Raw genomic sequence first — 72089 nt, forward strand, 5'->3', positions numbered from 1 at the left:
GCGATGTAGAGGTAGCGGTAGCCCCCTGGCGCCCGAGGAAACGGGCCCAGGATGTCCAACCCCCAGACTGCGAATGGCCACGAAAGGGGTATAGTCTGCAGGCCTCCTGCCGGCTGATGGATTTGCTTCGCGTGGAACTGGCAGGCCTCACAAGCTTTCACCACTTCGACGGCGTCATTGAGTGCGGTGGGCCAATAAAACCCACTGCGGAACGCCTTGCCGACGAGGGTCCGTGATGATGAATGATGTCCATAGTCTCCGCCGTGTATATCTTCCAGCAGTTCCTTTCCTTGCTCCCTGGAGATGCAGCACAGGGATACATCGTTTGGTCGCTTCCGGTAGAGCTCTCCATCCTTGATGCAGTATGCCGTGGCCTGCCGTGCCACACGCTCCGCTTCCTCCTCCTTCTCCGGCAGGGTCCCTTGTGTTAAGTAACTCCGGAGCTCCGTGATCCAGAACCCCTCCTGAGGTTCCATTGTCAGGACCAGGCGTGCTCCTGAGGCCGGGCCACAGACCGGGGCTCCTGAGGCAGGTGGCTGGGGGAGCTCCTCCCGAGGCTGAGCTGTGTTTGACAATGACGGCAGGGCTGAGGGCTTGAAGAGCCGCTCCTCGAAGATGCCAGGCTCCTGAGGTAACCGCCTGGACGCCCGTTTGGCGATGTCGTCAGCCTCCTGATTGGTGCCACGGGGCACATGCTGCAACTCCAACCCCCAGAACTGCTTCTCCATCCTGCGGACCTCCGCAACGTAGGCTTCCATGTGCTCATCTTTCGGCTCGTACACCTTGTTGGAGAAATTGACGAGGAGCTGTGAATCGCCCTTGATGGTGAGGCGTTTCACCCCCAGGGCAACTGCAGCCCTCAAGCCCGCTATTAAACATTCATACTCCACTATGTTGTTGGAGACCTTTTCACCTTGCTAGAAACAGAGCTGTACAGCGTAGTAGAGCTTGTCTTGAGTGGGCGATATAAGCACCGCCCCAGCCCCAGCGCCATGCCTGGAGAACGCCCCATCGAAGTACATGACCCAGCCTTCTGGCGCCTCGCTTCCCAGGGAGAGGGACCGATCATCGTCGGCCTTGAGGCCTGGTGCCTCCATCCATTCTGCCACAAAATCCGCTAATGCTGCTCCCTTGATGACTCTGGTCGTGCTGAATTCGAGCTGAAACGCTTGCAGTTCTATGTTCCACTCAGCGACCCTTCCAGCTGAGTTAGGGCTCCTGAGCACTCTCTCCAGGGGGTATGACGAGACGACCTTGATGGGGTGACCCTGAAAATAGTGCCACAGCTTGCGCGAGTCCACCAGTAGCGCGAGGAGGAGCTTCTGAGGCATGGGGTACCGTGCCCTCGCATCCCGCAACACCGTGCTGATGAAGTACACCGGGCTCAACGAGGTTGGGTGCGTCAGTGCTGGTGGCCCCCTCCGGAGACCATGGCGCCTCCTCAGGCGATGAGGCCTCCTGAGGCTGGCCATCTGGGAGAGGGGCCTCTTCTGCCTCCGGTGCACTCCTCTGCGGCGGCTGATCCTCCTCAGCCGCGGTGGCGGTTTCTGTGGGCCTTCCTTGTTCCTGTTTTGCCTTGTCCCGGGCTGCTGTTGTGGTTTTGATTCGACGCTCCTCCCTAACCGCCACCAGGGCTGCGCTGGCGGAGTAGGGAGTGGCGGCGAGGTAAAGCACTAGGGGCTCTTGAGGGCGCGGAGCCACCATGACCGGAGGGTTGGTCAGGTATCTCTTGAGATCCTAGAACGCCTTGTCGGCCTCTTCAGTCCATTCAAAGGGCCCCATTTTCTTCATTAGCTGGAAGAACGGCAGCGCTCGCTCCCCCAACTTGGAGATGAAGCGCCCTAGCGCGGTCAGGCGCCTAGTGAGCTTCTGCATTTCTCTGAGGGTCTTTGGCGGGCTCATGTCCTCGACCGCCTTGACCTTTTCCGGGTTAGCCTCGATGCCTCGGTGGGACACGAGGAAACCCAAGAGCTTGCCCGAGGGGACTCCGAACACACACTTCTCTGGGTTGAGCCGCAGGTTCACTGCATTGAGGCTCGTGAAGGTTTCCTCCAGGTCTTGTATGAGGGTCCTGGCCTCCTGAGACTTCACCACAATGTCATTGACGTAAGCCTCAACATTCTTCCCGAGCTGCGGGCCCAAGGTGATGTGCATCAGCCGCTGAAAGGTGCCCCTGCGTTACGCAGCCCGAATGGCATGCATGTGTAGCAGTACACCCCACACGGGGTTAGGAAGGCCTGTCTTTTTGACGTCTTGTACCGCCATCTTGATCTGGTGATACCCAGAGAAGGCATCCAAGAAGCATAGCAGGTCGCATTCTCCGGTGGAATCGACGATCTGGTCGATGCGGGGGAGCGGGAACGGATCTTGCAGGCATGCCTTGTTGAGGTTGGTGAAGTTGACACACATGCGCTCCTTCCCTCCCTTCTTTGGCACAACGACAGGGTTGGCCAACCAATCCGGGTATCGGACCTCGCGAATGACCCCAGCAGCTTCTAGTTTGCGGGTCACTTGGACGATGAAGGCCTGCTTTTCTATGGACTGCCGCCTTGCCTTCTGCTTCACAGGGCGCACGTGGGGGCACACATTGAGGTGATGCTCGATTACGCTCCTAGGGATCCCCGCCAACTGGTCAGGCTCCCAAGAGAATACCTTCTTGTTTGCGCGCAGGAACCTGACCAGGGCCTTCTCCTGCTCAGGCTCGAGGTTGGCGCCTATGGTGAAAGTGGCATTGGTGGACCCGTCCTCATCGACGGGTATCTGCTTGGTTTCTGCCTTGTCTTGGGTGAACAACTGTTTCTTCTTGGCGGGTGCAGCCCCCTTGGGCTCGGGGGTCTCCGAGTCGGCGGGCTGTGCCGACGCTGCCGTCTTGAAGGCGAGCTTGAGCACTCGCAGCGCGTCTCCGGTGTCCCCGTGCACGATGAGGACACCGCTGCTCCCGGGCATCTTCATGAGGTTGTACGCCGGGTGCGTCGCGGCCATGAACTGGGCCAGCGCTGGGTAGCCGAGGATGGCGTTGTAGGGGAGGCCGATGGGGGCGATATCAAAGTCGACCAGCTCCGTGCAGAAGTTGTTGTAGGTGTCGAAGGTTATTGGGAGCCGGATCTGTCCCAAGGAGCTGGATGATCCGCCCCCAACGCCTGAGAAGGGCCGGCTGGGTTGCAGCCGTTCCAGGGGTATGCAGAGGAGGTTGAAGGCCTCAACCGAGAGCACGCTGAGGCCCGCACCGCCATCGATGAGAGTTCTGGTGACGGCCACCTGGCATATGGTGGGGGTGCACAGCATGGGGAGCGCACCCGAGCAGGCCGAGTTGGAGGGGTGGCCCTCCGAGCTGAAGGTCGGGCCGGACTTGGGTGCCGCCCGGTCCGGGAGAGCCCCCTGCCGTGTGGAAGCGGCGCTGACCCGGCGAATGAACGGCTTGACGCGGTGACTTGTAGGCGGCGCCTGCGAGCCGGCCAGGAGGGCCGCGACGACCGGGGGTGTTGGTGTAGCGTGGTGGGTGGGGAAGAGGCTGCGGAGCTCTTCCCAAGAGGCCACGGAGGCTGCCGGCAGGTGGAGCAGCCATGCGCGCGGAGCGCCGGTGAGGGCCATGGGGAGCCAGTTAGCCATGACCCTATCGTCACCTCCAGCTTTGAGGATGGCCTCATCGTACGCCAGCAAGAAGGCCAGCGGATCAGTCGCGCCGCTGTAGCGCGGCGACATCATTGGCTTGAACTTGTCCGGCCATCGTACCCATTGTAGGGCTGGGGCCAGGGCTCGGAGCCCCCTGGCCCCCGTGCTGGCGCCGGCGGCCGGAGCGGGCGACGCGCTACTCATCGCGAGGCAGGTCATGGCGGTGGCGGAAGGGAAAACTCCGATGCACCCCTACCTGGCGCGCCAAATGCCGGATTTCGGGTTCCGGCAGACCCTTGAGGTTCGAACACTGGGGTGCGCGCGGAGATTTTGCCTTCTACCTACCTGCACCCCTCCGCCTCGCTAAGATCTAAGCTATGGAAAGAACAACACAAGAGACACAGGGTTTATACTGGTTCGGGCCACCGTTGTGGTGTAATACCCTACTCCAGTGTGTGGTGTGGTGGATTGCCTCTTGGGCTGATGGTGATGAGCAATACAAGGAAGAACAGCCTCGCGAGGGTCTGTTCTTGGCTGGGGGGATGAACTGCTAGGAGGAGTTCAGTCGCCCTTCTCTCTCTGTGTGTGTGTGGTGCCACTCGATCCGATCCTAGCTAGTTTCTGGGTTGGCCGATTCTAGATCCCCCCTACCCTAGGGGTGGCTAGTCCTATTTATAGGCAAAGGCCCTGGGCCTCTTCCCAAATATTGAGCAGGAAGGGCACCAACAATTGGCCATTTTGAAGGGGAACATCTGGTACACTTATCCTGACTAAAGTTGGTCCTCGCCTGCCAAAGGCTCTGGCGGTGACGCTGGCTTGGGCTCCACAATGACTTCCTTCCTGCCGTTGGGCTGGTCTTGGTCTTGTTGCACCGAAACGGGTGCCTTTGCTTGATGCTCTCACCTGCGCTTGCTCCCTTTGCACCAAAGAGGAAAGGAGGACACTGCGCGGGCTGGCGCCCGCCTGGCACCCTTGGTCGTCATGGCTTGCGTCACGGGCACCTCGTGAGGTACCCCGCTTTGATCTCTCCGCCTCCTTGCAAGCCAGCCTGATGAGGCCATGCTTGAGGAAGCTCTGTGTCGTCCGCCCTGCGAGGCTTGACCCCTCGTGAGGGTCTTGGGTCTGTGTTAATGAAGATGGGCCGTGCTGGGCCCCTCCTCGAGCCACGCCGCATGCAGGCAAGTCTAGGGACCCCCATTCCCAGAACGCCGACACCCTCTGATTATGAACATGAATATGATTTGTGAGTAGTTACATTTGTTCCAGAGCACATGGGAGAAGTCTTGCTATAAGTAGTCATGTGAATTTGGTATTCGTTCGATATTTTGATGATATGTATGTTGTCTCCCCTCTAGTGGTGTCATGTGAACATTGACTACATGACACTTCACCATTGTTTGGGCCTAGAGGAAGGCATTGGGAAGTAATAAGTACATGATGGGTTGCTAGAGTGACAGAATCTTAAACCCTAGTTTATGTGTTGCTTCGTAAGGGGCTGACTTGGATCCATATGTTTCATGTTATGGTTAGGTTTACCTTAATACTTCTGTTGTAGTTGCGGATGCTTGCAATAGGGCTTAATCATAAATGGGATGCTTGTCCAAGGAAGGACAGTACCCAAGCACCGGTCCACCCACATATCAAATTATCAAAGTACCGAATGCGAATCATATGAGCGTGATGAAAACTAGCTTGACGATAATTCCCATGTGTACTCGGGAGCGCTTTCCTTTATATAAGAGTTTGTCCAGGCTTGTCCTTTGCTAGAAAAAGGATTGGGCCATCTTGCTGCACCTTATTTACTTTTACTATTTGTTACCCGTTACCAATTACCTTATCACAAAACTATCTCTTACCAATAATTTCAGTGCTTGCAGAAAATACCTTGCTGAAAACCGCTTATCATTTCCTTCTGCTCCTCGTTGGGTTCGACACTCTTACTTATCGAAAAGGCTACGATAGTTCCCCTACACTTGTAGGTCATCAGCGGCACCTCCAGCGGCACCACTTCGGGATCCGCGCCAGCACCTGGGGCGCCTCCTTCCCTCTCATAGGGAGGCGCACCCGGCGCCCTCCTCGGACAGGGCTTGGGGGCTCTCTTCTGGAGGGCCTCAGACCTGGCCAACATCACGAGGGAGGCGCTCAGGCACCACGTGGAGGCGTGCTTCGTGACACGTTTCCCTCAGGAGGATACCGGGTGAAGATCACCCGGCTCTCAGGAGTTCATCACCAAGGCATCTCAGGAGCTTCAGGAAGCAAGAGAAATACGCGGTGACCGCCGCCCACCTGGCGTCGCTCCCCACCCAGGCGAGGGTGGTGAGCTGCGCATCTGCGTCGACATCCCAGGGCTCAACAGGGCCGCATCTCAGGAGCACTTCTGGCCTTCGCGTGCTGGTCAGTGGGAGGGCCTGCCTAACAGCTACGTTCGCATGCCGTTCAGCCTGCCTAGCGTGGCTGCCACCCTCGAGCACAACCTGCAGAGCATCCTAGCAGGCCAGGAGGCCAGGCATCACGCGGTCCTGGCGGAGATGGAGACAATCCTCCAGAGGCCACCTGAGCCTCCAGAGCCTCCCGAGGCTCAGGGCCCTAGTGGCTCATGAGAAGCAACTTCTTCGCTACATGTCTTCAGCTACCCCGACACCCCTTCGGCAACCAAACCAGGTGACACCTTTCCAAGTTCATTTCGCTGGGAGCGCCCCCTAGGCTGTATCATCCCCAGGCCGCTCGGTTCCGTCCCTCCTGCGGCATGTATCTGCTTACATCTTCAGTTCACTCTGCTGGGAGCGCCCCTCGGGCTGCATTAACCCCAGGCCACTCGGGTCCGACCCAGTGGCATGTATCGTTCTCGCATTTACCTAAACTAGTTGCTTTTCATGCGTAATCTATCTATGGATATCACTTGCTCGATTGTCACCTACCGTGGGAGCCGCACGCCGATTGTCTTTCTTCAGGATCTTTCGCATTAGAAGGCTACGCACGACGTCTGTGCTCGGACCCGTCCCTGTAGTGTCGATAAATCCAACGGCTAAGCTCAGTCTGGTGGGCCGACCCCGTTCACGTCACCTCCTATGGTCGTTGGTGCTTGGCCTTCTCGTGCGATAGCCTCAGGAAATCCACTCAGCGCGGGTTGTCTAACCATCTCGCAGGAACGCCACAGCCATCAAGAATCAAGACCAGGCGCAACCCGCCTTGAGGTAGGGCCTCGTGAGTCCCGCGCTAGCTCATGGGTGCCCAGATACGCCTCGTCCAGCCCTGCCATGCGAGCCACGTGTCAGGATGGGGCTGTACACCCCCCGGGGGCTCTCCGCAGTAGGGAGTCCCCTCCCACAAGCCAGTGACGGACCAACGATCACCGCGACGATTTCCACCCCTCCTCGCGCTAACCCGCAGGAACCTTCTAAGGACTACAGCGGGCGGTACCACGGACTCTCTCTCTTCTCCCATGCAATTCGCTTGTGCGTTAAAAGGGGGCTCCTGAGCATCGCAACTCAGGAGCTCTTACTGGTTCTCCAGCCCTCACCCCCTGACCTTGACCACGATATCATGACCTGGCATACCAGCGGTGGCTGAGCTCGCTCGAGGGCCGGGAACTGAGGACGTAGAGCACCAGGAAGAACATGGAGAAGAGGGGGAGGCCTGCACGGGCCTAACCTAGCTACCCCGCAGCGGCCGACACCCAAGCCTGGTGCGGCATGAGAAGTCGGCTCTGGAACGCCAAGATTAGTGTTGTACCTGGACCAACCAAGTGCCACGACATAAGATTCTCGCCTTTTCGCTACCCTACTGCGGCAACATCGCCTCCCTTTCCCATCCTCAGGTAGCTGCTTGCATGCTAAAGGGGACCTCTTGAGCATCGCGTATCAGGAGCTCTTACTGGATCTCGAGCCGCTCACCTCCTGGCCTTGACCACGACATCGCGACCTGGCGTACTAGTGACGGCTGCAGCCTGCCTGGGACCGGGACCTGTCAGCATAGAGCACCAAGCTGCCGCGGGATTGGAAAGGGGAGACCGAGCCTCAGCAGGACATGTGCTCGCAAATTTTCACAATAAGGATAATATCAACAAAAGGCATTATAGACGCTTTACACACCCCCACGGGGTCCGTTTCGATTCCTCACAAGGAACAAAAGGAAGGGAATTCCTAGGAGCTCTATCTACACGCGCCAAATGCCGCCAACGCCATCATCAACAGGGGGCATGGAAGGCCGGCGCCAACCCCATCCAGATCAACGACGACGGCGGCCAGACGCGGCGACCTTGCTCCGGGCCCAACGAGAGCTCGGGGGCACATAGTTGTCGTCGCTCATCTCTGGAGACTCCACGAGCTCGGGAGAGTCGCTGGACCACCAGGAGTCACCGCTGTCATTGGAGGAGCTGCGGGCGAGGCCAGCGGCAGGCCCGGCGCCCGCCGTCCTGGCGACCCCCTTCAGGGCAGCACTCCAAGCAGCGACCTTCCTCGTCGAAGACCTTGAAGAACAGCGTGGAGGCGCCATCATACTCGAAGTGAATGGCGAGGGCGCTGTACGCGCGGTAGGCTCGGGCAAACTGGCCCCCGCCACGAGTCATGAAGATCCTCCCGGAGGCGACGACTTCAACTTCTGCTCCAGTCGCCGGGGCGTCGTAGTCAGCGTGCTGCAGCCAAAGCTCGAGAGGGCCCCTCGGCGGCATCTCGACAGTGAAGAACTGCGGAAGGCGAATCCAAGTGCTTGGAGGCATCGCCGCCCACAGCACGAACTCGTGCGAGGTATCCGCAACATGGACCCCTGGGGCGACGGCGTGCGCCTCCGTGGCACGGCGTCCACGGCCCTGGCGCGGGCGGCGGCGGTCATCGCTCCTCCCTCCGGAACCCTCGACACGAGCGTACAAGGGCAACGGGTACCCAGGAGGTGGCTTCTCGTACCACGACCGCGACTACCGGCCTCATGACCATCTCGCGGCGATGGGACCTCCTTTTCTTTGGCAGGAGCAGCTCGGGTTCGTTGAGAGGAGTCTTGCCCTTCTCCGCGGCCGAGAACCTCCATATCGGCGCCATGACTACACCAGCGAGGAGTGGAACAAGGAAGGAGAAGAAGCAGGAGAAGCAAGGAAGAGACGGGTGATGGGGGATATGCCCCCACTTCCCATATATAGCCAAGGGGAGGCCAACCGCCATCCTCCATGATCCAAGGTAATAATGATCTTTTCTGCATGCGGCAAGGACCCGTCAAGTCGGGCAGTTGCCGAGGCTGCGTGGGGAAGCGGAGACGCCCACGTCCAACCAGTCGCCATGCGCCAACCGTGGCCGCAGGCTGATGGGGCCCTTGGCGCTCGACGCTTGCCCTTTAGCTTCGACTCGAAGCCAAGCCTGAGCACGCCTTGGGCCGGGGGGCTACTGTCGGCGTTCTAGGAACGGGGGTCCCCAGACTTGCCTGCCTGCGGCCCGCAGCGTGGCTCCACCAGCGGCCCCGTATGGCCCATCTTCACCAGCAAACATTCAAGACCCTCGCGAGGGGCCAAGCCTCGTGAGGCGGACGACACAAGACCTCCTGAGGGGCGGCCTCACTGACGGTGTCCTGGACTAGCGGGTACCCACCACGTTGTCTCCCGATCAGTTAGATTGGGTCGAGGACCCCCATGGCCGTATACTCATGGGCCAGTTCGGACAACCAATGTATACACGAGGAAGATTCCATAAGACTTGGTGATCAAGACAAGGACTCCTCCCACAGGCGTATTCGACTAGGACTCCTGTTATCCTATGCCTCTGGTGCATTATATAAACCGTGGCTAGACTAGTTGATAGATATGCTAGATCATTATGACATTACTCATCATACCTCTAGGGTTTAGACCACAGCATATGATCTCGAGGTAGATCAACTCTGTACTTGATACTCCATTGATATAAACAAGAGCAGGACGTAGTGTTTTACCTCCATGGAGAGGGCCCGAACCTAGGTAAAAACACTGTGTTCATCGTCCCTGTTACCATTGATCCTAAATCCACAGCTCGGGACCCCCTACCCCAAGATCTGGCGGTTTTGACACCGACAATGGTGCTTTCATTGAGAGTTCCGCTGTGTGAACGGCAAAAAGATCAATGCCTCGCCTGCAGATCAACTGCCACGTCGATGTCTTCGTTGCCGCCTCGACTGATCACGTTGGCTTGACCGAGGACTGTGCCCTACCTCCAATCATCATGTTTGGACGAGGGTCTTCATCAACATCAACTCCGATCTCTATCAAGATCATGGAGGAATCATCCATGGAACTCGGGGGCTCGACGTCAACATTGCCCTCGGGCGACCATGCTGTTTTTCTGAATAGCAAACTTATATCCCCTGCCACCACCTCCTCGAGCATCACTTTGATGATTTCTTCGGTGGAATTGTGCAGAATTAAGTCTACAACAACCATGCAAAAATTTCGTCGAGTTCCGATGGACGAATCTCTAGCAATCTACGATATACCGGAGCCCTGTCAAATCTGGACGGGAATCGGGATGAGTTTAGGGCGTGGTTTCCAGAGCCCAGCTCGGAGGTCCTTTGGAAGATCCAACTGTTCATCTACTACAGAATCCCCATATCTACCACCCCTCCAAATTTCAGATCGATCCGACGGTTCAAACTCTGGGAACCGTCCGATGAGTAGACCAATTTTCGGATCTGTTTTCTACGCGAATAAGAATCCGGCCCGAGTTCATGTTTCTTAAGGAACGGGATATTGGACAACCCTTTTGAAGGAATTTTTTCTAGGGTATTGTGCATTGTTTTTAAACACGTACCCATAAAATTTTAAGCCTCCTCCGAGGTAATCTTCATCGTCACGCTGGTGTCAAACCAGTCCGTCAATATTGCTCCACGACTGCCGACCTGCGCTAGACACGTCGCCGCTTTGTTGAGTCGAGCTCAACTTCTTCGGATCATCATCTCGGCGAGCCGAACAAGAGTTCGGAATCGCAAAGTATAAATAGTCACCAACATTGCCACCCCACGAATCACATGGAGCAGGCACACCAGCATCGCCGCATGGTCACTTCATCAGGCCGGCATTGGCCGCGTCACAAATTACGACATGCGTCGGCATGGCCGCATTGTTGCTTCTTCAAACCGATGTCCATCATGCCAAACTACTTCAACACCTCGGCTGACACGGTAGCTGCAACGTCTCCTTACCGACCTACTCCGTCACCTTGGCTGGACCGGGGGCTACACCATATCTTCATCAAACCTACTCCGGTGGCTTCGTGCTACCTCTTGAACACTGCGTTGGTTTTCCCTTGAAGAGGAAAGGGTGATGCAGGAGAGCAGCGTAAGTATTTCCCTCAGTTTTTGAGAACCAAGCTATCAATCCGGTAGGAGGCCACGCATGAGTCCCTCACACCTACACAAACAAATAAACTCCTCACAACCAACGTGATAAAGGGGTTGTCAATCCCTTCACGGTCACCTACGAGAGTGAGATCTAGTAGATATGATAAGATAATTTTTTGGTATTTTTATGATAAAGAGAAATAAAGATACAAGTAAAATAAATGGCAAAGGAAATAACAAAGTATTGGAAGATTAATATGATGGAGAATAGACCCGGGGGCCATAGGTTTCACTAGAGGCTTCTCTCAAGAGCATAAGTATTACGGTGGGTGAACAAATTACTGTTGTGCAATTGACAGAATTGAGCATAGTTATGAGAATATCTAGGTATGATCATGTATATATGCATCACGTCCGAGACAAGTAGACCGACTCCTGCCTGCATCTACTACTATTACTCCACACATGGACCTCTATCCAGCATGCATATAGAGTATTAAGTTCAAGAGAACAGAGTAATGCTTTAAGCAAGATGACATGATGTAGAGGGATAAACTCATGCAATATGATATAAACCCCATCTTGTTATCCTCGATGGCAACAATACAATACGTGCCTTGCTGCCCCTACTGTCACTGGGAAAGGACACCGCAAGATTGAACCCAAAGCTATTAACTTCTCCCATTGCAAGAAAGATCAATCTAGTAGGCCAAACCAAACTGATAATTCAAAGAGACTTGCAAAGATAACCAATCATACATAAAAGAATTCAGAGAAGATTCAAATATTGCTCACAGATAAACTTGATCATAAACCCACAATTCATCAGTCTCAACAAACACACCGCAAAAGAAGATTACATCGAATAGATCTCCACAAGAGAGGGGGAGAACTTTGTATTGAGATCCAAAAAGAGAGAACAAGCCATCTAGCTAATAACTATGGACCCGTAGGTCTGAAGCAAACTACTCACACTTCATCGGAGAGGCTATAGTGTTGATGTAGAAGCCCTCCGTGATCGATACCCCCTCCGGCGGAGCTCCGGAAAAGCCCCCAAGATGGGATCTCATGGATACAGAAAGTTACAGCGGTGGAATTAGGGTTTTGGCTCTGTATCTGGTACTTTGGGGTACGTAGGTATATATAGGAGGAAGGAGTACGTCGGTGGAGCAACGTGGGCCCCACGAGGGTGGAGGGGGCGCCTGGGGGGGGGCGGGGGGGTAGGCGCGCCCCCTACCTTGTGCCTTCCTCGTTGATTGCTTGACGTAGGGTCCAAGTCCTCTCGATCATGTTCATTCCAAAAATCACGTTCCCGAAGGTTTCATTCCGTTTGGACTCCGTTTGATTCTTTTTCTGCGAAACCCTAAAATAGGCAAAAAAAACAGCAATTCTGGGCTGGGCCTCCGGTTAATAGGTTAGTCCCAAAAATAATATAAAAGTGTATAATAAAGCCCAATAATGTCCAAAACAGGATATAAAATAGCATGGAACAATCAAAAATTATAGATACGTTGGAGACGTATCAAGCATCCCCAAGCTTAATTCCTGCTCGTCCTCGAGTAGGTAAATGATAAAAACAGAATTTTTGATGTGGAATGCTACTTAGCATAATTTCAATGTAATTCTCTTAATTGTGGTATGAATATTCAGATCCGAAAGATTCAAGACAAAAGTTTAATATTGACATAGAAATAATAATACTTCAAGCATACTAACTAAGCAATTATGTCTCTTCAAAATAACATGGCCAAAGAAAGTTATCCCTACAAAATCATATAGTCTGGCTATGCTCCATCTTCACCACACAAAGTATTCAAATCATGCACAACCCCAACGACAAGCCAAGCAATTGTTTCATACTTTTAGTGTTCTCAAACTTTTTCAATCTTCACGCAATACATGAGCGAGAGCCATGGACATAGCACTATAGGTGGAATAGAATGGTGGTTGTGGAGAAGACAAAAAGGGAGAAGATAGTCTCACATCAAGTAGGTGTATCAACGGGCTATGGAGATGCCCATTAATAGGTATCAATGTGAGTGAGTAGGGATTGCCATGCAACGGATGCACTAGAGCTATAAGTATATGAAAGCTCAACAAAATAAACCAAGTGGGTGTGCATCCAACTCGCTTGCTCTCGAAGACCTAGGGCATTTTGAGGAAGCCGATCATTGGAATATACAAGCCAAGTTCTATAATGAAAAATTCCCACTAGTGTATGAAAGTGATAGCATATGAGACTCTCTATCATGAAGATCATGGTGCTACTTTGAAGCACAAGTGTGGAAAAAAGATAGTAGTATTGCCCCTTTTTATTTATTCTTCTTTTGGCCTTCTTTTTTTTGTTTGGCCTTTCTTTTTTTGGGACAATACTCTATGAATGATGATCATCACACTTCTATTTATTTACATCTCAATGATTACAACTCGATACTAGAACAAAGTATGACTCTATATGAATGCCTCCGGCGGTGTACCGGGATAGCAATGATGCATGAGTGACTTATATGAAAGAATTATGAACGGTGGCTTTGCCACAATAAAAATGCCAACTACATGATCATGAGAAGCAATATGACAATGATGGAGCATGTCATAGCAAACGGAATGGTGGAAAGTTGCATGGCAATATATCTCAGAATGGCTATGGAAATGCCATGATAGGTAGGTATGGTGGCTATTTTGAGGAAGTTATATGGTGGGTGTATGATACCGGCGAAAGGTGCGCGGTATTAGAGAGGCTATCAATGGTGTAAGGGTGAGAGTGCATATAATCCATGGACTCAACATTAGTCATAAATAACTCACATACTTATTGCAAAAATCTATTAGTTATCGAAGAAAAGTACTACGCGCATGCTCCTAGGGGGATAGATTGGTAGGAAAAGACCATCGCTCATCCCTGACCGCCACTCATAAGGAGGACAATCAATAAACACATCATGCTCCGACTTCTTAACACAACGGTTCACCATACGTGCATGCTACGGGAATCACAAACTTCAACACAAGAATTTCTCAAATTCACAACTACTCAACTAGCAAGACTCTAATATCACCATCTCCATATCTCAAAACAATTATCAAGTTTCAAACTTCTCATAGTATTCAACACACTCATAAGAAAATTTTATTATTAATCTTGAATGCCTAACATAATTAAAGAAAATTACCATGCTGTTTTTAGGACTCTCAAAATAATCTATGTGAAGCATGACATAACAATGGTTTCCATAAAACAAATCCACCAACGTGCTCTAAAAGATATAAGTGAAGCACTAGAGCAAAAACTATATAACTCAAAAGATATAAGTGAATCACATAGAGTATTCTAACAATTTCCGAATCGTGAGTGTCTCTCTCAAAAAGGTGTGTGCAGAAAAGATGATTGTGGAAAAATAACAAATAAAGATTCAAGTAATACAAGACGCTCCAAGCAAAACACATACCATGTGGTAAATAAAAATATAGCTCCAAGTAAAGTTACCGATAGAAGTAGACGAAACAGGGGATGCCTTCCGGGACATCCCCAAGCTTTGGCTTTTAGGTGTCCCTAGATTATATTGGGGGTGCCATGGGAATCCCCAAGCTTAGGCTCTTGCCACTCCTTGTTCCATAATCCATCAAATCTTTACCCAAAACTTGAAAACTTCACAACACAAAACTTAAAGTAGAAAATCTCGTGAGCTCCGTTAGCGAAAGAAAACAAAACACCACTTCAAGGTACTGTAATGAACTCATTCTTTATTTATATTGGTGTTAAACCTACTGTATTCCAACTTCTCTATGGCTTATAAACTATTTTACTAGCCATAGATTCATCAAAATAAGCAAACAACACACGAAAAACAGAATCTGTCAAAAACAGAACAGTCTGTAGTAATCTGTAGCTAACGCAAGATCTGGAACCCCAAAAATTCTAAAAAAAAATTCTGGACGTGAGGAATTTATCTATTAATCATATTAAAAAATAATTAACTAAATAGCACTTTCCAAATAAAAATGGAAGCAGTTCTCGTGAGCACTAAAGTTTCTGTTTTTTACAGCAACATTAAAAAGACTTTCCCCAAGTCTTCCCAACGGTTCTACTTGGCACAAACACTAATTAAACACAAAAAACACAACGAAAACATAGGCTAGATAAATTATTTATTGAATAACAGCAAGGAAAAATATTGAGTTGTCTCCCCACAAGTGCTTTTCTTTAAAGCCTTATAGCTAGGCATAAGATTTCAACGATGCTCACATGAGAGACAAGAATTCAAGCACAAAGAGAGCATCATAAAACATGTGACAAACACATCTAAGTCTAACATACTACCTATTGATAGGCATCTTATAGGAAAACAAATTTTCAAGGTAAGCAAAAACTAGCACATGCAAGGAAGCGAAAAGAAACAATAACAATGTCAACATAACGAGAGGTAATTTAGTAACATGAAAATGGCTACCACCATATTTTCCTCTCTCATAATAATTACATGTAGTATCATAAGCAAATTAAACAACATAGCTATCACATCAAATATTTTCAACACGATCCACATGCATGCAAAGTTGACACTCTTCCAAAGTAGTGGGAATAACATTAACTAAAGTCATGACCTCTCCAAATCCACTTTTATCAAAAATTTCATAAGATTGAACATTCTCCAAATATGTGGGATCTAAAGTTGACACTCTTCCAAAGCCACTTTCAATAATATTGCAAACACTATTATCAATCTCATATTCATCATGGGGTTTAAATAAATTTTCAAGATCACAAGAAGAATCACCCCAATCATGATCCTTGCAACAAGTAGAGGTCATAGCAAAACTAGCATCCCCAAGCTTAGGGTTTTGCATATTATTATCACAATTTATATCAATAGAATTTATACTATCATCATTGCAATCATGCTTTTTATTCAAAGATCCATCGGGAATCACTCCATAAGGTACTTTATCACAATTTTCAGATTCACGAATTTCAAGCAAACCTTCATAAAGATAATCTAGTGCACGAAACTCACTAGCAATTGGTTCATTATAATTGGATCTATTAAAAATATTAGCAAGAGGATGGGGATCCATAGATCTTAGGTTCTCTGTTTAGTAATAAATAAACAATTATTCCAACCAAACTAGCAAACAAGCCAAGTAAGACATCAAAGCAAATGGAAAGACGAACAGAAGAAGGGAGAATAAAACGGCAAGGGTGAAGTGGGGGGGAGGAAACCGAGAGGAAAATGGAAAATAATGTAATGCGGGAGATAAGGGTTAGTGATGGGTACTTGGTATCTTGACTTTTGCATAGACTCCCCGACAACAGCGCCAGAAATCCTTCTTGCTACCTCATGAGCACTGCGTTGGTTTTCCCTTGAAGAGGAAAGGGTGATGCAGCAGAGCAGAGTAAGTATTTTACCCAGTTTTTGAGAACCAAGGTATCAATCCAGTAGGAGGCCACACACGAGTCCATCGCACCTACACAAACAAATAAACTCCTCGCAACCAACGCGATAAAGTGGTTGTCAATACCTTCACGGTCACCTACGAGAGTGAGATCTGGTAGATATGATAAGACAATTTTTTTGGTATTTTTATGATAAAGAGAAATAAAATGCAAGTAAAATAAATGGCAAAGGAAATAACTAAGTATTGGAAGATTAATATGATGGAGAATAGACCCCGGGGCCATAGGTTTCACTAGAGGCTTCTCTCAAGAGCATAAGTATTACGGTGGGTGAACAAATTACTGTTGAGCTATTGACAGAATTGAGCATAATTATGAGAATATCTAGGTATGATCATGTATATAGGAATCACGTCTGAGACAAGTAGACCGACTCCTGCCTGCATCTACTACTATTACTCCACACATGGACCACTATCCAGCATGCATCTAGAGTATTAAGTTCAAGAGAACAGAGTAACACTTTAAGCAAGATGACATGATGTAGAGGGATAAACTCATGCAATATGATATAAACCCCATCTTGTTATCCTCGATGGCAACAATACAATACGTGCCTTGCTGCCCCTACTGTCACTGGGAAAGGACACCGCAAGATTGAACCCAAAGCTAAGCACTTCTCCCATTGCAAGAAAGATCAATCTAGCAGGCCAAACCAAACTGATAATTCAAAGAGACTTGTAAAGATAACCAATCATACATAAAAGAATTCAGAGAAGATTCAAATATTGTTCATAGATAAACTTGATCATAAACCCACAATTCATCAGTCTCAACAAACACACTGCAAAAGAAGATTACATCGAATAGATCTCCACAAGAGAGGGGGAGAACTTTGTATTGAGATCCAAAAAGAGAGAAGAAGCCATCTAGCTAATAACTATGGACCCGTAGGTCTGAAGCAAAGTACTCACACTTCATCGGAGAGGCTATGGTGTTGATGTAGAAGCCCTCCGTGATCGATACCCCCTCTGGCGGAGCTACGGAAAAGGCCCCAAGATGGGATCTCGTGGATATAGAAAGTTACGGCGGTGGAATTAGGGTTTTGGCTCCGTATCTGGTAGTTTGGGGGTACGTAGGTATATATAGGAGGAAGGAGTACGTCGGTGGAGCAACGTGGACCCCACGAGGGTGGAGGGCGCGCCTGGGGGTAGGCGCACCCCCTACCTCGTGCCTTCCTCGTTGATTGCTTGACGTAGGTTCCAAGTCCTCTGGATCATGTTCGTTCCGAAAATCACGTTCCCGAAGGTTTCATTCTGTTTGGACTCTGTTTGATATTCTTTTTCTGCGAAACCCTAAAATAGGCAAAAACATCAATTCTCGGCTAGGCCTCCGGTTAATAGGTTAGTCCCAAAAATAATATAAAAGTGTATAATAAAGCCCAATAATGTCCAAAATAGGATATAAAATAGCATGGAACAATAAAAAATTATAGATACATTGGAGACGTATCACTTCGGCATCACCAGTCGACCTGCTTCGACTCATCGGCTGACAAGGAGGCTTCGACACCTCGGCTGGATCGGTGACTTTGCTATTTCTTCATCAACATACTCCGGTGACTTCAGTGTCACCAGCTGACCAACTTCGTCACGTTAGTTGGACCGGGGGCTTTGCCTTGGCGAGCCAACCTTTGCCAGCATCGCCATGTCGTTGCTTTATCACCTATCAGGCAATGGGTGTGCGGATCGAGTCCCAATTTTGGGAGTCACCTTTCTTCGGATTGCAACAACAAATAAACCAGGTGCTATTAATCCTAGTAATTTTTGCTTGTTTGGGTTTATTTTTCCTGAGGAATTATTACTCTGGTTTGTTCCATCATCTGTACACAGGTCTATCAAATGGTGGCCGCATTAACGACGGTCGCATGGTGGTTCGGCTTTGCGATGCCTTTACCACATCACGCCGACGCCCTGCATCGACTTTGACTTCGGCGCCAGGCCACATATCTTTAAAATAAATTATTTTGCATAAATTAATTACGCGAGGAGTTTTATATATTTATATTATTATTGTTAGCCTGCATTATTTTTCATGTGCAGGTAATGGACTTCGACTGCGTCACGTGGTCTCTTCGGCAAGCAGACGCCGTCACCCCAATCGGCTCGCGTGATCACCTTGCTGGTCATGTTGCCATACCGACGTGTTCGGTTGCCTCGGGGACTTCGGCATCATCGAGAGAGGTCTACCTCATTGAGTGTTCGACGTACAGGCCATGTTTCCTTTATTACTCACTTTGCATAAATTATTAATTATGCAACATTTTTTATTATTATTACTATTACCTTTGGTTTGCACTATTTCCTGTGCACAGGTAAATGATCCGGGTCGGGCAGTGTTGTCACCTCGGCTGGACTGGGGCCTTCGTCCTCACTTCATTAAACCATGCCGGGGACTTCGGCGTCACTCTCCGGCCTGAATTAGCCGTGCTATGTCACCACTCTGGAGTGCCGAGCTCCTTGCTCTGCCACCTCGGGACCGGCTTTGGGGCCAGGACCTCGTCCCACCGTAAGCTCGGACCGCGTCATCAATGCCGAACACAATAACCAACTAAGTCGCTTTTATGCTCAAAGTTTGGAATTTTTAAATTTTGTTCGGTTCGACCAAGCATTATACTTTTTTGGCAAAGAGTTGTTTGTGAAAATTTTCCTTGTCAAAACTTTGTTTGTCACACACAAATTCAAATACCCCCATTTACTTGCGGGCTTCTTTTATGAAGCGTTCCCTCTTGCATATGATTATACTTGACGGGATCGTTCCTTGTTCGTGTATTACGCCACAATATGCACCATGTTGACTTAAGTGTTCCGCAAGCTAGGTTGCCTAGCTCCTGTGCTTACCCCTACATTCCCGATTGTTCGACTAGGCGGTAAAGGGAGCACCTCTGTGATTGTTATTACCGGGTCATCCGAGTTAGTACCTCAGACTGGGTGAAGCCGAAAGCTAGCGCTCTTATTGTTTTGAATCATGGTCGGCACACAACGGAAATCATGAGTACAAAAAATCTATTGCACAAGTCTCATAGTTACAATGAGCAACCGAAGAAAGGTATCGACGGAGGTACTATTTTCTTCGAAGATGCTTCTTACACTTCGTACGTAATATAGCATAAGTTCCTTGAGCGCGCTTTGTCTGTTACAGCCTTATGGCCTGATTGCTTGGTTATCGGAAACACCGTCGATATTCTTGACAAGTGGAGTACATAACACTTTTCGGCCCTTGACCGAAGAGGGAGAAGCCGACGGTCGGTTAAGAAGCGTTTAAAGTTCGGGTGAACACTGATATGATATAAGTACTTTGGTACATACGATCATTATACATAAAATTCTTTTACCCAAGTTCACTGGGGGCGCTTAAATTTATATGAGTTGTTTTATAGTAAATATGTTTTCTTCTAGGTCGTTGCAAAGTCTTTTTCTACCGCTCCTTTTTCGACTTGAGTGTGTGGTCAATAGCCAGATAGCATGTCTTCTCTCTAAAAGCCGCTCGAGTTTAGTTTGCTAAACTGACCTTGGAGAAGTACTCCGCCTTTGTTATAAGGAGCTTGAAGCTGTAGGCTGACCCGCGTGAAGTCTTGAGATCGGATGTGTCATGTTAAAACACGACAGAAGTACAATTTTTTCCAATTTTTGGATTGGCACCGAACACTTGATCTTGTTCGGACGTCAAGTTTTTACTGACGTTTTTTTGGTTTTCCAAGCTTATGGCACTTTTGAACTATTTGTGTGCTCCCAGCATAAGTCTCGCAGTGCAACGCCGGACACCTTTAGAGGTTCGGCAAAAACATTCTCGGATATTGCTACATATGCATCGGTTCCGAATTGTGTCTTCGGTCAATAGTTGGGTTGGGCGGCTCCTGTGCTTGCCTCCTACGTTCCACTTTGTTTGGCTAGGTGTGCAAAGGGAGAACCACTATGATTGTGCTTCCAGCTCACATGGTTAAGCACCTCAGTAGAGAAAGCCGAAAACTGATTGTCATAATAAGCGTAAACTGGTCAGCGATCCGATGACTATGTTAAATGACGGGCCGTTCATAACATTGGCCGAAGTGTTTACGGCTTGACCTCGCCTGTCTCTGAACACTAACTGGGGGCTCATAGCTATCTTCCCCAGTTTAAAGCTCCTATGACTAAGTGAAGGTTATAAAGCCCGCATATCTGATTGCCTTGTTTCTGCTAACACAACCGCCTTAGGGCATCGAGACGTCGGCTAAGGGTTGTCTTGTTATTGTAGAAACACCCTGTGTAGCATCTGCAAGGGGGTGGAAGCCGACGATGGGCCACTTTCAACTGATAAACGGTCACAATGGAGTCAAAGTAAAACATATCATCGGCGTTCGTATTTAATATACGAGGGCTATCTTCCGTAATCATCGTTATAAAGCTATAAATATGCATCAATTTGACTTAAGATTTTGGCCAAGCTGGGTTGCCTGGCTCCTAAGCTTACCCCTACGTTCCCGATTGTTTGGCTAGGCGGTAAAGGGAGCACCTCTGTGATTGTTACTACCGGGTCATCCGAGTTAGTACCTCAGACTGGGTGAAGCCGAAAGCTAGCAATTTTAAAGGATCAAATTGGTCGGCAACGACGGAAGTGAAAATTTTGGTTCATCAATACCATAGAGTTCGGGAACTTTCCCCGAACTAAATCCTCAATATTTTCCTCCCACATTGATTGGAGGTGAGGTTTCATGACCATGATCAGCATGACAACCCAAAGAAAGGAACCGATAGCGGGATTATTTTCTTTGGAAGATGTTTGATATCTCTCTACATACCTTTGTTTATAAAACCGTATGGCCGGATTGCCTTGTTTTCCATAAATCTTTGCCCTTATAACGGCTTTATAAAGTAGGAAAAACACTCCTCGGCTGCTGGCCGAGGAGGTTGAAGCCGATGGTCGGTCAACAAAGTTTTGTACAATGCGGATCCGAGCATTAATGATGTAAAGTACTTGGATACATAGAATCATTACACATAATTTATGATTTTACTCTGGATATCGATCCTTAATTCGGCCACCTGTGCCCATATGAAGGCTCGAGGGCTACTGGGCTTCGGGCTTATCATTATATATAAATATTAAAGGGGCACATCGATCCCTTGATTTAGTGTTGCCACCCGACCAGTGTCTCGGGGGCTACTGCATCGCCTATTCAATGCAGAAAATTTTAAGTGCAATACAGTTTCCAAGGAGATTATGATCCTCAGGTTGGTCGGCCACACCCAACCTGAGTCTTGAGGACTGAGCACGCCGCTTTTTGTGTCCCGCAGTATTTTTCAGAGCTACAACTTGATCCTCAGGCCGATTTTTCGAATCAACCTGAGTCTCAGGGGCTACTGGGATCAGCGGTATTATGTCATCCTTCAGGTGCATCTCGGGTTTTAGGCCGACTCACACCTTGAGGGCTACTAGTTATACATATTGATAGCAAATTAATTTACATGCATCGGAAATAAAATCCATAAACAATCAGCCCAAGCCCGAAGTGGTGCATCACCTCGGAAGCAGTCCGGCATAAAGCTTGGATGCAAGTGGCTAGCTCTATAGAGGGCATTTCGGCATTAAGCTCGGCTAACCTCCTTTAAACTTCTTCAAGCCAAGGTGATCTATGACACCTCAGATACAGTCCGGCATTGGAGCTCGGATACAGTCCAGCGTTGGAGCTCGGATACAGTCTGGCGTTGGTGCTCGGCTGCAAAAGATACCTCGAATGCAGTCCAACGTTGGAGCTCGGATGCAAGAGGACACCGCCGCACGGGAACAACTTCAAACCCGAGGTGTGGCATAAAAAATAACAAGGCATTGATAAAGGCCGATAACTTTAAGGGGCTCCTCGGATACCCGACGTGTAAACTCTCCCGATTCACTTTGGCGATCCTCAAGATCGAAGATGAGATGATTTGTTGAACCAGTTTTCAAGACCGACGACCGAAGATGAAGAACAGTTCGGAAGAATCAAGGAGCGTCCCCAACATGAAGACCTGTTCAAGGGGCTACTGACGATGTCCTGGACTAGGGGGTACCCACCACATCGTCTCCCGATCAGTTAGATTGGGCCGAGGACCCCCATGGCCGTATACTCATGGGCCAGTTCGGACAACCGATGTATACACAAGGAAGATTCCACAAGACTTGGTGATCAAGACAAGGACTCCTCCCCACAGGCGTATTCGACTAGGACTCCTGGTATCCTATGCCTCTGGTGCATTATATAAACCGAGGCTAGACTAGTTGATAGATATGCTAGATCATTATGACATTACTGATCATACCTCTAAGGTTTAGACCAGAGCATATGATCTCGAGGTAGATCAACTCTGTACTTGATACTCCATTGATATAAACAAGCGCAGGACGTAGGGTTTTACCTCCATAGAGAGGGCCCGAACCTAGGTAAAAACACCGTGTATACATCATGGAGCCCAAGGCGGTGTCACCACCAGAGCCTTTGGCAGGCGAAGACCACTTTTGTCAGGATAACTTGTACTAGTTGTCTCCCTTCGAATTTGGCCGTTGTGGGATCCCTTCCCGCTCAATATTTGGGAAGAGGACCAGGGCCTCTATAAATAGGGCTAGCCACCACCGTAACCACCATCGAGCCATTAGGAGACGAATTCGTCTCACTAGAAACGGATTCAGACCCAGATCATCCCGAACCACACAAGCACACCAAGCACTAGAACACCTCTCCTCGTGAGGCTGTTCTTCCCTTGTAACTGTTCATCCTCAGCCCAAGAGGCAATCCACCACACCACACTAGAGTAGGGTATTACACCACAACGGTGGCCCGAACCAGTTTAATCTTGTGTCTCGTGTTCTTTAGGTTCGTCAAGCTAGGCCGTGAGATCGTAGAGTGTGTGAGCTGGAGAGGGGGAGAGATCTTCGTGCACACCCCAGTGTTCGAACCTCAAGGGTTTTGCCGGAACCCGAAATCCGACAACGTAGTATTTCAAAAATAATCCTACGATCACGCAAGATCTATCTAGGAGAAGCATAGAAACGAGCGGGGAGAGTGTGTCCACGTACTCTCGTAGACCGAAAGCAGAAGCGTTTAGTAACGCAGTTGATGTAGTCGAACGTCTTCGTGATCCAACCGATCCAAGTACCAAACACACGCACCTCCATGATCTGCACACGTTCACCTCAGTGACGTCCCTCAAACTCTTGATCCAGTTGAGGGCGAGGGAGAGTTTCGTCAACACGACGGCATGGTGACGGTGATGATGAAGTTACCGACGCAGGGCTTCGCCTAAGCACTACGACAATATGACCGAGGTGGAAAACTATGGAGGGGGGCACCGCGCAGGGCTAAGACAAATCTTGGAGTGCCTTTGGGGTGCCCCCTGCCCACGTATATAAAGGAGGGGGGAATGAGAGGCTGGCCTAGGAGGGGCGCGCCTATAGGGGGAGTCCAACTAGGATTCCAAATCCTAGTTGGAGTCCCCTTCCTTTTCCAAGAGGGTTAGAGAGGGAAGGAGTAGGAGAGGGAGAAGGAAAGAGAGGGGGCGTCGCCCCCTCCCTAGTCCAATTCGGACTTGCCATGGGGGGCGCGCGCCCACCCCTTGAGGCTCCTCTCTCCTTTCCCATATGGCCCATTAAGGCCCACTACTTCCCCCGGCGAATTCCCACAACTCTCCGGTACTCCAAAAAATATCAGAATCACTCAGAACCTTTCTGATGTCCGAATATAGCCTTCCAATATATTGATATTTATGTCTCGACCATTTCGAGACTCCTCGTCATGTCTGTGATCTCATCCAGGACTCCGAACAAACTTCGGTACATCAAATCACATAACTCATAATACAAATCATCATCGAACGTTAAGCGTGCGGACCCTACAGGTTTGAGAACTATGTAGACATGACCGAGATACATCTCCAGTCAATAACCAATAGCGGAACCTGGATGCTCATATTGGCTCCTACATATTCTACGAAGATCTTTATCGGTCAAACCGCATAACAACATACGTTGTTCCCTTTGTCATCGGTATGTTACTTGCCTGAGATTCGATTGTCGGTATCCTCATACCTAGTTCAATCTCGTTAACGGCAGGTCTCTTCACTCGTTCTGTAATGCGTCATCCCGTAACTAACTCTTTAGTCACATTGCTTGCAAGGCTTATAGTGATGAGCATTATCGAGAGGGCCCATAGATACCTCTCCGACAATCGGAGTGACAAATCCTAATCTTGATCTATGCCAACTCAACAAACACCATCAGAGACACCTGTCGAGCATCTTTATAATCACCCGGTTACGTTGTGAAGTTTGATAGCACACTAAGTGTTCCTCCGGTATTCGGGAGTTGCATAATCTCATAGTCATAGGAACATGTATAAGTCATGAAGAAAGCAATAGCAACAAACTAAACGATCATAGTGCTAAGCTAACGGATGGGTCTTTTCCATCACATCATTCTCTAATGATGTGATCCCATTCATCAAATGACAACACATGTCTATGGCTAGGAAACTTAACCATCTTTGATTAAAGAGCTAGACAAGTAGAGGCATACTAGGGACACTCTGTTTGTCTATGTATTCACACATGTATCAAGTTTCTGGTTAATACAATTCTAGCATGAATAATAAACATTTATCATGATATAAGGAAATATAAATAACAACTTTATTATTGCCTCTAGGGCATATTTCCTTCAGTCTCCCACTTGCACTAGAGTTAACAATCTAGTTCACATCGTCATGTGATTTAACACCAATAGTTCACATCTTTATGTGATTAGTTCACATCTCCATGTGACTAATACCCGAAGGGTTTACTAGAGTCAATAATCTAGTTCACATCGCTATGTGATTAACTCCCAAAGAGTGATCATGTTTTGCTTGTGAGAGAAATTTAGTCAACGGGTCTGCCACATTCAGAGCCGTATGTATTTTGCAAAAAATTTATGTCTAAAATGCTCTGCACGGAGCTACTCTAGCTAATTGCTCCCACTTTCAATATGTATCCATATTGAGACTCGGAATTATCCAGATCGGTGTCAAAACTTGCATCGACGTAAGTCTTTATGACGAACTTTTTGTCACCTCCATAACCGAGAAACATATCCTTATTCCACTAAGGATAATTTTGACCCATGTCCAGTGATCCACTCCTGGATCACTATTGTACCCACTTGCCAAACTCTTGGTGAGGTACACAATAGGTCTGGTACACAACATAACATACTTTATAGAACCTATGGCTGAGGCATAGGGAATGACTTTTCATTCTCTTTCTATTTTCTGCCGTGGCCGGGTTTTGAGTCTTTACTCAACTTCACACCTTGCAACACAGGCAAGAACTCCTTCTTTGACTGTTCCATTTTGAACTACTTCAAAATCTTGCTAAGGTATGTACTCATTGAAAAATATATCAAGCTTCTTGATCTATCTCTATAGATCTTGATGCTCAATATGTAAGTAGCTTCACCGAGGTATTTCTTTGAAAAACTCCTTTCAAACACTCCTTGATGCTTTCCAGAAAATTCTACATCATTTTCGATCAACAATATGTCATTCACATATACTTATCAGAAAGGTTGTAGTGCTCCCACTCACTTTCTTGTAAATACAGGCTTCACCGCAAGTCTGTCTAAAACCATATGCTTTGATCACTTTATCAAAGCATATATTCCAACTCTGAGATGGTTGCACCAGTCCATAGATGGATTGCTGGAGCTTGCACACTTTGTTACCACCTTTAGGATTGTCAAAACCTTCTTGTTGCATCATATACAACTCTTCTTTAAGAAATCCATTAAGGAATGCAGTTTTCACATCCATTTGCCAGATTTATAAAATGTGGCAATTGCTAACATGATTCGGACAGACTTAAGCATCGCTACTAGTGAGAAAATCTCATCGTAGGCAACATCTTGAACTTGTCGAAAACCTTTTGCGACAATTCGAGCTTTGTATATAGTAATACTACTATCAGCGTCTGTCTTCCTCTTGAAGATCCATTTATTCTCAATGGCTTGCCAATCATTGGGCAAGTCAACCAAAGTCCACACTTTGTTCTTATACATGGATCCCATCTCAGATTTCATGGCCTCAAGCCATTTTGCGGAATCTGGGATCATCATTGCTTCCTCATAGTTCGTAGGTTCTTCATGGTCTAGTAACATGACTTCCAGAATGGATGATAAAGAATTGCCTAGTAAAGATGAAATTATTGGTCTTGCTTCTATTGTCGTGCCTCCTAATGACCCTTTAGAACAATATTTGCTCGACCATGAAAATGATATGTTTATGAATGAAAGAAGGGAAATAGATGAAGTATTCTTAAAACAGGGACCTATTTTGAAACACAACTTGCCTGTTGAAATTCTAGGGGATCCTCCTCCACCCAAGGTTGATCATGTGTTTGAGCTTAAACCTTTACCCGATACTCTTAAATATGCTAATCTTGATGAGAAAGAGATATATCATGTTATTATTAGTGCTAACCTTTCAGAGCATGAAGAAAAGAAACTATTGAAAACTCTGAAGAAGCACCGTGCTGCTATTGGATATACTCTTGATGATCTTAAGGGAATTAGTCCCACCCTATGACGAGACAAAATAAAATTGGAGAAAGACGCGAAGCCGGTTGTTGATCACCAACGACGGTTAAATCCTAAGATGAAAGAAGTGGTAAGAAAAGAAATACTAAAGCTTCTGGAGGCAGGTATAATTTATCCCATTGCTGATAGTCAGTGGGTAAGTCATGCCCATTGTGTCCCTAAGAAGGGAGGTATTACTGTTGTTCCTAATGATAAAGATGAATTGATCCCACAAAGAATTATTACAGGTTATAGAATGGTAATTGATTTCCGCAAATTAAATAAAGCTACTAAAAAGGATCATTACCCTTTACCTTTTATTGATCAAATGCTAGAAAGATTATCCAAGCATACACATTTTTGCTTTCTAGATGGATATTCTGGTTTCTCTCAAATACATGTGTCAAAAGAGGATCAAGAAAGGACAATTTTCACTTGCCCTTTCGGTACCTTTGCTCATAGACGTATGCCTTTTGGTCTATGCAATGCACCTGCTACCTTTCAAAGATGTATGAATGCTATATTCTCTGATTTTTGTGAACAGATTGTTGAGGTTTTCATGGATGATTTCTCCGTATATGGAACTTCTTTTGATGATTTCTTAAGCAACCTTGATCAAGTTTTGCAGAGATGTGAAGAAAGTAATCTTGTCTTGAATTGGGAGAAGTGCCACTTTATGGTTAATGAAGGTATTGTCTCGGGGCATAAAATTCTGAAAGAGGTATTGAAGTTGATAAAGCTAAAGTTGATGCTATTGAAAAGATGCCATGTCCTAAAGTCATTAAAGGTATAAGAAGTTTCCTTGGTCATCCCTGTTTTATAGGAGGTTCATTAAGGACTTATCTAAAATTTCTAGGCCTCTGACTAATCTCTTACAAAAAGATATTCCTTTTGTATTTGATGATGATTGTGTAGAAGCGTTTGAAATACTTAAGAAAGCTTTGTTTCTAAAGTAACTGTTCACACTGATCATGCTTCTATTAAATACCTTATAGAAAAGAAGGATGCTAAACCTAGACTTATTAGATGGGTTCTCCTACTACAAGAATTTGATTTGCATATTATCAATAGAAAGGGAGCTGAGAACCCCATTGCAGATAACTTGTCTAGGTTAGAGAATGTTCTTGATGACCCACTACCTATTGATGATACCTTTCCTGATGAACAATTAGCTGTCATAAATAATTCTCGTACTGCTCCGTGGTATGTTGATTATGCTAATTACATAGTTGCTAAATTTATATCACCTAGTTTCACATACCAGCAAAAGAAAAATTTCTTCTATGATTTAAGACATTACTTCTGGGATGACCCACACCTTTATAAAGAAGGAGTCGATGGTGTTATTAGATGTTGTGTACCTGAGCATGAATAGGAACAGATCCTACGCAAGTGTCACTCTGAGGCTTATGGAGGACACCATGCTGGAGATAGAACTGCACATAAGGTATTGCAATCCGGTTTTTATTGGCCTATTCTCTTCAAGGATGGCCGTAAGTTTGTCTTGTCTTGTGACGAATGTCAAAGAATTGGTAATATTAGTACACGTCAAGAAATGCCTATGAATTATTCACTTGTTATTGAACCATTCGATGTTTGGGGCTTTGATTATATGGGACTGTTTCCTTCCTCTAATGGGTATACACATATTTTAGTTGCTATTGATTACGTTACTAAGTGGGTAGAAGCTATTCCAACTAGTATTGTTGATCATGGTTTTGGGTACCGCTCGAGAAAAACGGATACTGGGTGGTAACCGCATTTCTCGCCGCCCCACGAGTAATACCTATCCCGAGCAAAAAATACCGAAATTTTTGAATAATTTGAATTTGAACGCTCAAGGTCTAATAAATCAGCTTTGTTTCTCATTTGAGATAATGCCCTTACTTTGGCGTAGTCGTAACCATCTATTATGTGCCTCGAGAGGTAGCTGGTTTGACTCCTCCTTCCGCACCTTTTTTTGTTCTTTTTGTTATTTTTCAGAATAGGCAGTAAAAAACGTGAGAAAATGATGGCCCAAAGAATCGAACTCGCGACATCAACACAGCTAAAGGCGCAAGTAGTTGAGGTACCACTGAGCTAGTACCTCTTTTCTGAATGACATCAGTTCAAGATATTATTATATATAATTTAAAATTGTTTGAATTCAAAATTCAATTGTAAATTTCGTCCGAAATTTGTTCGGTATTTCTCATTAACCGTGGTTACCGGGAATATCGCCCACCCATGAGAAAATTTGCCTATTTGGGATCCAAAACCTTGGTGATGATCATAACACCTCTATTAAGATGCTTAAAGAAGTTATTTTTCCGAGGTTTGGAGTAACTAGATACTTAATGACTGATGGTGGTTCACATTTTATTCATGGTGCTTTTCGTAAGATGCTTGCTAAGTATGATGTTAATCATAGAATTGCATCTCCATATCACCTGCAGTCTAGTGGTCAAGTAGAATTAAGTAATAGAGAGCTTAAATTAATTTTACAAAAGGCTCTTAATAGATCTAGAAAGAATTGGTCAAAGAAACTTGATGATGCATTATGGGCCTATAGAACTGCATATAAAAATCCTATGGGTATGTCTCCATATAAAATGGTTTATGGAAAAGCATGTCACTTACCTCTTGAACTAGAACACAAGGCATATTGGGCCATTAAAGAGCTCAATTATGATTTCAAACTTGCCGGTGAGAAGAGGCTTTTTGACATTACCTCACTTGATGAATGTAGAACCCAGGCCTATGAGAATGCCAAATTGTTTAAAGAAAAAGTTAAAAGATGGCATGACAAAAGGATACAAAAGCGTGAGTTTAATGTAGGTGATTATGTATTGCTATACAACTCTCGTTTAAGTTTTTTTGCAGCAAAACTCCTCTCTAAATTGGAAGGTCCATATGTCATTGAGGAGGTCTATCGTTCTGGTGCCATAAAAATCAAAAACTTCGAATGCACAAATCCGAGGGTGGTGAACGGTCAAAGAATCAAACATTATATCTCAGGTAATCCCATAAATGTTGAAACTAATGTTATTGAAACCATAACCCCGGAGGAATACATAAGGGACACTTTCCAGAACGTTTCAGACTCCAAAAAGGAAGAGGTATGTGGTACGGTAAGTAAACCAACTCCAAAATAGTTCTGATAGCAAATTTTCTTCGTTTTGGAATATTAAAGAAAATAGGAAAATAAGAAGCAGTCCGGGAAGGACACAAGGCTTCCACGAGGGTGGAGGGCGCCCCCTACCCCTTGGGCACGTTGCCCTGCCTCGTGGGCACCTCGTGTGCTCTCCGGATTCCAATTTCTTGCACGATACTTCTTTTGGTCGGTAAAAATTCACTATATAATCTCCTGAAGGTTTTGACCACCGTATCACGCAAATATCTTCTGTCTTCGTTTCGAGTTGTTTTTCTGATAGATCTAGATCGCCATGACGTCTTCAAGTACCCCCAAGGAAACTTTCTTCGGGAAGGTCATCAACCCCTACCTCACGGAGGTGCTGCAACACCCTCAAACCATTGAGATGCGTGAGGGGTTGCTGCACATCTGCGATGTTGAGGGACCAAGGAGGACCGGAAGCGTGGAGACAAGACTCGAAGCCATGGACCAAGAAGTTTTCAAGTGCCAGGAGATGGTGGAACATGGACTCGACACCAATCACTTAATGATCACGGAGTTCACCAACACCACCAAGCTAGATGCCAGAAACATCGGGGAGACCATCTTCAAGCTTCATGAGAAAATCGAGCACCTCCGAGCCCAGATCTATGACCTGCAAAACCAAAACTGTGAGTATGAATATAGATTCAGGAGGATGAGTTTGGCTGCAGATTCGAGGATACCGGAGACTCGATCATCCTTCTATGATGGTGAGCCTATGCCTTGGAAGATGGACGACAAGCCTGCATCATCAACAACTCCATCATCACCACCTCCGAGGAAGGAGACATAAACACATGGGTATGGGCACTCCCCTTGGAAACTGCCAAACTTGGGGGAGTGCCCTAGTATCGTATCACCATCACACTTTTATCTTTACCATTTTTCTTAGTTCGATCCTTTTGGTAATACCTTGATCTAGTAGAATAAAGTTTTAGTATGATTTAGTTCTGAGTTTTACTTTATGATCCTTCTATGTAATCGAGTCCGTGAGCTATATATAATAAAGATTAGTGTTGAGTCAAGGGCTTGATTATCTTGCTATGATCTTGAGGGAATTAAAGAGAGAAAGAATAAAAGAAATAAAGAGATCATATTGATCTTATGGAGAGTAATAACTTCACATATAAAGAGTATGATGAATAAAAGTTGTTGAGAGTTGACAAACATAGTTTTGGTCATTGTTGTAATTAATAGGAAGTAATAAAGAAAGAGAGGTTCTCACATATAAATATACTATCTTGGACATCTTTTATGATTGTGAGCACTCATTAAAATATGACATGCTAAAAAGTTGACGTTGGACAAGGAAGACAATGTAATGGGTTATATTTTCTTACACCTGAAATAAATTATATTGTCATGGATCATCCAACATGTTGAGCTTGCCTTTCCCTCTCATGCTACCCAAATTCTTTGCACCAAGTAGAGATACTACTTGTGCTTCCAAATATCCTTAAACCCAGTTTTGCCATGAGAGTTCACCATATCTACCTATGGATTGAGTAAGATCCTTCAAGTAAGTTGTCATTGTTGCAAGCAATAAAAATTGCTCTCTAAATATGTTTGATTTATTAGTGTGGAGAAAATAAGCTTTATACGATCTTGTGATGTGGAAGAAATAAAAGCGACGGACTGCATAATAAAGGTCCATATCACAAGTGGCAATATAAAGTGATGTTCTTTCGCATTAAGATTTTGTGCATCCAACCATAAAAGCACATGACAACCTCTGCTTCCCTCTGCGAAGGGCCTATCTTTTATTCCCGTGTTATACTTCATACAATAATCATGGTGATCTTCACCTTTCCTTTTTACATTTGTCGGCATTCTGGGAAGGGGGGTCCCCAGACTTGCCTGCCTGTGGCCCACGGCATGGCTCTGCGAGCGGGCCCGTATGGCCCATCTTCACCAGCAAGGACTCAAGACCCTTGTGAGGGGCCAAGCCTCACGAGGCGGACGACACAAGACCTCCTCAGGAGCGGCCTCACCAGGCCAGCTCGCGAGGGGCGGAGAGATCAAGGCCAGGCAAACCTCGCGAGCTTCCGATGACGTGAGCCATGACGACCAAGGCCAGGCGGGCGCCAGCGTGCACATTGTCCTTGTTTCCACTTTGGTGCTAAGGAAGCAAGCGCAGGCGATGAGTATTGAGGCGTCAAGCAAAGGTTTCCATATCAGTGCAACGAGACCAAGACCAGCAGGACGGCAAGATGGAGGTCACCATGGAGCCCAAGGCGGCGTCACCACCAGAGCCTTTTGCAGGCGAAGACTGCTTTTGTTAGGATAAGCTGTACTAGTTGTCCCCTTTCAAATTGGCCATTGTTGGCTCCCTTCCCGCTCAATATTTGGGGAGAGGACCAGGGCCTCTATAAATAGGATTAGCCACCATAGCTAGGGGGGATCCAACCCATCCACATACTCACCTAGCACAAGGACAGCTCACCTCAGGAGGTTGTTCTTCCCCCTTGTACTGTTCATCCTCAACCCAAGAGGCAATCCACCACCACCATAGTGGAGTAGGGTATTACACCACAACGGTGGCCCGAACCAGTATAATTCTTGTGTCCTTTGCGTTGCGAGTTCGTCGAGTAGCCCGTGAGATGTTAGCGAAGCTAGGACGTGGATCGGTAGGGGGAGATCTTCGCGTGCACCCAGTGTTCGAACCTTGAGGGTTTTGCCGGAACCCGTGATCCGACATTTGGCGCACCAGGTAGGGGTCCGCCAGAGTTTTCCTTTCGTTGGTTCGCGCTCCACCATCTTCGCGCCCATTCCCCATGGCCGGCGCCGCCCTTCCCGCTGGATCTATGGGTGCCCACAGTAGCGCTCGGGGGCTCCGAACCCTTACTCCCGCCTTGCGGCAGGTGCAATGGCCACCCAAGTTCAAGCCGGAGATGCTGCCGCGCTACGACGGCGCGGCGGACCCGACGGCTTTCCTGTTGGCATATGAGGAGGCCGTCCTTAAGGCCTGGGGCGACGACAAGGTCATGGCCAACTAGCTTCCCATGGCCCTCACTGGCGCACCACGCGCCTGGCTGCTCAACCTCCCCGGATCCACGATGGCATCTTGGGAGGAGTTGTGCGGCCTCTTCACCTCGCACTATGCGGCGCCGGCGCACCACGCGATTGCGGCCCTCCTCGGCAGCTCACAAGCACCAACATCAGATCATCACGTCAAGCCGTTCTTTCGCCAGATTGGCGTCACTTCCATGTGCCCGGGGGCTCCGCCGGGCTGGGCCGTGCCTGAGGCCGACCTCACCTTCGACTCAGGGGATCATCCCGCCTCCACCATTGGCTCAGATGCACTCCCAATGCTTTGCACGCCCACCATCTGCCACGTGTCCATCACCAAGACGCTCATCGACGGCGGCGCCGGCCTCAAGGTGCTCTCCGTCGAGGCCTTTAGCCTTCTTCACGTACCGCTCGAGCGGCTCTGCCCTAGCAAGCCCTTTTCAGGGGTTGGTGGAGGCTCCGCCCGCTCCCTGGGGCAGATCCGCCTCCCCGTGACCTTCAGTACACGCGACAACTACCGCTCCGAGCTCATCGACTTCGACATCGCCCGCATCAGCCTCCCGTACAATGCCATACTCAGGTACCCAGCTCTGGCCCAGTCATGGCAGCAACCCATCTGGCTTACAATCTCATGAAGATGCCAGGGAGCGAGGGTGTCCTCACCATCAAGGGGGACGCCAGATGCTCAAGCTCGCCCTCAAGACCGCCGCAACAGCACAGCCCGCCGACGCGGATACCTCCAAGGCCAAGGGAGCCACACCAACCAAGAAGAAGTAGTTTTTCACTCAGGACAAGGCAGAAACCAAGTGAGTGCCAGTCGAGGAGGACAGGTCCTCACGGGCAACCTTTACCATAGGCGCCAACCTCGAGCCTAGTCAGCAGGAGGCGTTGGTGAAGTTCTTGCGCGCAAACAAGGAAGTCTTTGCTTAGGAGCCCGATCAGCTGGTGGGGGTCCCAAGAGTGGTGATAGAGCACCACCTGAAGGTGTGCCCCAACGTACGGCCCGTGAAGCAGAAGGTGAGGTAGCAGTCCACGGAGAAGCAAGCTTTCATCGTCCAAGAAACCCGCAAGTTGGAGGCTGCGGGTGTCATTCGCGAGGTTCGGTACCCCGAGTGGCTAGCAAACCCTGTCGTCGTCCCCAAGAAAGGCGGGAAGGAGAGGATGTGCGTCGACTTCGCCAACCTCAACAAGGCCTACCCCCAAGATTTGTTCCCGCTTCCACGGGTCGACCAGATCGTCGACTCCACTGTTGTAATGCCCCAAGACCGGAGCTTCACATGGCTTCCATGTTTTCCGAGTTTTCATCGGGTGATTGGTTTCTCTGTTGCATCCATCTTTGCATCATGTGCATTGCATCATGTCATCATGCCATCATGTCATTTCTTTTTCTCAACTCTCAACTAAATAAATTGCATGGATCTTCGGTCCATTTAAACCGAGGGAATTCACGTTGTGATTCTCTTTATAACATATCCTCCCGATATTATGGAGCTATATTAAATATTCCATTTTCGGAATCACCCATAAACACACTTGCAAAATATCCCAATGCCTTTGTTATCTTAATTCTTGGTTTCCAATCTTGCCATATATTCTTTCATCATATTCCGGAGCTCCACCAAAAACCTCAATATTTTTGGACCTCCCTATCACCTACTTCCTATGCAAAACCATTTGAATTAAATTCAAATGAGTTCGTTTCAAACTTCACCCACGTGATCATTTCCATTTTTCATGGAGCAGACTCATTTTTGTGACTATGAGAAAATTTACTTCATGTCCAAACTCCACTGCAATCCCTCTCGGCTTTTCTTCCAAGTTTCTTTTTCTTTTATATAGTTAAAAAAGAGTTGGAGAGAGAAGAGAGAGCCCAGCCGACGAGGCCCAACCAACAACTCACCCATACCTCGCAGGCCGCAAACCTGCAGATGGGCTGGCCTCCCAGGCCCACTTCCCCGTCTAACCCTAGCCCAGAACACCCCCTCCCGACCCCCTGGTCTCTCCCCCTCGTTTTCCCCTTGCGCCGCTAGGGAGGACCGGGCCCGATCCCATCTCTCCCCATCGACCCTTCCCCTCGCACGTAGGAGCCTCCGTCCCCCTCCTGCGCCGCCCTGCAATCAGAAAAGGAGGGAGAGTTCCACACGCATAGGGCTGCACCCTCGATCCTCCATCTCTCCCTCGCTCTTCCTCCATCCTCTGCTGCAGCCTCGCGCGCCCAGGACCCCGAGCAGGAGTGCCGTCCTTGTCTCCTCACTCGCGCCTCCTCCGTTCCCATGGCGATGCCGTCCGGCCACAGCCACCTACGCGCCCGACGCCGCCCCACCTCCAAGTTCGCCGCCGCCTCGCTGTTGCCATGGCCCGAAGCCGCGCCTCGGTTGCTTCTTGTAACGCAGTCGCCGGCCTCTCCTTCCTCCTGCCCGGTTCCCCCTGCCGCCTTGCCGCCGTCGAGCTGCGCCGCAGCGCCGACATCGCTCTGCCCTTGCAGCTACTGCTTCGTCACTTCACGCCCGCGCCTCTTCCTCCCTCCATTCAGCCGCAAGCGTGCCGCCGCCTTCTTCAAGCAGCAGCAGTTTGTTTCGCTGCCTGCTGACGAGCACCCGCCCCGGCCATCTTCTCCTGCTGCCTTGAGCAGCCTCTTCATGACTGCAACCGAGACCGCTGTTCTGTTACGTTTTGGACACGCCGAGAACTGAGGCCTTTTTTTTGCTGCTTCGCTTTGGAGGCGCCAAGATCCTCTCCGACAAGTGTACGACTACATGGTGACTCGTGTGTACCACTACCGTCGCCCCGAAGACATTGGAGTCATCAAGTACCCCTCCGAACGAACGTGAACGACTACCACCGCAAGAACGGGACCGACAAGTCCGAAGATCCCAAGTACCACAACATCGATGACCACACAGACCGCCAAGACCGACTACGACGATTCACCAAGTACCTTCGGATGCGCCAAGTTTGACTACATGGACCGCCAAGTTCCGCTTCGAACGTGTACGACTACACCAAGACCGGTTCGACAAGTACCTCGAGAACGTCTGTACCTCTACCGCCCCCGCGGGTCCGACAAAACCAAGTGTACAACTACCGTTGCCCCGAGGACGCTGGACCCGTCAAGTACCTCTCTGAGAACGAACGTGAACCACGACTTCCTCTACGAACTCGAACCGCTCTGGGAATGTTCTTTTGGAAGGTATAACCCCGAGACGACCATCCGTGAATGAATGCTTGCGATGTTTGATATGCTCGTGTTTGCACCATGTCCAAATTGTCACTCGTTTCCTTGTCACCAACTCGTGGGACACACGGAATCCGGGAGCGCCCCACCATCTTTTGCACACATCCGCACACTTCTCCTTTGCATCGGTATCTCAATCGAGTTACCGGAACCGGAACGCTGCCGTGGCACCGTTTTCGTTATCGTTGCCTTGGCACCCCTTTCTTTTCCACCACGGTGACAAATGCTTCATAATGCTCTTGTCAACTTTTAATAAAAAATGCTTTAGACTTGCACATGTCATTCGCATCATGTTAATAACATTTAAATATTTAAAATGTTGTTTGCATTAATTTGCTCATATGCCATGCTAAAATGCTTTATTTCATAACTTAATTACCGTAGCTCCAAACTTAATAAAATTTATATGTAAATGGGGTAGAAAAATTCCTAGTTTAACATGGTGGTTTTACTTTGCATGTTTAACAACTCTGAAATATGGTTTAGGGCAGAACAGTACCAAACCTAAAATTATGCATATGGGGATTTACCAGAATTGTTGTTCATTGTTCCGGCCTCATTTAAACTTGCCTAGATAGGTAGTATTCTTATGCTTCACCTCTTGCCATGTTTAACAACATTTAATATTGTTGGGTACATAACCGAGAGAGAACTAAATAAGTCATGTGGTGTTCCGTCAATATGCAACTCGTTGCATATTGAGCTCCACTTAATTTGTAGTATTGTTTGTGCACTTTGCCATGCCATGCCGCATTAAACCAGACATGCATCATACTTGATTGTGCATCATGTCATGTTTATGTGATGGTTGTTTACTATGTTGTTTGCTTCTTTCCGGTGTTGCTTCTTCGGTTTAGTTCCGATAACGTCGCGTTTGTGAGGATTCGTTCAACTTCGTTCGTTTGTCTTCTTCATGGACTCGTTCTTCTTCCTTGCGGGATCTCAGGCAAGATGACCATACCCTCGAAATCACTTCTATCTTTGCTTGCTAGTTGCTCGCTCTATTGCTATGCTGCGATACCTACCACTTGCTATATCATGCCTCCCATATTGCCATGGCAAGCCTCTAACCAACCTTGTCCTAGCAAACCGTTGTTTGGCTATGTTACCACTTTGCTCAGCCCCTCTTATAGCGTTGCTAGTTGCAGGTGAAGATTGGAGTTTGGTGCCATGTTGGAACATGGATATTTGTTGGGATATCACAATATCTCTTATTTACTTTAATGCACCTATATACTTGGTAAATGGTGGAAGGCTCGGCCTTATGCCTGGTGTTTTGTTCCACTCTTGCCGCCCTAGTTTCCGTCATACCGGTGTTATGTTCCTTGATTTTGCGTTCCTTACACAGTTGGCTTATAATGGGAACCCCTTGACAGATCACCATGAATAAAACTCCTCTAGCAAGGCCCAACCTTGGTTTTACCATTCGCCACCTAGCCTCTTTTTTCCCTTGGGTTCTACACACTCAAGGGTCATCTTTATTTTAACCCCCCGGGCTAGTGCTTCTCTAAGTGTTGGTCCAACCTGAACGATGTCCGGGGCTACCAGGCGCAACTCTGGGCTGGCCTACCCGACGTCTGGCTCATCCGGTGTGCCCTGAGAACGAGATATGTGCAGCTCCTATCAGGATTTGTCAGCACATATGGGTGGTCTTGCTGGTCTTGTTTTACCATTGTCGAAATGTCTTGTAACCGGGATTCCGAGTCTGATCGGGTTGTCTTGGGAGAAGGAATATCCTTCGTTGACCGTGAGAGCTTGTGATGGGCTAAGTTGGGACACCCCTGCAGGGATTTGACCTTTTGAAAGCCTTGCCCGCGGCTATGGGCAGATGGGAATTTGTTAATGTCCGGTTGTAGATAACCTTAAACTTAACTTAATTAAAATGCATCAACCGCATGTGTAGTCGTGATGGTCTCTTCTTGGCGGGGTCCGGGAAGCGAACACGGAGTTGGAGTTATGCTTGAACGTAAGTAGTCTAGGATCACTTCTTGATCATAGATTCTCGACCGTGCTTTGCCTCCTCTTCTCGCTCTCATTTGCATAAGTTAGCCACCATATATGCTAGCGCTTGCTGCAGCTCCACCTCATACCTTTTACCCTACCTATTAGCTTAAATAGTCTTGATCGCGAGGGTGTGAGATTGCTGAGTCCCCATGACTCACAGTTTACTTCCAAAACCAGTTGTAGGTGCCAATGATACCGTGTAGGTGACGCAACCGAGCTCAAGGAGGAGCTCGATGAAGATTGTGTTCGTTATGTTGTTTCCGTTTCCAGATGTTCAGTAGTGGAGCCCAGTTGGGGCGATCGGGGATCTGTAGCATTAGGGGTAGTCCTCTTTTATTTTGGTTCCGTAGTCGGACCTTGTTTGTATCTGGATGATGTAATGCTTTATTCATGTATTGTGTGAAGTGGCGATTGTAAACCAACTATGTACCTCTTTCTTATTCAGTACATGGGTTGTGTAAAGATTACCCCTCTTGCGACATGCCTACAATGCGGTTATGCCTCTAAGTCGTGCTCCGACACGTGGGGGATATAGCCGCATCGTGGGCGTTACAAGTTGGTAATCAAAGCCTTCCCCAACTTAGGAGCCCCCTGCTTGATCGAATCGTTGGCGTTGTTGAGTCTAGAAAAATGTTTTGAGTCTTTTAGGATTTATATATATCGGAGAGTAGGATTCTTTTTACTCCTCAGTCCCTTCGTTGCTCTGGTGAGGCATCCTGACGTAGAGTTTTGACTCTTCTCCTCTCAAATTTCACTAAAAAAATTTAGGGTCACACAGGTATTTTGGAATCGTTCCGATGGTTTTGTGATGAGAACATTGTTATTGGTGCCTCCTGACATTTAGGGGTTGTGGCAGTGTCCCGGGGAGTTGAGCTCCGAGGTGTTGTCGTCACAATTTTATCGTTGCAGTTCTGGAATACCTGAGTTTCGCCGACATCGAAAATCTCTTTTATGCAGTTGTTGGTGAGATAACCTCGACGCCACCCAGTACTGGGGCGGGAGTTCGGGAGTATTGCCATAACTTGTATAACGGATGCTTTTCGAAGGTTGAGGTAAATGCTTTCTGAAGGTTTCTTGGTTATGTGTTGAAGGATGGATACAGCTGGATGTAGGATTTGCTAGTTTGGGTGAGATATTATGCTTCCCCTGTATCCCCAACACCTGATTGCATAACCGGAAAGTTTCGGGAGTTTATAAGTGGGAATTCAAGTAGCTCTTAGGATATCTTTTCGACAGATGAATGATTTGAGATTGGGGTTCGACGTCTAGTGGTCCGCCTATCCACGGTTGGTTTTACAGTGGTCTCATTGTGTCTTAAAGAGTCCTTGGCTATGCCGACTCGGGGACGCTTCGTATGTCATGTGCACTAACTTGTACATGATGGTGTTGTACGATCGAGCCCGTGTGGGCCCCACGATGAAAACTTCAGACGAAATCTCATTCATATGTTTGTTCCGGCTTATTCTGCAAGTCAATCCTTTGTTTTGTTTTCAATTGTGGTATTCGAGTTGCTTCGAAGTCAAATGTTGATTCCATACCTTTCCTAAACGGTGTTCTCATACTCCGATGTGAATACAAATCCTTCTTGATCATCGAGCTTGTCATCTAAATTTCTTCTCAACCAGTGTGTCTCTATTGAAGTGGATCCGATCATTTTCAACATCAGCAAGATCCAATTTCAGTTCTTCTCAACGGTGTTACCTTCATCCGTTCCAAGTTGACTTTGTTTTTCCCACCCTCCCATCCCTTTTTATTCAAGGACACGGATGTCTTAATCAAGTATCCATTTTGTTCATGTGAAGTCTCTCCATTCTTTTCCGTCAATATTCTTATCCGATGATTCTCAAGAAGATGCTAACGGAGCTTCAAGTTCATCATTCTTCATTTCTTTTATCTTCTCCGGTGGATTCAATTCAAGCTTTGTATTGAGCATAGTCTTTTCATTTTGCCCAAGGCTTTTCGTATGACCGGTGCTCCTCATAATCATTCCCCGCTTGCTATTCAATTGTTCTGGAGTGCTGAAGATATCTCGAAGATTCATGTTTCCACTATGCATTCGATCAACCTATTCCGAGGTTCATATCTCATTCAAGCCATTTATTTCAACCGGTGCAATCTCTCTTTTCAAGCAATCGTTTAACGTGTTTCTTTTGAGTGGGTCCTAACCCACAGGTCTTTTTCCAGGATCTTACCTGACTCTTCTAATTTTACCGAAGTTATTCTCAAATTCATTTCAAAGTTGACGTAAGAATGATTTGTCATCAGTCAAATGTCTTTCTACAAGATCTTTCAAATTCTTTTCATCGTTTGGCTCAACCTTTAAATTCGTCATCTCGGAGTGCCTCAACAATTCTCAGAGGTGGTTCTCGTCATCATTCTCAACATTTAAAGACCGAAGAAGAGTTTTCCTCCATATCTTATCCGTTCTCTCAAGGATCCATGGCTCTAGCTTCGTGCCATCCTCTCATTATTGTTTTCGATTCTGAGATATTCTTTTCACCCATCCGGAGCAATCCAGGACTCTTTTCAGTTTGATTCTCCGAAAGCTATCATTACGGGATTATTCATTCCAGCTTTCAGCTATTGTTCTCCAAATCTTACCGGTGCATCATTCAAATTTCTCTAATCAGCCCGGGATCTCTTCGTTCTCTTGTATCTAAATTTTCCCAAGTATCTTTGTTCGTTTTCAAATTCTTACAGGTGATTTATCTGTTTTCTTCGTTCATTTTCAATTCTTACAGTGTTTCATTCAAGATTTCTCTTCCTCCTTTATCATATTTATTTATTCGTTGTTTCAATCCTACTGGCGGTTCGTTGAAGGCCTTTCCAAGTTGCGCAATATCTATCTTAAACTTTCTACGAGAATAAGTAGTATGCCAAATCCATTGCTTGTCATCATTTAAATTGGTGAAGGATAAGAATAATGTAATTCTTATTCTTGTTTCATCGAGTATATTCAACTCCTTATTCCGGAGGTTCATCAAAAATTCTGGGTTGCAATTGTTTCATCTTTTACTTTCCCAGAGTTCCAAGCTCTCACCATCACAAAGATCCATCTAATCATTGCAAGGCTTCACCTTGTGTTTTCATCTTATCTTTCCTCTCGTTTGATCATTCTTTTATTACCGGAGTTCTTCAGGGTGGCTATATGTTGGTTCATCAAGGATTTAATTGCTTCTCGAAGCGCTCATCAAGATTCTTTTTTGAGGAGCTCAAGCATTCTTCATCTTGCAATCCGGAGTGCAATTCTTTCTTCCATATCATTGGAGGTGGTATTATGTCATTCTTGATAATTTGAGTTCTTGTTTCATGATTCACATGTTGTTAAGAATGAGGTATTTTAAATCCAAAAACCTCTTCGTTGGAGTTATCTTGGGTTATATTTCACCTAAAGCTTTCCCTAAGGATTGCTGCTATCTGTGGAGCTTATAAATGACCCAAGTTCTTCATTTATCCTCCCGTCGATATATTTCCCGTCTTCTTGTTCATATAAATCCAAATCCTTTGTTTCTGTTTGTGGCAGAACTTCACCTTATAATCTTGGGATGTCTTCCATAAGCCCACATCAAGCTTATCCTTTCGTTATTGGTTTTTCCAACAACCCCATTGCAGCTTTTGTTGTAAGCATGCTCTCTCAAGATCTTGTTCCCTCCGTCCATTCCATTCCATTCTTACTTTTCTTCCAGAGGCATGGTAATGTTGCTCTCTTCCACCCATCTTCTTGTTTTGTCAAGATCATGTTTCTTTCTTTTGGTTTATCCATTTAACCAGAGTGTTGTGTCCTCTGCTCAAGTTCTTTCATTTTATCAAGTTTTCATCTCTTTTCAACCGGAGTGCTGCCCGAATCTGTTCTTCATTGTTCCTCGTTCCTAACGGAGTGTTTTTCAACTTTGATTACCTCTGTGGTTTTATTCCTTTCAAGTTGTTCAACTTTTCAAGGTTCTTTGGTTTCACTCGTTTGTCAAAGAAGCAACTTAGTTTTACCTCTTTTCTCTCTCTCCCGTTTTTCCCTCCGGTGCCATTCTAGATCTCAGGACTAGATCCTCTCGTAGTGGTGGAGTGTTGTAACGCCCCAAGACCGGAGCTTCACATGCCTTCCATGTTTTTCGAGTTTACGTCAGGTGATTTGTTTTGTCTGTTGCATCCATCTTTGCATCATGTGCATTGCATCATGTCATCATGCCATCATGTCATTTCTTTTTCTTAACTCTCAACTAAATAAATTGCATGGATCTTCGGTCCATTTAAACCGAGGGAATTCACATGGTGATTCTCTTTATAACATATCCTCCCGATATTATGGAGCTATATTAAATATTCCATTTTCGGAATCACCCATAAACACACTTGCAAAATATCCCAATGCCTTTGTTATCTTAATTCTTGGTCTCCAATCTTGCCATATATTCTTTCATCATATTCCGGAGCTCCACCAAAAACTTCAATATTTTTGGACCTCCCTATCACCTACTTCCTATGCAAAACCATTTGAATTAAATTCAAATGAGTTCGTTTCAAACTTCACCCACGTGATCATTTCCATTTTTCGTGGATCAGACACATTTTTGTGACTCTGAGAAAATTTACTTCATGTCCGAACTCCACTGCAATCCCTCTCAGCTTTTCTTCCAAGTTTCTTTTCTTTTATATAGTTAAAAAAAGAGTTGGAGAGAGAAGAGAGAGCCCAGCCAATGAGGCCAAACCAACAACTCACCCATACCTCGCAAGCCGCAAACCTGCAGATGGGCTGGCCTCCCAGGCCCACTTCCCCGTCTAACCCTAGCCCAGAACACCCCTCCCGACCCCCTGGTCTCTCCCCCTCGTTTTCCCCTTGCACCGCCAGGGAGGACCGAGCCCGATCCCATCTCTCCCCATCGACCCTTCCCCTTGCACGCAGGAGCCTTCGTCCCCCTCCTGCGCCGCCCTGCAATCAGAGAAGGAGGGAGAGTTCCACACGCATAGGGCTGCGCCCTCGATCCTCCATCTCTCCCTCGCTCTTCCTCCATCCTCTGTTGTAGCCTCGCGCGCCTAGGACCCCGAGCAGGAGCGCCGTCCTTGTCTCCTCGCTCGCGCCTCCTCCGTTCCCATGGCGATGCCGTCCGGCCACAGCTACCTGTGCGCCCGACGCCACCACACCTCCAAGTTCGCCGCCGCCTCGCTGTTGCCATGGCCCGAAGCCGCGCCTCGGTTGCTTCTTGTACCACAGTCGCCAGCCTCTCCTTCCTCCTGCCCGGTTCCCCCTGCCGCCTTGCCACCGTCGAGCTGTGCTGCAGGGCCGACATTGCTCTGCCCTTGTAGCTGCTGCTTCGTCACTTCGCGCCCGCGCCTCTTCCTCCCTCCTTTCAGCCGCAAGCACGCCGCCGCCTTCTTCGAGCAGCAGCAGTTTGTTTCGCTCCCTGCTGACGAGCACCCGCCCCGGCCATCTTCTCCTGCTGCCTTGAGCAGCCCCTTCACGACCGCAACCGAGACTGCTGTTCTGTTACATTTTGGACACGCCGAGAACCGAGGCCTTTTCTTTTGCTGCTTCGCTTTGGAGGCGCCAAGATCCTCTCGGACAAGTGTACGACTACATGGTGACTTGTGTGTACCACTACCGTCGCCCCGAAGACATTGGAGTCATCAAGTACCCCTCCGAACGAACGTGAACGACTACCACCACAAGAACGGGACCGGCAAGTCCGAGGACCCCAAGTACCACAACATCGATGACCACATAGACCGCCAAGACCGACTACGAGGATCCACCAAGTACCTTCGGATGCGCCAACTTTGACTACATGGACCGTTAAGTTCCACTTCGAACGTGTATGACTACACCAAGACCGGTTCGACAAGTACCTCGAGAACGTCTGTACCTCTACCGCCCCCGCGGGTCCGACAAAACCAAGTGTACAACTACCGTTGCCCCGAGGACGCTGGACCCGCCAAGTACCTGTTCGAGAACGAACGTGAACCACGACTTCCTCTACGAACTCGAACCGCTCTGGGAATGTTCTTTTGGAAGGTATAACCCCGAGACGACCGTCCGTGAACGAATGCTTGCGATGTTTGAGATGCTCGTGTTTGCACCGTGTCCAAATTGTCACTCGTTTCCTTGTCGCCAACTCATGGGACACCCGGAATCCGGGAGCGCCCCACCATCTTTTGCACGCATCCGCACACTTCTCTTTTGCATCGGTATCTCAATCGAGTTACTGGAACCGGAACGCCACCGTGGCACCGCTTTCGTTATCGTTGCCGTGGCACCCCTTTCCTTTCCACCACGGTGACAAATGCTTCATAATGCTCTTGTCAACTTTTAATAAAAATTGCTTTAGACTTGCACATGTCATCCGCATCATGTTAATAACATTTAAATGTTTAAAATGTTGTTTGCATTAATTTGCTCATATGCCATGCTAAAATGCTTTATTTCATTACTTAATAACAGTAGCTCCAAACTTAATAAACTTTATATGTAAATGGGGTAGAAAAATTCCTAGTTTAACATGGTGGTTTTACTTTGCATGTTTAACAACTCTAAAATATGGTTTAGGGCACAACAGTACCAAACCTAAACTCGGCCGGGAGGGTCACCGAGTGGAACATCGAGTTGTAGGCATTCCAGCTGGAGTTCAGCACCACCAGGGTCATCAAGGGGGCCACGCTCGCCGATTTTGTGGCATAATGGACGGACGCCCCGGCACTTGAAATATGCGAGGACCGGTCCCTCTCGCTGGGAAGCGAGGCGCCTGATGGCTGGGTCATGTATTTCGATGGTGCCTTCGCGCGCCAAGGCGCGGGGGCTGGAGCAGTGCTCATCTCGCCCACTCAGGACAAGCTCTACTACGCCGTGCAGCTCTGCTTCCAGCAAGGCGAGAAGGTCTCCAACAACATTGCAGAATACAAAGGCCTCATAGCCGGCCTGAAGGCTGCAGCGGCACTGGGGGTAAAGCACCTCACCATCAGGGGCGAGTCGCAGCTCCTTGTCAACTTCTCCAACAAGGTATACGAGCCGAAGGACAAACACATGGAAGCATACCTCGCGGAAGTATGCAAGATGGAGAAGCAGTTCCTGGGCCTGGAGTTGCAGCACGTGCCTCGGGGAACCAACAAGGAAGCCGATGACATCGCCAGAAGGGCATCCAAGCAGCAGCCCCAAGAGCCTGGCGTCTTTGAGGAGCAGCTCTTCAAGCCATCAACAACACCACCGCTTTCAAGAACAGCTCAGCCTCGGGAGGAACTCCCGCGGCCGCCTGCCACAGGAGCCCCAGCCTGTGGCCCGACCTCAGGAGCGCGCCTACTCTTGGCACTCGAGCCCTAGGAGGGATGCTGGACCAAGGAACTCAAGGAATACCTGATGCAAGGGACGTTGTCGGAGAAGGAGGAGGATGCAGAGCGTGTGGCCCGGCAAGCCACATCATACTGCATCCAGGACGGTGAGTTATATAGGAAGCGGCCAAATGACGTTTCACTGCGTTGCATCTCTAGGGAACAGGGGAAGGAGCTGCTAGCCAACATACACTGTGGGGACTGCGGGCACCACTCATCGTCACGAACCCTTGTCGGCAAGGCATTCCGCAGCGGATTCTACTGGCCTACGGTGCTCAATAACGCAGCTGAGCTGGTGAAGTCCTGCGAGGCCTGCCAATTCCATGCCAAGCAAATCCATCAGCCGGCTCAGGGCCTCCAAACCATCCCACTCTCGTGGCCATTTGCAGTCTGGGGGCTGGACATCCTGGGTCCATTCCCTCGAGCGCTAGGGGGCTACCAGTACCTCTACGTTGCCATCGACAAGTTCACCAAGTGGGCAGAGGTGGATGTCATCCGCACTGCTACCTCTTGAGCACTGCGTTGGTTTTCCCCGAAGAGGAAGGGATGATGCAGCAAAGTAGCGTAAGTATTTCCCTCAGTTTTTGAGAACCAAGGTATCGATCCAGTAGGAGGCTACGCGCGAGTCCCTCGTACCTGCACAAAACTAATAAATCCTCGCAACCAATACAAATAGGGGTTGTCAATCCCTGCACGGCCACTTACGAGAGTGAGATGTGATAGATATGATAAGATAATATTTTTGGTATTTTTGTGATAAAGATGCAAAGTAAAATAAAGGCAAAGTAAAAAAGCAAAGGAAATAACTAAGTAGTAGGAGATTAATATGATGAAGATAGACCCGGGGGCCATAGGTTTCACTAGTGGCTTCTCTCGAGAGCATAAGTATTCTTACGGTGGGTGAACAAATTACTGTTGCGCAATTGACAGAATTGAGCATAGTTATGAGAATATCTAGGTATGATCATGTATATAGGCATCATGTCCGAGACAAGTAGACCGACTCCTGCCTGCATCTACTACTATTACTCCACTCATCGACTGCTATCTAGCAAGCATCTAGAGTATTAAGTTAAAAACAGAGTAACGCCTTAAGCAAGATGACATGATGTAGAGGGATAGACTCATGCAATATGAAGAAAACCCCATCTTGTTATCCTCGATGGCAACAATACAATACGTGCCTTGCTGCCCCTACTGTCACTGGGAAACGACACCGCAAGATTGAACCCAAAGCTAAGCACTTCTCCCATTGCAAGAAAGGTCAATCTAGTAGGCCAAACCAAACTGATAATTCGAAGAGACTTGCAAACATAACCAATCATACATAAAAGAATTCAGAGAAGATTCAAATATTATTCATAGATAGACTTGATCATAAACCCACAATTCATCGGTCTCAACAAACACACCGCAAAAAAGAAGATTACATCGAATAGTTCTCCACAAGAGAGGGGGAGAACATTGTATTGAGATCCAAAAAGAGAGAAGAAGCCATCAAGCTACTAACTATGGACCCGTAGGTCTGAGGTAAACTACTCACACTTCATTGGAGGGGCTATGGTGTTGATGTAGAAGCCCTCCGTGATCGATGCCCCCTCCGGCGGAGCTCCGGAACAGGCCCCAAGATGGGATCTCGTGGATACAGAAAGTTGCGGCGGTGGGATTAGGTTTTTGGCTCCGTATCTAATCGTTTGGGGGTACGTAGGTATATATAGGAGGAAGGAGTACATCGGTGGAGCAACAGGGGGCCCACGAGGGTGGAGGCGCGCCCCCCTACCTCGTGGCCTCCTCTTTTGTGTCTTGACGTAGGGTCCAAGTCTCCTAGGTCTTGTTCATTGAGAGAATCACATTCCTGAAGGTTTCATTCCGTTTGGACTCCGTTTGATATTCCTTTTCTTCGAAACCCTAAAACAGGCAAAAAACAGCAATTCTAGGCTGGGCCTCCGATTAATAGGTTAGTCCCAAAAATAATATAAAAGTGGATAATAAAGCCCAATAATGTCCAAAATAGTAGATAATATAGCATGGAGCAATCAAAAATTATAGATACATTGGAGACGTATCACGCACCATCCCAGTCGGCTCTGCGGTCAAGTTCATCAAGGGTCTCGTGAGCCGATTCGGGGTCCCCAACCGCATCATCACCGATAATGGTTCACAGTTCACCAGTAATCTCTTCAAAACATACTGTGCTAACCTTGGAACACAGATCTACCACGCTTTGGTAGTGCACCCCAGGAGCAATGGCCAGGCCGAACGCGCCAACGCGGAGGTCCTGAGAGGCCTCAAGACCAGGACCTTCAAGAAGAAGCTCGAGGCATGCGGCAGGGGCTGGCACGACGAGCTCCAGTCCATGCTGTGGTCCATCCGCACCACCGCCACCAAGCCGACGGGTGAGACCCCGTTCTTCCTCGTCTACGGAGCAGAAGGGGTTCTCCCTCACGAGGTCATGCATCGCTCCGCACGGGTCCTGGCGTTTGATGAGACGCAGCAGGACGCCACGCAGAGGATGGACCTCGTGCTGGGGGAGGAACGCCGCCGCGAAGTTGCACTGTGGGCGGCAAGATACCAACAGGCGCTGCGGCGGTATCACTGTCGCAGCGTCCGCTCCAGGACACTCGAGGTGAGTGACCTCGTCCTGAGGCGGGTGCTCTCCATGTAAGGGCTGCATAAGCTCTCACCCATGTGGGAGGGACCGTTCAAGGTCATCCATGTCCCCAGGCCTGGTGCCGCGCGCCTGGAGACACAGGACGGGGTACCCATCCAGAACGTCTGGAACATCCAGCACCTCCGGAAGTTCTACCCATGAAGCAAGGTCCAGCGCATGTGAAGCAAGGCCCCGTGCCTATGAAGATCGCCGCCCGTGACACTCTCACGTAATAATGAGTGGGCTTGTACACGCCCCGCAGTCTAAGGAGTGCTGCCCTTGGGCCTCGGGGGCTCCCTCCCACGTCCAAGTGGCAGCACTTAGCTCCGCACTGGTGAGAAGTCTTGAAGACTAGACTAGGTGCCGGGCACGGATTTTCATTTTCTTTCCGTATTTGGCTTGCCTCTCTTAATTGAAGTTTGCTTCTGGTGTTCTTCGCTGATTTTGTTCCATCGCCTTCTGCCTCTGTTTCCGTCTTCAGTTTAGCCTGTACTCTCTCTCGCATTCCTCGCGAGGGGGCTGGACGGGTGCCCTCGCGAGCGTTTTTCCTTTTCTGCCTTTCGTCTGCTTTTCGTGAGGCACCCCCGTTCGAGCCCACAAGCTGGCGCACCTCTCCTAATCCGTGTCCCTCGGGTACCGTGATACGAAGCGCTGGGTCAAGGCCGGTGGCGCCTGTGACCAAGGCTTGGGTGAACGATAAGCCTATTAACTAATTTTTTGCAGTTCCTAAGCGCCTACCAGGACAAGGAGGCCTCGGCAGGCACCAGGAAGGAAGCGCCTCGTGAGGAGGAGGCTACTCCAAGAAAGTCAAGCTAAGTTACCCCTACATAAAACGACGATGTTGCGACACAGCACAGGAACGACAAACACAACATAATGATTGAGATCATAGTTCGATACACGCCCTCCGGGGCCCATTCTGGTTTCTTTCTGATGCAGGAAGGAAATGAAGGACAAAATAAAAGCGGCGCGTTCCCCTATAGCGATCCACGAGGGCGGGCTCTTGGCGCCGTCCCGAGCACAGCCAGACCCCTCCTCGCGCTTCACGGAGACGCGACGACGAGACGACCCGCTGCCGCCTTCGAAGCGGGCGCGGCGACGTGGCGGCTGGTCATAACCGCCGCTGCTGGAGCTATTACCAGAGGAAGAGCCACCGTAGCTAGACGAGACATGGTCGGCCCCAAGGGCGGGTTCGCCCTCATCCTCATCACGACCATCGCCAAGGCCGAGCACCTCCTCGCCGTCGTTGACCTCGGGGCAGCACCCAGCGCGGCGACCATCTTCCCCAAACACCCTCATGTAGAGGGTCGCGTCACCGTCATACTTGAAATGGAGGGTGCACCGCCTGCCCAGGCCGCGTGCGCAGGCAAACGTCTGCCAGCCACGGGCTAGGGCTATGTTGCCCGCGACGGAGACCTCGACCGCGACCCAGGAAGCCCTGCTGCAGCAGCCAGAACCCACCTGGACCAGAGGCTGGCATCTCGTCGATGAAGAAACGCGGGAGCTGAAGCCACTTGCCGGCCGGGTTCTCCGACCGTCCCGACAGCACCTCCGCGGAGTGGAAGCGCGGCCGGGGAGGCCGCGCAACCACGACACGTCTCCCTTCATCGACAGGACTGCCATGACCGAAGCGACACCTGCCACGCGAAGCGGCACCGCGGCAGCTACGGGGGGCCACGGCGGGGGTCGCGGAGTGCTTGTGGGGATGACCGGGTCCATGCTTGGGCACCGGAGAGCCAGGCCCCTCGCGAGGGGCCTTCCCCTTCTCCACGGCGGAGAACCTCTTCGACGGTGCCATTGGTGTCGCAACTGGCGATGGAGCAAAGGGGGAGAAGCAAGTGGAATGGGAAGAGATGGGCGACGGGGCCTCTGCCCCCCTCCCCATTTATAGAAGAAGAAGGCTAACCAGCGCCCCCCATGATCACAAGTAATGATGGTTTTTCCTTGCATGCAGCAGAGACTCGTCAAATCGGGTAATTGCCGAGGCGACATGGGGAAGCGGAGACACCCATGTCCAATCAATCGCCACGCGTCGACCAAGGCCGCAGGCTAATGGGGCCCGCGGCACTCCGCACTTGCCCTTCTGCTTCGCCTCGAAGCCAAGCCCGAGCGCGCCTTGGGCCCCGGGGCTACCGTCGGTGTTCTGGGAAAGGGGGTCCCCATACTTGCCTACCTGCGGCCCACGGAGTGGCTCTACGAGCGGGCATGTATGGCCCATCTTCACCAGCAAGGACTCAAGACCCTCGCGAGGGGCCAAGCCTCGCGAGGCGGACGACACAAGACCTCCTCAGGAGCGGCCTCACCAGGCCGGCTCGTGAGGGGCGGAGAGATCAAGGCCAGGCAAACCTCGCGAGGTTCCGATGATGTGAGCCATGACGACCAAGGCCAGGCGGGCGCCAGCGTGCACAGTGTCCTTGTTTCCTCTTTGGTACTAAGTAAGAAAGCGCAGGCGTGGAGTACCGAGGCGTCAAGCAAAGTTTTCCATATTAGTGCAACGAGACCAAGACTAGCAGGACGGCAAGATGGAGGTCAGCATGGAGCCCAAGGCGGCGTCACCACCAGAGCCTTTTGCAGGCGAAGACTACTTTTGTCAGGATAAGCAGTACTAGTTGTCCCCTTTCAAATTGGCCGTTGTTGGCTCCCTTCCCGCTCAATATTTGGGGAGAGGACCAGGGCCTCTATAAATAGGATTAACCACCATAGCTAGGGGGATCCAACCCATCCACATACTCACCTAGCACAAGGACAGCTCACCTCAGGAGGCTGTTCTTCCCCCTTGTACTGTTCATCCTCAGCCCAAGAGGCAATCCACCACCACCACATTGGAGTAGGGTATTACACCACAACGGTGGTCCGAACGAGTATAATCTTGTGTCCTTTGCGTTGCGAGTTCGTCGAGTAGCCCGTGAGATATTAGCGAAGCTAGGACGTGGATCAGTAGGGGGAGATTTTCGCGCGCACCCCAGTGTTCGAACCTTGAGGGTTTTGCCGGAACTCGTGATCTGGCAACATTTTATCCTTTGGCAAGCACAATGTGTTGGAAAGATCCTGATATATATAGCTAATTGGATGTGAGTTTTCATGAACTATTATTATTGACATTACCCTTGAGGTAAAAAGTTGGGAGGCAAAACTATAAGCCCCTATCTTTCTCTGTGTCTGACTAAAACTTCATACCCATAAATATTGCGTGAGTGTTAGCAATTGTGAAATACTAAATGATAGTTGAGTATGTGGAATTGCTAAAAAGCTCTTATATTGACTCTTTATGATGTTATGATAAATTGCAGTTGCTTCAATGACCGAGATTATAGTTTGTTAGTTTTCAATGAAGTTTCTGATTCATACTTGAAATTATGAATGAATTGTTACTTTAGCATAAGAAATCATATGAATATATATATGTTGCTGTTATAAGAATGATCATGATGCCCTCATATCCGTATTTTATTTTATCGACACCTCTATCTCTAAACATGTGGTCATATTTTTCGATATTGGCTTCCGCTTGAGGACAAGCGAGGTCTAAGCTTGGGGGAGTTGATACGTCCATTTTGCATCATGCTTTTATATCAATATTTATTGCATTATGGGATGCTATTACACATTATGTCACAATACTTATGCCTACTCTCTCTTATTTTACAATGTTTACATGAAGAGGGAAATGCCGGCAGCTGGAATTTCGGGCTGGAAAAGGAGCAAATATTAGAGACCTATTCTGCACAGCTCCAAAAGTCCTGAAACTGCACGGGAGGCACTTTTGAATATATAAAAAATATTGGGTGAAGGAAGCACCAGAGGGGGGCCACCCACCATCCACGAGGGTGGGGGCGCGCCCTACCCCCCTGGGCGCGCCCCCTGCCTCATGGGCCTCGTGGCAGGCCTTTGGTGCCCATCTTCTGCTATATGAGGTCTTTCGTCTGTAAAAAAATCATAAGCAAGCTCATGGGACGAAACTTCGCCGCCATGAGGCGGAACCTTGGTGGAACCAATCTAGGGCTCTGGTGGAGCTGTTCTGCCGGGGAAACTTCCCTCCGGGAGGAGGAAATCATCACCATCGATCCTCTCATCGGGAGGGGGTCAATCACCATCAACATCTTCACTAGCACCATCTCATCTCAAACCCTAGCTCATCTCTTGTATCCAATCTTTGTGTCAAAACCTCAGATTGGTACCTGTGGGATGCTAATAGTGTTCATTACTCCTTATAGTTGATGCTAGTTGGTTTACTTGGTGGAAGATCATATGTTCAGATCCTTTATGCATATTAATACCCCTCTGATTATGAACATACATATGATTTGTGAGTAGTTACGTTTGTTCCTGAGGAGATGGGAGAAGTCTTGCTATAAGTAGTTATGTGAATTTGGTATTCGTTCGATATTTGGATGAGATGTATGTTGTCTTTCCTCTAGTTGTTTCATGTGAACATCCACTACATGACACTTCACCATTGTTTGGGCCTAGAGGAAGGCATTGGGAAGTAATAAGTAGATGATGGGTTGCTAGAGTGACAGAAGCTTAAACCCTAGTTTATGAGTTGCTTCGTAAGGGGCTGATTTGGATCCATATGTTTCATGCTATGGTTAGGTTTACCTTAATACTTCTTTTGTAGTTGCAGATGCTTGCAAGAGGGGTTAATCATAAGTGGGATGCTTGTCCAAGGAAGGACAGTACCCAAGCACCGGTCCACCCACATATCAAATTATCAAAGTACCGAACGCGAATCATATGAGGGTGATGAAAACTAGCTTGACGATAATTCCCATGTGTCCTCGGGAGCGTTTTCTTTTATATAAGAGTTTGTCAGGCTTGTCCTTTGCTACAAAAAGGATTGGGACATCTTGCTGCACCTTATTTACTTTTATTACTTGTTACCCATTGTCGGTGTCAAAACCGGCGGATCTCGGGTCGGGGGTCCCGAACTATGCATCTAGGATCGATGGTAATAGGAGACAGGGGACACAATGTTTACCCAGGTTCGGGCCCTCTCTATGGAGGTAATACCCTACTTCCTGCTTGATTGATCTTGATGAATATGAGTATTACAAGAGTTGATCTACCACAAGATCGTAATGGCTAAACCCTAAAAATCTAGCTTGACTATGATTATGAGTATATCTCTACGGACCTAGTCCTCCGGTTTATATAGACATAGGAGGGATCTAGGGTTACACAAGGTCGGTTACAAAGAAAGGAATCTTCATATTTGGTTGCCAAGCTTGCCTTCCATGCCAAGGAGAGTCCCATCCGAACACGGGCAGAGTCTTCGGTCTTTGTATCTTCACGGTCCATCAGTCCAGCCCATATCCAATAGGTCGGATGCCCAAGGACCCCTTAGTCCAGGACTCCCTTAGTAGCCCCTGAACCAGGCTTCAATGACGAGGTGTCCGGCGCGTATATTGTCTTCAGCATTGCAAGGTGGGTTCCCCTTTCTGAATACTCCAAGATAATCTTTGGATGAAACGAACATGTCCGGATCTGCAACACAAGTTCCACACACAGAGCTGTGGAGAATATAATATTTCACGAGTCCCATCTGCTAACAATTTTTTGCAAGATGACATCACGTCTGTCCGGTCATTATATCGAACCATTTTTGTTTGTCGTTCCACATTTTGAGATGCGGTTTCTATTGGCACGTCTTGTCAAAGCAGAGATCGTGTCCCCTTATTGCGGGATTCTCATCAATACGGGTGTGGGTAATCCAACCGTGCCATTTACACAGCCCTTGGGAATAGGCGAGTTTGAGGGCGAGTGGGGAGGCGTTCGATATTCACTGCCTTTATAAAGGGATAAGGATTCCCCTTCTTCCCCCACGCCTTCTCTCTTCCTCTGCCCTTCCACTCTTGAGCTCTAGCGCCTAAGTTCTCATCGTTTCCCCACTCAAGCAAGCACTCAACCATGTCCTGATCCGGAGGTCAAGGCAAGTGGATGGCCTCCTCCATCAAGGAGAAGGACATTACCGAGCTTCGGGCGGCCAGGTATCTGGCGAAGGAAATCGCCCACCATCTTCCAGCCAAGGGGCAAGTCGTCCCCACACCGAAGCCCAACGAGAGGGTGGTATTCATCCCTCATTTCATTTGTGGGCTAGGGTTTCCACTCCACCCTTTCATCTGTGGGTTGATGTTCTACTACGGGCTTGACTTCCATGATCTAGCCCCGAACTTCTTCTGCAACATCTCGGCGTTCATCGTTGTATGCAAGGCCTTCCTCTGCATCCAACCCCACTTCAGGTTGTGGCTCAAGGTCTTCAACGTGAAGCCAAAGGTGGTGGATGGCCAGCACGCGGAGTGCGGAGGCACCATGGTGAGCAAGCTGACCAATGTCTCCTGGCTAAAAGGCACTTTCGTGGAGACTATCAAGGAATGGCAGAAACTGTGGTTCTACATCACAGAACCCCGCGGTGCCACCTGGGCCGCGGCTGCTGAATTCAACTCCGGTGCTCCAATGTGGCTCACCTCCTGGATTGAGAAGAGTCCAAATTGGTATTCGTCAAACGAGCTAATAGCGCTGCAAACGCGCATTCAAAGCATGGTGGATAAGAATATTAAGCTCGTCGATGTAATCCAAGTGATGCTGGTTCGCCGAATCCTCCCCTGCCAAAGCCGAAGCCGCCCTTTATGGGAGTTCAATCCTAAGAAGCACCAAACTCTGGAAAGGCTCTTCGGAACCACTCATGAAGACGCCTGGAAGTTGCTCTTCAAAGGCAACGAGATGCCGCCAGCCATAGATTCGGACCGCGGGCACGACATTACCCACCCCGCTAGCGAGGTAAACCTTTAACACATCCTCCACTTGCTTGTTTCAAGGAGGATATCTGAACTTTTATTATCATTGCTTCTTAAGGAATGGATGGAGAGGATGAAGCGGATTCAGTGTCCGGCTCCGCTACCCGGGGAACCAATCATCCCGCGCCTAGTGAAGATGCTGGTGCCGGCGCCCTATACGGCCGCGGAGAAGAAGGACAAGGGGAAGGCCAAGGGTGTCCGGAGTGGCCCCCGCCGCAAGGGCGCTTCGAACGTGACGTCCGAAGATAAGACCCGCTCCTCCGCCGCCGAAGACGACGGCGATGAGGAGGAGGAGGAGGAGAGAGACTCTCCCCCTGATGGGGGGAGGAAGAAGATGGCGGCCTCCACAAATCTGGAGGCGGAGGCGCCCAAGAGGGGGAAAGGCCCCCTTGCGGATAACTCCGCATGGGACATCGACTGTAGCCCGGAGCGAAGCCCCCGACCAAGCCCCCAGCCGCATCGTGAGTACTAAGAACCCGCACTCGTCTATTTATCCGGTCTCTCCACCCTATGGTATTAATATGGTTAATCATGTTATTACAGTCCGGCCCATGACAGCTCCCAGCGATCCTCATCAAGAGGATCATTGGATTCAAAGGCAATGGCCAGTGAGACGCCGCCGGCCGGTCACTCTCCCAGGGCCAAGGGAGACGAGGAGGTGCTGTCCCGAAGGACCTTCCCAGGCTAGGGAGAGGTTCAGGAGACCGTCATGGTGGTGCCAAGAGGCAAGACCTCGGCTTCCGGACACATGGGGGAGCAAATCCCCATGGCGGCTGAGGGCGGGGGCCTCGGTCAATTTGGCCCCTAGCCGAATATGATTTCGGAGACCCATGCGGCTCCAGAATCCGGCGAACAACCTCCTTCGAAAGAAGGGGGTGTGCCTCTTCCACCGGTGACCTCTGTCCAACTAGAGGCACCGGATAATCTACTGGAAGCGCTACGAGGCGCTTCCATTGTGGAAGAACACCATATCCTTATGGGTACGGTGATTGAGAAGGTTCAGTCCATCAAGAGCGGACTGACCGAAGCCTGCAGCGGCCCGCTGACAAGTTTTGAGGTAAGCAACATAACAGGAAAAACCCCAATATAGACAGTAGCCCCTGAGACACTGTCCGGTGTTCGAAAAGAAAAGCCGGAAAGAGGATCAATGAAATTTCACAGGAAACTAACTAAAATGTGTCTGATGTGAATATGCAGGCTTCGTTGTTGGCCGCGACCTCGGCCAAGTGAAGTCTCCGGCCTGATGCAGAGACTGGAGCGGGCTGAGGAGGAGCTCGGCCAAGCGAGGAAGCAGCTGGAAGACCAGCAAGGTATGCAATGACTCGCTATATATTCGGAAAGAATAAATGATGTATACTGACAGTAGTGTCATGATATGTGTAGGGGCGACGACTAAGGTCGGGGCCCTGAAAAAGGCCCTGGCCGAAGCCGAGGGGAAAGCTGTCAAGGAGCAGGCCGCTCGCAAGAAGCTTAAGGCCCGACTGAACGAGGTGCGGCAAGAGCTCCAGGACGCTGTGAAGAAGTATGAGACCCTGGAGGGCGATGTTTCGGCTCGAGAGACCGAACTCGCCAAGGCTCGTCAAAGCGCAGAAGCGGCCCGGTTGAAGCCCAGGGTGCCCTCCAGGAGATCCAGGAGGCCAAGAAGATCACGGCGGGTAAGGCGTTTAGTATGCAAAGCAAGTATGTGAAGGAGAAGTATTTCTTACTAACCCGGATTCAGAGTTCTCCAGGGCGTTTGTAGATTTGCTGCATAGTGTGTCCGACGCCGCGGAGTTCTTCCGAGCCGAAGAAGGGAGCTGGACGGAGAAGCTGTTCTGGACGCAGTACCTTGTGCCAGAGCATCCCGTGCCCTTCATCGATCAGCTAAAACAGCTGGTGGAGCTGCATAGGGTGACCGAACTGGCCATGAAGGATTTGATAATACGGCTGTGGCCTGCCGAAGCTATGCCCGGAAGCTACTTTGGGCTCGTGAAGTGGCTAGTGAATGCATGTCCTCGGCTGGACGTCGTCAAGCGATTGACCTACATTGAAGGTGCGCGCATGGCCTACGCCCGCGTCAAGGTGTGGTGGGTGAAGATGGACGCCGTCAAGCTAACGACCGAAGGGTGCCAGAGGGCAAGGAGCACCGCACGCCAGAGCGGTATTTTGCAAATGTCCTGGAGGGGTCTCGCATTGTAGCAACGCAATGTGCACAAGACATTATTTTTGAATGAATACATTCATATTGTCTTTGCCTTGTATGATGAAACAAAATCATTATGTAATATAATGTTTTAAAATTTTCTCCTCCTGTGCGGCCATGTTATGCGAAATTTGAGAGTTGGCCAGTCGTCGGCTTCTGCCCCCACGTAGGAAATACGGGGTGTTCGGGATGTAATCTAAACACTCTTGATCCAATTGTTTGGTCCTTGAAGGAGGTGTTTAGCGCGACGAACCAGGCAATCGGACTATGCGGCTTTAGCACCCTCACTTAGCCATAGGAGTTTGACAATAGAAATATAGGTGCAGCCCCTAGTATCCGGACTAGGATGTTGTAAACACTTGATCGGGTAAGTACCAATCCCTCATGTAGTGTGGAAAAAATCTCTAAGGATTTGAGACCTCCGAAGAGCTAACCGGCTCTCGCCGCATCATGACAGTCAGTTTTCGGCTTTCTCTACTGAGGTGCTCACTTGGGTAAACCAGGGCACAATCGCAGTAGTTCTCCCTTTACTACCCTAGCCGATACAGCGGAACGCAAGGTAGTAAGCACAGGAGCCGGGCAACCCAACTATTGACCAAAGACATGATTCGGAGCCAATGCATATAATGCTAAATTCAGGGTGCCGAACTGTACTGTAAAAGTTGTTCGGACTTTTGTTGCCATGTTGTGGGGCACTATGAAGCCCCTGGCAAATTGAAACGCACCAGAGTGTACAGGTGTTATCTGATAGTGTTACCAAAAAAGAAAAGACGAAAAGGAAAAAGAAGAACAAGCGGTAAGCTAGAGCCGTAAAATTTGGGCCGCAAACTGTTTCTATTATAATTTTCTTGGTGCGTTAAAGCGCATTTATACAAGTAGTGCAATAAGCAGAAGGCTATTGACGATGCTTTAACCAAGGGAGAGCTGCATGTGGGTCCTAAAGACAGGTAAAGGGATCGTTAAAGAAACCACCTAAAGATTCCCCAGTACGTCCATGCTTCCTGTCGTCTTGGTGTATTTTATCCTTCGAAGAGAATCGACGGTCAAGCCGTCAGGAAAGGCTTGTGAAAAAGAAAAAAAAGAGGAGATAGTGAAATTATGTGTGTCCGGGGCGGTCGAGCCGTATTGCGGATCACAAGCTTATTATGTCTCCATCCGTGTCCATGGTATTTTTAGTGCATAATTGTGTACGCGCGGTACAATGACCGCCACTTGGTCATGACTGGGACGGAGGCCAAATTGCTAGTCAAGCTCTTGACGAGTCGAGTTGTCCTACTGCAGAATGGTTCAGACTCTCTTGACAGTGTGTGGGGGATCGGCCGCCGAATTGAGGTTCTGCTTAAAAAGGCCTCCCTGTACCTCTGCCGCTAAGGCAGCGGTGTGCTCCTCGGTGCGGAGGGAGCATTTCATGTTTCCATTGACTGTTATGATGCCGCATGGTCCGGACATCTTGATCTTGAGATAAGCGTAGTGTGGCACTGCGTTGAATCGAGCAAATGCGGTTCGCCCGAGCAGTGCATGGTAGCCATTGCGAAAGGGGACGATATCGAATATTAACTCCTCGCTTCGGAAGTTGTCCGGAGATCCGAAGACAACCTCTAGTGTGATTGAGCCCATACAGGGGGGCATCTACGCCTGGTATGACTCCTTTAAAGGTAGTCTTTGTTGGCTTGATCCATGATGGGTTAATGCCCATTTTGCGCATTGTATCCTGATAGAGCAAGTTGAGGCTGCTGCCACCGTCCATCAGGACTCGCGTCAGGCGGAACCCATCAATTATTGGGTCCAGGACCAGTGCAGCTAAACCACCGTGACGGATACTGGTCGGATGATCCCGGCGATCAAAAGTGATCGGGCATGACGACCATGGATTAAATTTTGGGGCGACTGGCTCTATCGCGTAGACGTCCCTGAGCGTGCGCTTGCGCTCCCTCTTGGGGATGTGGGTAGCGTATATCATGTTCACCATTTTGATCTGGGGGGGAACTTCTTCTGCCCCCCTGTGTTAGACAGCCGGGGCTCCTCGTCATCGCCTACGCTTTCCGATCCCTTATCCTTGCTTTGGACATTTAATTTGCCGGCCTGTTTAAAAACCCAACAATCTCTATTGGTATGACTAGCAACCATGCTTGTGTGTTGCAACGGGAGAAAAAACAACAACGTATCCTCCTTATCGTCCTTCCTCTCCCTCTCCCTCTGTGTGTTATTTAATTACAATGAATGATAACAAGTTAAAAGCTAAAGTGATAATTAAAAATCTATTATTCACAATATGTATGTGCCTAGATTTTGGTGTATTTCAAGTTTAAACAACAAGTGCCATGAAAGTTCAAAAGAATTGAAGCATAAGTCAGATAGATAAATCTATATATAAACAGACATTAACCTTTTTACATACTATAGGAAAGAGAATGCAAAACCTACTTCTTCCTGCTTGTGCCCTGGGATTTTCTTTTCCTTCCTTGCATTTCCGAGGAGATGTAAAAGATGTTGCTTCCATATCGTTGCCTTGCATGCTATCCACTGCCTGTCTTTCTTCTCAAGTGTCAACCTTCTACTCGTTCTGACCTTCAAGCTTCCAACTCATTTATTTTCATAATCTCTTCATTTATTCCAATCTGGACTTTAATCTCCTCCTTATTTATATATATACAAGCTCATAATCTCTTCATTTATTCCAATCTGGACTTTAATCTCCTCCTTCTTTATGTCCCCCCTTTTCATTTGCTCCTTCCTTAGGCTCGATTCTGGCCAAGAGACGCTCATAATTCCCTTGTTAGGCATGATTCCATGGCCACATGTATCCCACGAGCAAGCTCATAATCTCTTCATTTATTCCAATCTGGACTTCAATCCTTTGTTTCTGTAGGTTATACAGGACCCATAGCTCACCCTCCTTAGTTGATTCTTAAGACTGCACGTCAACCGTACATCTCACGAACGTATATAAACCGATTGAATTGGATGCAAAGAAGCGATGTGGGACAAATAAGCTGGCAAACCAAAATTTAGCATAGAATCAGTCATGGCTCGGTTGGCTCTAGGCTGTCGGACTCAGAAGTGAGGTTATGAGTTCAAGCCCCACATGAGCAATTACTTTTTGCTGCTTGCCCAATCTGCCATGAAATAAATTGCATACCTGGGCTAGCTCGGCACATCAGGGATATAACGCAGTGAAAAAAAATATGTGCGTATATGGGCTAGCTCCGCCCAGCAGAGGACAAAACTCAGCGACGCACGAGAAAACCTGGGGTAGGGACGTAACGTAAGGGAATACAATGGACAAAAACGGACCAAAATTAGGGAGGAAGAAGCGTTAATCCTATTATTAGTAGGTATAGGTTGGGTGGTTTGTCTAGGGTGCCGTGAATCTGGCACGGACGATCAAGTATGCGGTCCAAGCTAGATGGGCCCGAATTGTTCTTTTTGAACGGCTTCTTCCGCTGACCAGACTTAGAGCCACTGAAACCGGCATTGACCGTCGTATCCTTAGTGTTGTTTCGATGCTTGTATCCGTTGCGTCGAGACTTGTCGTTGCTATTTTTAGCTTCAGGGGTGCCGGCGTCGCTTGCATTGTTTTTGCTACGGGCCAGCCAACTATCCTCGCCCGCACAAAAGCGAGTCATGAGTGTCGTGAGGGCCGCCATGCACTTTGGCTTCTCTTGCCCGAGGTGGCGGGCGAGCCATTCGTCATGGATGCTGTGTTTAAAGGCCGCTAGGGCTTTGGCATCCGGACAGTCGACGATCTGGTTCTTTTTAGTTAAGAACCTAGTCCAGAATTTCCTGGCGGACTCTCCGGGCTGTTGAACTATATGGCTTAAGTCATCAGTGTCCGGAGGTCGGACATATGTACCTTGGAAGTTATCAAGGAAGGCTTCTTCCAAGTCCTCCCAGCTGCCGATGGAATTTTCAGGAAGGTTGTTCAACCTGTGTCGGGCTGGTCCTTTGAGTATTAGGGGAAGGTATTTAATGGCATGAAGGTCATCGCCGCGGGCCATATGAATGTGGAGAATGAAGTCTTCGATCCATACCGCGGGGGTCTGTGGTTCCATCGTATGATTCTATATTCACGGGTTTGAACCCTTCTAGGAATTCATGTTCCATGACTTCGTCGGTGAAGCAATGAGGGTGTGTGGCGCCTCTATATCGGGCTGTATCGCAACGTATCTCTGATGGAGTCCGTCTGCGGCTTTCAACCCGCACATGACTAGGTTTGTCACGTCCGAATAGATGGTCGTCGTCACGTGTCGGGGCACGTCCTCGCGATCCGTAGATCGATCTGGTATGTCCTGCTTTATTGTTCAGGTCCTGCTGAAGGTCATATGTATGACCGCGAGCTGATTTACCTCTGCCATTGCGATGAGGTGGGGCGGGCTGGTGTTCGGCTTGAGTTGCCGTTTTATCCCGACCACGTGGTGGTCGGTCAGCCGCACTATGGGATGGTGGTATGTGTTCCGGTGCCTCATCGTCGAACTGAGGTAGCAATTTGCCCTTCGGGTAGCTTTTGGCTGGGTGCTTGAGGCCGTATTCTTCGGCTGCTAGGACATCGGTCCATTTATCATTGAGCAGATCTTGGTCAGCTTGAAGCTGTTGCTGCTTCTTTTTCAGGCTCCTTGCAGTGGCTATTAGTTGGCGCTTGAAGCGCTCCTGCTCAAGAGGTTCCTCAAGCACGATGAAATCCTCAGTGCCAAGGCTCGCCTCATCCTCGGAGAGTGGAAGATAATTACTGTCCTCCGAGTCCTCGTGCGTGGCTTGTTTACCAGGGCTAACCTGCCCATCTTCTTGTTGATCCTGTTCAGTAGCTGCGTCAACGGGGTCTTCGTTGTCTTCGGCACCTTCCGGAGTGTTATCTTCTCCTGTGTCGGTGTTGCTGTCTTTACTGCGGCATGACTTAGAGCGGCGCCGCTGATGCCGGCGCTTTGATTGTATCTCGGGAGGTTTATCCTCAACTGGATCTTCCTTGTCATCGCCGCTATTCTCTTTTGGTGCATCCACCATGTATACCTCATACGAGGAAGTGGCCATCCAGCGTACGATGAACAGCGGGTTCTGGGCCTCTTCTTATCCGGCATCGTCGCCCATACCATCGATGTTGTCGGAGCCATAATCGATCATGTCAGTTAAGTCTTCGACAGTGGCTATGAAGTGGGCGGTGGTTGGGAAGTGAAATTATCCATCATCAGCCTCCGGTTTGAATCGGACACAATTCGGTTGTGAGCCTCCCGCTAAAGATAGTGCTCTTAACGAGTTTAGCACGTCGCCCAAAGGCGAGTGCCAGAAGATGTCCGCGGCGCTAAATTCGGCATGCGTGAATGCAGATAGTTCGGAACTTATAACCAGAAACGAGTTTGATGTTCTGGTGACACATGCATTACTGGAAGTTAGGTCTGTGTGTGGCTCCAACATCGTGGAGTCTACTGCTTTCGTGGCGGGGTTGAGCTTCCTCTCCTCGGATGGCGCGACCTGCTCCGGATCTAAGGCCAGAGCGGTTACAGGTGCAATTTCCTGGGTATGGCCCGATGACAGATCTAAGTCATGTTCATCGAGGTCACGGGGAGTGATTGCCGTGGTATCGACTCCGTCGAAGATCAAGTCTCTGCGGATATCCGCAATGTAGTTCAAGCTCCCGAATCTGACCTAACAGCCAGGGGCATAGCTGTCGATCTGCTCCAGATGGACAAGCGAGTTGGCCCGCAGTGCGAAGCCGCCGAACACGACGATCTGTCCGGGGAGGAAGACTTCCCCTTGGACAGCATCGTTGTAGATGATTGAAGGAGTCATCAAACCTTTCGAGGACGACACAGTGGAACTCTCAATGAAAGCACCAATGTCGGTGTCAAAACCGGTGGACCTCCATAGAGAGGGCCCGAACCTGGGTAAACATTGTGTCCCCTGTCTCCTGTTACCATCGATCCTAGATGCATAGTTCGGGACCCCCTACCCGAGATCCGCCGGTTTTGACACCGACACCCATTACAAATTACCTTATCACAAAACTATCTATTACTGATAGTCTCAGTGCTTGCAGAGAATACCTTACTGAAAATTGCTTATCATTTCCTTCTGCTCCTCATTGGCTTCGACACTCTTACTTATCGAAAGGACTACGATAGATCCCCTATACTTGTGGGTCATCAAGACTCTTTTATGGCGCCATTGCCGGGGAGTGAAGCGCCTTTGGTAGGTGGAATTTGGTAAGGAAAAATTTATATAGTGTGCTGAAATTTACTGTCACTTGTTACTATGGAACATAATCCTTTGAGGGGCTTGTTCGGGGTATCTTCACCCCGACCAGTAGAGCAAAGGGTTGATCCTCAACCTACTGAACCTACTGGAAATGTTTACTTTGAAATTCCTTCGGGTATGATAGAGAAACTGCTAGCTAATCCTTTCACAGGTGATGGAACATTACATCCCAATTTGCACCTAATCTATGTGGATGAAGTTTGTGGATTATTTAAGCTTGCAGGTATGCCCGAGGATGTTATCAAGAAGAAGGTCTTCCCTTTATCTTTGAAGGGAAAGGCATTGACATGGTTTAGGCTATGTGATGATATGGAGCTACTAGGAAAAGGCATGCTAGTGGCGCACCGAATTTGCCTTCTAATGGCGCACTACTGGTGCGCCACTGGCATCATGCCATTAGAATTAAATTCTAATGGCGCACCACCGGTGCGCCATTAGTATCTGGTGTTCTAATGGCGCACCACATAGTGCCCCATTAGTATAGCCTGCAGTGCGCCATTAGAATGCCTCCCAGGGGGCCATATGTACCCATGTGCTTTGGCATTCTAATGGCGCACCAGCAGTTAATGCGCCATTAGTGTGATGATCACAGTGCGCCATTAGTGTCTTGTGTGGTGCGCCATTAGTATGAATATTAGGTTTTATTTTTTTTTGCTTTTCTAATTTTTGCACAGGTTAAAAAATATATTATTGGACATAATATAGACAGCAGCACACAGCAACATCAGATTCATCGAATAGAATAGAAGATTAGTCTCCGAATACAATTCATCATATTAGTCTCCGAATTCAAAAGACCGAACAAAGATAAAACACTACAAGTCTCAAGACCGCGAGTATCGAGTTTTTCGAAAGTAATACTAATCCTAACAAGTCCTACTAATCATCATCATACAACTTCTACTCGTTATTCATAACAAGTCATACGATCATCATCTTGATAGTCTTCGAACCAACCCTACTTAATTGTTCTTAGCACATGATCATCAGTATTAGGCAGGACCTAAATACCCTATTTAAGATAAAATAGCATAAAACAATATAGACCCTGACTCTCCATTATGGAGAATGGAGAACATCCTGTCTCCAATTCTTGCGCTTCGCTTCCTTTTGCTTCCAAGAAGCTCCTTACGACTGTCCATACATTTTTTCCATCCTTTGATTTTCATGTCTCCACTTCTTTTAGAAATCTCGTATGGACAGTTGAGATTCGTAGGACGACCTGGCTGTATGTTCAAAACATTAACACTACCTTTCAGATACATCATATGAGGCACACAATTCTCTGGGATTATCTGTTGAAAAACATAGTAATAACTTCATAGTTAGCAATGATGTACTAGTTTTAGAAGTATGCAAAAGATGCACGGATGTCGTAATAGTAAAAATCTTACCAGGGTATCTCCATGGTAGTTACCGTAGTTGAACACATGCACTAGTGGCACGTATTTACCATAATGTGGAGGAGTTTGATTGTAGATATTGTAATTCTCAATGTCAGTACAAAATCCGACCAAATGATTTTTCTCCTTGTAAGTTGTTAATTCGAAGCCATTGGTGTAGTGGGTTTTGTCTACCATCTCCCGCACATTCTTTGAACAATAAAAATAAGCTGTCAATGGAAATAAGCTGTCAACTATTTTGAAATAAACAATATAAATTAGCTAATAACTATGTTTGAGAAACTCACATAGCGGTAGAACTAGAGGCGTATCAACAAGGACCCAAATGTCCATATTGTCTTGGTTGATGTCAGGATTACCAAGATCCATGGTGATAAGCATACCCTCATCAAAACCATACATCTTGCAAAATGCTTCCCAATTTTTGCAACCAAAATGGGTTACGCTCTCAGAATTATATAGATTTACTTCAAAGTCCACATCGTGATGAGTCCTTAGGTGAATTTTCTTTGTTTCAGAAATTTCATGGTCTTCAAAATCCATCCTCTCCAAGACATAGCGTCTTGCATGGCATGGGATAAGCTATACTCGAATTGTAAAAGATGAAAATTACACGTTGAAATAGTTGAAGTCATGCTTAATTATGAAAATAACACTTGTCGTCGTTGTGTACCGTTTCAACTTCGAGGGTCTCCTCGAGCTTAATGCTGAAGCGCCGATCATCGTCCAGGTGAGGCATGTCGCACAGACCTCGATCGTCGTGGCACCAGTCGCACTCCGCCGGGAGACTTTCGTCGTCCGATGATGATGACGACATATCCTACGTTCATAATTCAAAACTACATCATTGAGGGTTTGTCGACACCGAGGCACCCTAAAAGCCTAAGCTTTCATCATTTAGGTTTTGTCGACGCCGAGGCACCCTAAAAGCCTAAGCGTACATCATTTAGGTTCTCATCGACACCGAGGCACCCTAGGTTGGGCCTAATCACTTGGCACTAATCACTTGGCTCTATTGCCACCTATGTTGGGTTTATCATCTAGGGTTTATCGATGCTAACGAGAATTCTATGTTGGGCCTAATCACTTGGCTCTATTGCCACCTATGGTTTAATGCAGCAAGAATGGCGGGGCAGTTGATCCTACTTAATTAAGTACTAAGATACCTCGGCCCATGCATTAGTAGCAAGTACCCCATATGTCCGATTTTTAGCAAAGTCATGCTAAAATTCACGGAAAATTTCAGCATGACCTTTGCTGAAAATAAGACATATGGAGTACCCGAATTTTCTGGAACGGAAGTTAATCGACATTCCAGCAAACTCAAGGGCCTCTCGGGGTACCTGTAAAATCATCACGACACGATGGTCGGAGACAAAACCCAGCAAACTAGCACCACAATGTGCCTCTACTTTCATATGGATGAAAAGGCCACATACCATATGGTCCTCTGCTTTCATATGGACAAAAATCAGCTCAACTTATGTGAGCTTCCATTCCAGATCTAATAGGTCACCCAACAAAAAATCATTAATAGTTTTAGCTGAAAAAAATCATGGATTGCTGTTAACTGAAAATTAGTGAAAGAAACTGTTGCTGATCATGGATTACTGTTAATTAAAAATAGAGCATCTGGCTTGTCTTATCATGTTCACTAAGTCCACAAAAATGAATAGGTTCAGTAAACTTGAAGTACTCAACACTAAACATGGTTCAGAGCTCACTACACTACACTACATCATGCAATGGTTCAGACCTCACTACACTAGAACAAGCTCACTACACTACACTACACTACACATGCTTAAACTCTGAACATAAACAAACACCAGCATTGCAATATGTAAACTACCTCTGTTTCTAGGCAACAAGAGTTATCATCAATGCTTTTGAGTTTATTAAGTACCTTCAGTTCTGAGTTTTAAATGTCAAAAGAGCTTCACAGAATCTTGAATCCTCCAAATCACTCTTAACAGTTCTGCATTGCACAAAGGCAGCAATGAGCCAATGATATCAGTAGCAATAATAGGTGCTTACATTCTCATAACATCAGTATTATTTAACCAAAATTCAACCTACAGAGTTCTAGTACAGTGAGTAACTCCCAATTCTTTTAATAGAAGCACAATTAACAACACAACTAGGGAGTCTAGGACAATGCCACCAGACAGAATTTGAAGGAAAAACGTTCTTCCAGAACCTTCAAGCCACAATCATACATAGAGTGGCTGATCATATAAGCTATATTTAAATAAACATCAACTAAACTTGATGACAAGAAAAACTACAATCACATTGATACAAACTAGGGCATATAGCAATAGTAAATTGCTGCTCCATATAGCAATAGTAATGCACCTAATCAACATTGTAGAGCATCATGTTACAAACTTGTTCTGATCCTGCAAATTAATGGGGAGGAAGAACTAGGGAGGGAGGGAATGGTAATGGTTCAGAGAAGAACAATAGTAATGCTCCATATAGCAATAGTAATGCTCCATATGTTCTGATCCATATAGCAAGAAGAACTAGGGAGGGAGGGAATGGGGAGGAAGGGTGGAGAGGGAGGAAGGAGGAGAGGTACCTGGGCGGGCGTGGCCAGTCGCCGGAGGGGTCGGCAGTGGCGTCGAAGGGGTGGCTCGAGGGCGTCCGAGCTCGTCCGGGTCCTCGTAGTCGAAGAGGAAGACGACGGCGGTCCTCCTGGGCGCCTCGGTTGGTCGTGGGGAGGCCGGCGGCCACGTGCTTCGTGGGTCGGGGGGCGCGGGGGCGGCGGCGCGGGGGAGCGGGGGCGGCGGCACGGGGGAGCCGGAGCGGGTGTGGCGAGGGATGGAAGGGGATCTGACGAGGGAGAGGGAAGGAGGTATCGGGCGAAGGGCCGGGTATCCAGCTATAGAGGGGGGAATGTTAGTAATGGCGCACCGTCGAGGGGTGCGCCATAAAAACACTCATAGCAATGGCGCACCATTCTCTGGTGCGCCATTAGTAACTTTTTTTCTGATAGCAATGGCGCACCCTCCTCTGGTGCGCCATTAGTAACTTCTTTTTTTCATTATTTCTTGTTGCATCTAATAATTTGTTTTTATCAAATTTGTTATTTTCATGAGGACTAGAACAAAATATATCATCAAATTTGTTTTTTTAATATCATCAAATTTGTTTTTTATTTTTAATTGAAAATATCATCAAATTTTTTATTTGAAAATATCATCAAATTTGTTATTTGAAAATATTATCAAAAAGCGGGGGAGGGTGCGGGGTGTCGGCGGCCGCGGTGGAGCGGGCCGGGGGAGGGTGCAGGGGGTCGGCGGCGGCGGTGGAGCGGGGGAGGGTGCAGGGGGTCGGCGGCGGCGGTGGAGCGGCGGAGGGTGCGGGGGGTCATCGGCGACGGCGTGGGTCAGGGCAGCGGGGGGAATTAGCTAGGGGGGCGAGGGAGAGGGATGAAGGGGATCTGGCGAGAGGGAGGGAATTAGCTAGGGGAAATCTTACTAATGGCGCACCAGGCAGAGGTGCGCCATAAGTAATTTTTTTTTGTTGCATGTAATAATTTTTTAGAAAATGAATATGAATATGAAACAGTAATATTTTTTTATAAAAACAGTAATAATTGTTGTTTAACGACAATTGTAGTCTACACTTTTTTATTATTATTTTTTAAATAATGAAGAGGGGAGAGGAGGCGCGGGTGGGATCGAGATCGAGATGGAGGGGGAATCGAGATCGAGATGGAGGGGGATCGAGATCGAGTGTCCTCATGATTATTCAATATTTTATCATATTGAATATGAAAAAATATCATCAAATTTGAAAAAATATTCATGAATTCAAAAGTGCCCATGAAATTTAAAAATATTCATGATATCAAAAGGTGCTCATGATATTTAAAAATATTCATGATATCAAAATATATACTAATGGCGCACTTTTACAGGGTACGCCATTAGTAGTTTAAACTACTAATGGCGCACGGTGAAGCGGTGCGCCATTAGTAGTTTTGCAAAAAAAAAGAATAAAAAAAATTCAGTACTGGCGCACTCCTTGTCTGGTGCACCATTACTAGTTAGAACTAGTAATGGCGCACCAGACATAGGATGCGCCATTAGTATGAATGTAAAAATAATAAAAAAAATTTATCACTAGTGGCGCACCTGTTTTCTGGTGCGCCATTAGTGTCTTCCACACTAATGGCGCATCACCAATTGGTGCGCCATTAGTATATAGTAGTGGCGCACTACTTCCCTGGTGCGCCATTAGTGTCAATCCTATCTATAGCCCTTTCCCTAGTAGTGTCGATCATGGAACTACAAATGATTGAAATTGGAATTTTATCAGAAGTTTTATCCTATGCATCTTGTTCATCGTGATCGTAATTATATATATAATTTTTGGCCTCGCAAAGGAGAAAGCATCGCTCAAGCTTGAGGGAGGATTAAGTCAATGTTATATTCATGGCCCAATCATGAGCTCTTAAGAGAAATTATTATTCAAAAATTTTATGCTCGGCTTTCTCTCAATAATCGCTCCATGCTCGATACTTCTTGTACTGGTTCTTTTATGATGAAGACTATTGAATTCAAATGAGATTTATTGGAAAGAAATAAACGCAAGTCTGAAGATTGGGACCTCGACGAAGGTAAGGAGTCAGGTATAACCCCAAAGTTTGATTGTGTTAAATCTTTTATGGATACTGATGCCTTTCGTGAATTTAGCACTAGATATGGACTTGACTTTGAGATAGTAGCTTCTTTCTGTGAATCCTTTGCTACTCATGTTGATCTCCCTAAGGAGAAGTGGTTTAAATATAATCCTCACATTGAAGTAAAAGTAGTTGCACCTAATAAAGTTGAAGAAACGACTATCACTTATAATGTTGATCCTGTTGTTCCTACCACTTATATTGAGAAACCACCTTTCCCTGTTAGAATAAAGGATCATGCTAAAGCTTCAACTATGGTTCGTAAAACTAATACTAGAACACCTACACCCTCTGAGCAAATTAAAGTTGAACCTAGTATTGCTATGGTTAGAGATCTCTTGGCCGATAATATTGATGGGCATGTTATTTACTTTTATGATGAAGCTACTAGAATTGCTAGACCCGATACTAAAAAATAAACATAGACCTGTTGTAGGCATGCCTATTATTTTTGTTAAAATAGGAGATCTTTGCTATCATGGCTTATGTGATATGGGTGCTAGTGCAAGTGCAATACCTCATTCCCTATACAAAGAAATTATGCATGATATTGCACCTGCTGAGATAGAGGAAATTGATGTTACAATTAAGCTTGCCAATAGAGACACTATTTCACCAGTTGGGATTGTTAGAGATGTTGAAGTCTTGTGTGGGAAAGTTAAATATCCTGCTGATTTTCTTGTTCTTGGTTCCCCACAAGATAACTTTTGTCCCATTATATTTGGTAGACCCTTCTTGAATACTGTTAATGCTAGGATAGATTGCAAAAAGGATGTTGTTACTATTGGTTTGGGGGATATGTCTCATGAGTTTAATTTTGCTAAATTTTGTAGACAACCCCATGATAAAGAATTGCCTAGTAAAGATGAAATTATTGGTCTTGCTTCTATTTCCGTGCCACCTAATGATCCTTTAGAACAATATTTGCTCGACCATGAAAATGATATGTTTATAAATGAAAGAAGGGAAATAGATGAAGTATACTTTAAACAGGAACCTATTTTGAAACACAACTTACCTGTTGAAATTCTAGGGGATCCTCCTCCACCCAAGGGTGATCCCGTGTTTGAGCTTAAACCTTTACCTGATACTCTTAAATATGATTATCTTCATGACAAAGAGATATATCATGTTATTATTAGTGCTAACCTTTCAGAGCATGAAGAAAATAAACTATTTAAAACTCTGAAGAAGCACCATGCTGCTATTGGATATACTCTTGATGATCTTAAGGGCATTAGTCCCACTCTATGCCAGCACAAAATAAAATTGGAGAAAGACGCGAAACCGGTTGTTGATCACAAACGACGGTTAAATCCTAAGATGAAAGAAGTGGTAAGAAAAGAAATACTAAAGCTTCTGGAGGCAGGTATAATTTATGAGAGAAATTTAGTCAACGGGTCTGCCACATTCAGAGCCGTATGTATTTTTCAAATTTGTTATGTCTACAATGCTCTGCACGGAGCTACTCTAGCTAATTGCTCCCACTTTCAATATGTATCCATATTGAGACTCAGAGTTATCCAGATCGGTGTCAAATCTTGCATCGACGTAACTCTTTATGACGAACTTTTTGTCACCTCCATACCGAGAAACATATCCTTATTCCACTAAGGATAATTTTGCCCGATGTCCAGTGATCCACTCCTGGATCACTATTGTACCCTCTTGCCAAACTCTTGGTGAGGGACACAATAGGTCTGCTACACAGCATAACATACTTTATAGAACCTATGGCTGAGGCATAGGGAATGACTTTTCATTCTTTTTCTATTTTCTACTGTGGCCGGGTTTTCAGTCTTTACTCAACTTCACACCTTGCAACACAGGCAAGAACTCCTTTGACTGTTCCATTTTAAACTAGTTCAAAATCTTGTCAAGGTATGTACTCATTGAAAAATATATCAAGCGTCTTGATATATCTCTATAGATCTTGATGCTCAATATGTAAGTAGCTTCACCGAGGTCTTTCTTTGTAAAACTCCTTTCAAACACTCCTTTATGCTTTCCAGAAAATTCTACATCATTTCCGATCAACAATATGTCATTCACATATACTTATCAGAAAGGTTGTAGTGCTCCCACTCACTTTCTTGTAAATACAGGCTTCACCGCAAGTCTGTATAAAACCATATGCTTTGATCACTTTATCAAAGCATGTATTCCAACTCCGAGATGGTTGCACCAGTCCATAGATGGATCGCTAGATCTTGCACACTTTGTTAGCACCTTTAGGATTGTCAAAACCTTCTTGTTGCATCATATACAACTCTTCATTAAGAAATCCATTAAGGAATGCAGTTTTCACATCCATTTGCCAGATTTCATAAAATGTGGCAATTGCTAACATGATTCGGACAGACTTAAACATCGCCACGAATGAGAAAATCTCATCGTAGTCAACATCTTGAACTTGTCGAAAACCTTTTGCGACAATTCGAGCTTTGTATATAGTAATACTACTATCAGCGTCTTTCTTCCTCTTGAAGATCCA

Source organism: Triticum urartu, chromosome 4A (assembly GCF_056163025.1).
Source record: "Triticum urartu cultivar PI428250 chromosome 4A, HENAU_Tu73, whole genome shotgun sequence".
NCBI lineage: Eukaryota > Viridiplantae > Streptophyta > Magnoliopsida > Poales > Poaceae > Triticum > Triticum urartu.